Below are 72,089 nucleotides of genomic sequence, written 5' to 3'. Positions count from 1 at the left end.
ATCCTTGGAGGTGATTGGGCTCCCTAGCGAGACCCCATTACGTCAGTATCGACGTAACGTCTCCGTTCCCTCCTTCTGGGAACAGGGGTTACACCAGTAACCTAGACGTTACTTTTGATATCAAACAAAGTCTCACATTTCAAATTTTGTAACTTTTAAGAAATTTAAACAATAAATACCATTTGTGACTCTTTAATGTGTCGTGACAGATCGCTCATCAAGAGGCTCATGAACCGGTCATCTCTGCTTACTAGTTAATTTATATCATCAAATAACCAGGAATGAACCACATTTCAACCACAGAAAGATGTCAGTACACTCATTACACACAAAATGTCGGTTTCAGCGTTACGATTGGTTAGATCACCTGTCAATCAAACCCGGCGAAGGGTCAATTAAAGCAGCTGATCAGAGGAACTAAGAGATCTAGTAGATGTCTGCTGTTTTAAAGGTCTGTGAGGTAAGGTGGTGCCAACCCATTTAAAGATTTGAGAACAAACAACAAAAGCTTCAATTCTCTTCAGAAACGCACTGGTGACCAATGAAGAGAAGATAAAATCAGGGTAAAATGCTCTTGTTTTCACGTCCCTGTCAGCATCAAGCAGCTGCAAACGTGACAACGCTGTCTGACTAACTCCTCTATACAGAGAATTACAATAATCAAGACTTGAAGAAATTGTAATATATAACGAATGTAGCGGTTCGTACAGTTATTAATTAATTTATGGATGAAATATGAATATAATAATTCATAAGGTTATGAATAAATTATGATTCATATATCAACCCAACGGGGAATTAAACATATATTGTGAATCAATTACAACGAATTATAATCAATTACATATATGATTAGTTCTGGTTTAATAATTATCTAGAGAAACTGTTCGTTTGTCCAGCAAACTAAGTCCCTCACAGAATATTATAAACAGAGTTATTTTCTGGCCATGAAAATAACTAAAGCATAAAGCGATCGAAAAACGTTAAAGTGACTTGGTTTTCAGCTGAAAGAACAAACAGAACCATCGAGCGTGAATAACGTTTTAATATATGCAAACTACGAATACAGAGGTTATACATCTAAATATATATACAAGAATACACATATATATACACGAGAATGAAAATGAAGAAAAGACAGGGAAAGAAAGATGATCAAAGAATGGCAAATTACACAGTTAAACCCTTTTGAGAGAGCCAGCACAGAAATCAGTTTAGACAAATTTAAGGTAAATGATAATACTTGCTTATTGGTTCAAGTCCGTGAGTAGCAGTTTCAACGCGCTTGGCTTGGTCCTTTCCGAGAGGGTTTCTCCGGCGGGGTTTTCAAAAGAGGTTTAAACTTAAGTAACTTAACCGAAGAGAGAGAGAGAGAAAGGAAGTGGTCCTCCCGAGCTGCGCGCGTGGTTGGGAAGCGCGGTCACCTGAGGCGTCCGGGGAGACGTGCACGAGACGATCGGGAGGTCACCGGGAGAACCCAGAAAAGGTGTGTGTTGTTGTTTTTATGGAAACCCAAACTAACACACCTCCTGAATTGTAGCGGCCAATAGATGCGCAGCACTATCTGGCGGGCAAAGTTCCTTGGTTTGGTCTCCTAGATGAATTTGCATACTTAGTGGCCATCAGACCGGATTTCGAGATCGAGTGCTTTCTTCACAGTATCATTAAACACATAGAAAAATGCATATGTCAGCCATGTGACCCACCTCAGTAAATAGCTCGAGTCCGGAGCTTTACGGAGAGACCAAACTCGCCAGATTAGAAAGGCATAGACAAGAACTTATGGTTTACAGACAAAATTGTATCGTTAAAATGCACACTAGCACAAATACACTACTTTAAACACTAGGAAACATGCATAGGCCCTAAAATATATGAAATATATATTTCAGCATAGTGGTAGGATACATATACAGTTAAAAATTTATGTTTGTGTGTTTCTGTATGTGTGTCTGTGTGTGTGTTTTTGTGTGAGCCAGTGTGTGTGGGTGCTGGAATGTGGATCTGGCCCATAGTCCACATGAGGGGCCCCTTTGATGTCCTAAGAGCAAGGAAATTGGGCCTGCTGTGTTACCTCGGAGGGCAACAAAGGTGTCAAGTGGGCTCATCTTTAGTAGACTGTTCGGAGCCGATTTAGTGATTAAGAAACAAAGTTCATCAGGTTAAAAGCATTCTGAAAACTCCAAAGTTTATTGTCTCTGAACGGATCCATCCAGACGTTACAAAATAAAGGCATGAATGACTTTCTCAAACTCCTTAAAAGAGAGAAACGTCTTGACTTTATCCAGAAGTCTCCAGTGGAAAAAGCTGGATTTGACAACAGCATTTATTTGCTCATCAGATTTAAAAGCTTTGTCAAATAAAACACTCAGATTCTTCACCACCATTTTATTATACGAGACCAGAGGACCAAGATTAAAATTATTAGTCATTAGTTCAAATATAATAATCTCTTTGTATTGGTTTCGTTGAGTTTAAAAAATGTAAAGACATCCAGCCTTTTATACAAAATATAAAGTGACGTGAAGTGTAGCCAAGTATGGTGGTGTCCTATACTCAGAATTTGTGCTCTGTATTTCACCCATCAGAGTGAACACACACACACATACAGCAGTGAGTAATGAAGAAACACACACACACTGTGAACACACACCTGGAGCAGTGGGCAGCTGTTTTTGGCACCGGGGAGTGATTGGGAGTTCAGTGTCTTGCTCCAAAACACATCAGTTGTGTGTAAGAGAGCGCTGTTCATTCACTCGTCACACACCTATATTCCTGCTGGCACTGAGACTCAAACCTGTGACCTTCAGGTTACAAGACTCTCTAACCATTAGGGGCCAGATTTACTGAACAGGGCTTCTGAAAGGGAAACTCCTACAAATGCATATTCAATAAGCTCAGCTGCAAAGATAACTGTGTCCACACCTTTACAGCGCTAATTTCTCACTGTGTGTCTTTAGTAAATCCTGACAGGAGATTTTAACACCAAAAGAGGGTTTGTGCTGGAGCAAGCTCTTAGTAAATCTGACTACAACTGCCCCTAATATATCATAATGATCAGTCAAATATACTGTGTTTCAGGGTCCAGTGGAGTGAATGAGACTGATGTGTTCATCAGTTCTGCTGAAAATGTCCGTCTGCCCTGTAATAATGCACTTTCTGACTGTAAATCAACACATTGGATCTACTATAACAGATATTCAGAGACAGTTGAACTGATTAAATTAGGGATAAAGGAAAAAAACACAGAGAGACATGAGAGACTAAGTCTGGGGTCTGACTGCTCTCTGAACATCAAGAACGTCACAGAAGATGATTATGGATTTTACAGCTGCAGACAATCTGTGAATGATGAACAACAAACTGATGCAGATGTTTTTCTTCATGTTCTTCATGGTAAGTTTATGATTATGTGATCAATTAAAAAAGGGCAGATTCTCTCTTTAAACTCACATGATGATTGAAGAGTCTGTGATTTGTGTCTTGTGTTCAGTTTTCATCATCATCATCATCATCATCCTCATCCTCACAGACTGAGATCAGTCCAGGTCGCTCTGTGACTCTCTCCTGTCAGTTGTATTCTGGATTCTCCTGTGATGATTGGGTTCGTTCTAAAGGACTTCATCTGTTGTGGGTGAATCAGGCTGGTGTTGATCTGAAGACAGACTCCAGATATCAGATATTATTCTCATCATATTACTGTATCATCACTCTAACTACAACACTCCTGAATGAAGATGACAACAGAGAGTGGAGATGTCAGCTTACTCTCAGAAATCAACTCCAGACCTCAGTCAGATACACTGTCAAGTATTCAGGTGAGAAACAACTATTACTACTGTAAAATATGATGCTAATGTCCTACAGATGAACATCTGAACATTCATCTTCTCAAACTCTGAGAAGAAATCAAGCCAAACTACAGCAGCAGCTCCTACACAAGGTTCATGATCACATGATCACTGTCACACATCATCAGTCTCTCACTTCACTTATATGTGTCATGATGTGTTGAAGTGAACTAACAGACGTGATCCACAGGTCCAGCTGACACAGCATCAGAAACTGAAGTCAGTGTGACTGCTGGATCATTATTCAGAGGTACGACACGTTCATTTCTACTGACAGCTTTACACCATTAAACTATCAGTCAGTCTGTAAATGCTTCATCAATAACTGTTCATAGTTGAATCCCCTTGACTTCAGTCATGTCCAGTTTCTCTTCTTCTTCTTCTTCCACACATGTTTCCTGCAGTGATTGTGATTATTGTTGAGATGGCAGTGTTTGCTGCTCCTACTGTGATTCTTCTTCAGATCATCTGTGCAAGAAGAGCTGGTGAGTTTGAGCTTCACACAATCTGATGATTCACACTCATCTGATCTGGATCAATCATGGTAAAAACACATACGAGAGGTCAGTCCATGCTTTTATTTTGCAGGGAGGAAGGACTCGCAGCACCCAGAGGAAATAGAGATGCCTACAATATTACAATAAAACACTGCTGAGTTTGGAGACCATCTGAAACGAGATTTAAAACAGCAAAAACTCACAGAGGATTGTTCATTGTTTGATTTTCTTCTTCTCAGAAAACAGAGAAAAACTCCCTGAAGAAATAGTGACACCATCAAGTTTAGATTCAAATATCCTTTACAAATAAAAGGCCAGATTTATGTTCATTTATATGGTTTGATGGATATTTTCCTACAGTGTTGAATGTCATTTTCTTGTGCTTCATATATAAACTGCTTTAAATATAATATTAAATACAGTAATGGACAGACTCTTTGTAAAATCCTCTCTCTGTTCTGTGTGATGAAGATGATTTGCTGATTCTCATATCTTATCTTTTCATTCCTGTTTTTAGCATCTTTGTTCATTTTGAATTATTTCTACTAATTTTCTTAATAAACCTCTCTAATTTTTAATATGTCTCCTTTCCTGAGATGTTTGTCACAAATATGGTGATTCATGAGCTTGTAATGTGAGTATGATCAGCAGCAAAGATAAACTAATAGTGAAATGATTCATTCATGTTCATAATAATCCACATAACTTTATTCTGGTTGGTTCAGAAATCCACTTTGATAAACTGATGACTTTAACACACTTGACCTTCTGTCACAGCCGGGTTACAAGAGCACAGTTATTGGATGAGAGAAAGACTGACAGAAACAGAAAATGAGTGTGATCTGTGTCTGCTGGGACTGATCATTCTCTCTTCACTTCTCTCTGTTCTCCGACGACAGTTCTATCTGTCATTTTGTTGTTCAGCGTCTCTTTGTGTTGTGCTGGATCACATGACTCTTTGTGTTGTAAAAGTAGACTTGGCAACCCTCCACTCCAAAACCCCACCCCTTTCATGCACTTCGAAGTGCGCGGCCCCTGAATTGGGACAGTAGGCTTGTTCGAGATGCATCGGCGCTGCGCAGACCGATCGGCGAATGACATCAAAGTACCGCGAGAGCAATTGGAGACCAGACGACTCCTTATGCTTTTGAATCGCTCTCGCGGTACTTTGATGTCATTCGCCAATCGGTCTGCGCAGCGCCGATGCATCTCGAACAAGCCTACAGCTTTAGTTTATGTTGAGTACTCGTTTATCTGAGTGGGATCACCTGTTCTTCCCCTCTTAATGGGAGAAATGAAGGTTTTTAAAGCTTTGAATCAACTGAACCAATTGCTTCACAATTTGATTCATTGTTTGGAAGCATTTGAAACATCACACCCCTGCTGGTCAGAACAGTGTAAAAACAGAAAGTAAGAACAGCATTTGTTGCAGTGTGTTCAGTGGACAGCTCAGCTAAACAAGCCAGTAAGAGAGTGTGTGCTGTAGTTATTTAGCTGTAGAGGTTGTTGAAGATGAGAGTCATTAATGTTTTTGTTTTATGTTTTATATGTGTCATATTGTGAGAAATAACAGTATTGTCTTTCAATAGAGCAGTTTTATATTCTTTTCTCATATATTCTGACTCAAATAATCAGTTTCTAACAGCAAACACTCAGAATAAAGTGAGATGATCTGAATGTCTTGTTGAATGACTGTTGATAGTCTGAGGATCATCAATATTAACAGAGAAACTGCTGAAAACACTCTTTATTTCATGTCAATAGTTCCTGTTTTCACCTCATTTATTATGCTGATGTCTTCAGATCTGCTGTAAATTGACACTTAAAGCTCATTTCATTGCTGTCAACAGACTGAGGGGATTTGATGACTACAAATATCTACATTTATTTCTGTCTTTATGCTGCATCTGTTTTTCTTATTATTTATATTTGGAAGAATTTACATTATTTATATTCTCTTATCAAGACATCAATATAAAACACACTTAGTAACTGATATATTTTTATTTTGGCAGATCAGCTTCTCCTAGTGCAGTTCATCATTTGTGAAGGTCCTCCCACAACACATCATCAGTGAAGCTCCTCCCACATCACTCACATCATCAGTGAAGCTCCTCCCACAGCAGTTCATCAATAAATGCTGGAATATTCCCAGCATCAGAGCATCAGGAAGAGCTGAAATCTGCAAAGACTGAGTTTATTAAAGAGGACAGTGAGAACATGAGTGATCCAGAACCCTGCAGAATGAAACACACTGAAGATACTGAAGAACAAAGAGGTTGGTGTTTATTCTTCATTCATTCATGATGCCGAACAACATTCATGATAGAAAGATTCAAGCACTTCTGCACATTTAAACAGTCAAACTATGAAATGGTACAGAAGTTTCTTGTTTGTGTTCAACAAATGGTCAGTAAAAGGACGTTTGAGAAATTTTTATATTGATTTTCAACATCAAGTCAAGTAAATATTATTTTAACTGATTTATTTTAGATTTATTTTACATTTATTTTATATCTGGTTCAAAATTTTCGACAATGTTACTGTAATTCTAGTCATTATAGTTACTGATGTATTTATCATAAATTATAGAAGTTATTCAGACCTCAACCCTAAGCCGTGTCATGTGCTTGTATAAAAATCATAATAATGAGTAGAGATGCACCGGAACCAAATATAATTGTATATGTTGTATATGTGTTTTTAACACATTTTTTCTGATTTATTTTGCAATTTTTTTCACTTTTGTATAAATTAAATTAGCCTTTTATTATTTTGTCTTGCTTTTCAAAGAAAAAATCAATTGCATAATACATTTTAAAAATATTATTTAACACTGAACATTTTTCAACATCCCAGCAGACATTTTACCAACAAAGCTCAATATAACTGAATCCTCTGGGGTCTGAGGGGGTTTTGGGGCAGATGTTTTGACATGCCCTGATATTTGTGCTTTTATCAGTTTCTTAAAAACATTTTTCTGATTCCATTGTATAAAGCACAATGATAGACATGATAGATGATCGCACCGGCGCCTCCATGTCATGCAGTAAACACGCTCTCCACACAAACACATGGACATGAGCCAGATAACAGCGCACATTGATCGAACCAGACTAACATTAGAGCGAGAGGATTGTAAAGTCACTACTGCTTACATGTTTCAAGTGATAAGCCATATTTGATGTTGATGAATGATAGGCGAATGTTTGAGTTTCCTGATAAGTTTTTTGTGACTAACCGACTAATCAAATCTTGGTCGATCATGCCTCTTCTGGCTCACTAACGGTTAGTCGACTATTAGGGGTCAGTCCTATATGAAACAATACAGTCATTTATCTTTTGTAAGACACTTTTAGTGTCAGAATTACTGTATGTGTCGAGGGCGTGAAGCATCATGAATAATGCTGTGATTCACACCTGAGGAGACAAAGACCCTCCGCTGGGCCTGTCAATGACAAATGTGAAGAACTAGAGAATGAATGTGAGGAGACTTGATGATTTAATGTGTTGTTTGAAGATTATTCACAAAATCAAGTTTACTTTAAAAGAAGTAATCTAACTATACATATACATACATGTGAATATATAGTAAAATTTAATTTATTCATGTGATCGAAGCTGAATTTTCAGCATAATTACTCCAGTCTTCAGAGTCACATGATCCTTCAGAAATAATTCTAATCTAAAAATGTATTTGATGAACAATGTTATTATCTAGCATAATATTAACTTTAAAAAATTTATTTAATTTAATTTACTGAAAAGCTTTTAATTATTAAGGGCCAGTCACACTGGACCTAAAATGATTTGATAAGCAAGATGCTTTATATTGTGTTACATAAAGACAAAGTTACAAATGCTTTCCATTAGAGATAAATGTTGTTCTTTTGAATTTGCTGTTCATCAAAGTGTTAAAAACAACTTGTTTTCAACACTGTTCAAAATTGTTTCTTGAGCAACAAATCATCATTTCCCACTACACAAACACGGGACTTGTGCCTATAATTTTTAAAAAATAATAATTGGAAGATTTACTGAAAATGAAATTAAACATTTATTTATTTTTTCAGAGCTGATGGAAGTGAAGGAGGAGAGTGAAGAACTGAGTGAAGTAGAGGAGAAACATCATGTCAAACCTGGAGAAAAACCCATTACGGTTAAAGCTGGCCATTACGCTTATAACTGTCCGGTAAAAGGGCAAGCCCGGTAGTAAGTATGAGGCTACTATCGGGTGGGATCTCCGCCGAGAAGACCTCATCCACATCTACGTTCCTCCCGGTAAGATTGAGATGGTCCATCAACACGCACGACTGTCAGGCACTTCTGGACTCCGGGGCTGAAGGTAATTTCATGGATAGGACATTTGCACTCAAGCTTCAGATTCCCCTCAAACCACTCACCAACAGGATTGCTGTGCACGCACTCAACGGTCAGAAACTCCCCACCATCTCATTCACCACTGAAGAAATCACCCTCATCACATCAGGCAACCAGAGATCTGAGATCACTTCATTTTTTATTTTTGATTCGCCCGTCACTCCCATCGTCCTTGGTCACCCCTGGTTCACTCAACACAACCCCAAGGTGGACTGGATATAGAATTCCATCGTGGCCTGGAGCGATAAGTGTCATGAGTCTTGTCTTGTGTCTGCATGTCCGTCTGTCTCGGTTTCTGTCTTTCAGGAGGAAACAGTGGATTTATCTAACGTGCTCGCTGAGTACTGCGACCTGAAGGAGGTGTTCAGTAAGTAAAATCAGAATTGATTTTAAAGTACTGTTACTCGTTTATAAATCACTCAATGGCCTAGGACCCCAATACATTGCAGATATGCTCATAGAATATAAACCTAACAGATCACTCAGATCATCAGGATCAACACACTTAAAAATACCAAGGGTTCACTCAAAGCAGGGAGAGTCTGCTTTTAGCTGTTACGCCAGCCGCAGCTGGAACCAGCTTCCAGAACAGATCAGGTGTGCTCCAACAGTAGCCACATTCAAATCAAGACTCAAAACACATCTTTTTATCTATGCATTTGCTGATTGAGCACTGTGCTATGTCCGAACTGTTTGCACTTTATTTTATACGTATTATCTTTTTATTCTTTAAATTCCTTTTCCTGTTTTTATTTCATTTTTAATGTATTTTATATCTTTTATGTATCATCTTGATTCTGACTTTTAATGCATTTTAAATATTGCGGTAAAATTCTCTGTTTTTACTGTTATTTCTATTCCTTATGTTCTATTTTTATTATTATTCTTTATGTAAAGCACTTTGAATTACCATTGTGTATGAAATGTGCTATACAAATAAAATTGCCTTGCCTTGCCTTAAGTCTAGGGCTGCTTCTCTCCTTCCGCATCATCCCTATGACTGTGCCATAGATTTATTGACAGGTAAATCTCCGCCTAAAGGCAAGTTATATTCACTTTCTGTCCCAGAAAGGGAGGCTATGGAGAAATATATTTCTGATTCACTAGCAACGAGGTTCATCCATCCTTTCTCTTCTCTAGTGGGGGCAGGGTTCTTTTTTGTGGGTAAGAAGGATGGATCTCTGCGACCTTGTATTGACTACCGGGGGCTGAACAACATCACGGTAAAGAATACCTATCCTTTGCTGTTGATGTCTTCAGCATTCGAGAGGTTGCAGGGAGCATCTATTTTCACAAAATTGGATTTACGGAATGCTTATCATTTGGTCCGCATTAGGGAGGGGGATGAATGGAAGACCGCCTTTAATACCCCTAGAGGACACTTTGAATATTTGGTTATGCCGTTCGGGCTTTCCAACTCCCCGGCGGTCTTCCAGGCACTCGTCAATGATGTGCTGCGAGATATGGTCGACCAGTTCATATATGTCTACCTGGATGACATATTGATTTTTTTCATCTTCTCTCCAGGAACACGTGCAGCACGTTCGACGAGTGCTTCAGAGGTTGCTAGTGAATGGGCTTTTTGTCAAGGCGGAGAAATGCATTTTTCATGCACAGTCTGTTCCTTTTCTAGGGTACATTGTGTCGACCTAGGGAGTGCGCATGGATCCTGAGAAAGTTAAAGGTCCCGTTTTTCGTGGTTTTTTGAAGCTTTGATTGTGTTTATAGTGTGCAATATAACATGTGTTCATGTTTCGCGTGTAAAAAAACAGTATTTTTCACATAATTTACTTATCTGTATACCGCTGTTTCCACTGTCAAAAAAACGGCCTGATGACTTCCTTGTTCTATGAAGTCCCTCCTTCAGAAATACGTAACGAGTTCTGATTGTGCCAGCGGTTCCTGTGTTGTGATTCGACAGCTCTGAGCGCACCGTGCCCGGAAAGGTCACGCCTCTTACCATAACGTGGAGATGCATGCGCTCAGTGTTATTGTAAACATGTCTTTAATTTTACCCTATCAATTTGAGCCGGAATCAGACCCGGTGATTGGACTGCGGGATGAAAATAACAGCGTTTCGACGACATGGTGACAAACACACTCTACAAACGCAACTCTTGTGTATTCCTGTAGGCGGAGGTTAGTCAAAAAACTGTTTTAGTGACGTCATTAAAGAAGGAAGTAGAGGGATGTAGTCCAAACTGCCCGTTCGATGTAGGCGACTTCTGTTAAATAAAATATCTCGCTTGGCATTGAACTTTGAGCTTTAAAATTGTACAGATTTTATTTATACTCTAAAAACAACATTACACACTAACTAAAGTTTGAAACATGGGATCACGAAGAACGGGACCTTTAAGGCTGTGGTGGTTTGGCCAAGTCCAGATTCTCGTAAGGCCCTACAGAGGTTTCTGGGATTCGCCAATTTTTACCAGCGTTTCATTCGCAATTTCAGCCAACTACCCGCGCCTCTGATCGCCTTGACCTCCCCCAGAACTACGTTCAGGTGGTCAGACACAGCTGAGGCTGTGTTTGCCAAACTGAAGGGTTGCTTTGTTTCAGCCCCCATTTTCATTGCCCCTGATCCATCACGGCAGTTCGTGGTGGAGGTCGATGCATCAGAGGTGGGGGTAGGTGCGGTGTTATCCCAGCGTTCTCCCACAGACGACAAGATGCACCATTGCGCATTTTTTTCACATCGGTTATCCTGCCGAACGTAACTATGACATTGGTAACCGAGAGTTGTTGGCGGTCAAGCTTGCATTGGAAGAAAGCCGTCACTGGTTAGAAGGCTCAGGGGTGCCTTTTACTGTATGGACCGACCACAAGAATTTGGAATATATCAGAACTGCTAAAAGACTGAACTCTAGGCAGGCTCGGTGGGCACTTTTTTTTCGGTCGTTTTGACTTTACTCTCTCGTACCGCCGGGGTTCCAAGAACATCAAACCCGATTCTTTATCGCGCGAACGCCCGTCTACTCCCGAGTGCATTTTACCTGAGACTCTAGTTGTTTCCACACTCACATGGGAGGTCGAATCGAAGGTCAAGACGGCCTTAGAAGGGGTAACACCTCCGCCCGGGTGCCCACCGAACCGATTGTTTGTGCTGGAGGGATTACGGTCCATGGTCACCCAGTGGGGACATTGTTCTAATGTGGCTTGTCATCCAGGAGTTAAACGCACTAAATTTCTAGTCAAGCAACGATTCTGGTGGCCGCTTATGGCTCGTGATGTTCACAGTTTTGTTTTGACTTGCTCAGTTTGTGCCACTGGTAAGACTTCCAATCGACCCCCTGATGGGCTACTCCAACCGCTGCTGGTCCCTTCAAGACCCTGGTCCCATATCTCCCTAGATTTTATCACCGCCCTTCCGCTCTCTCAAGGTTACACGGTAGTTTTGACCGTGGTGGACCGATTCTCGAAGGCGGCTCATTTCATTCCAGTTTTGTAAGTTGCTAGGGGCGACTGTCAGTCTGTCCTCAGGGTTTCATCCCCAGAGCAATGGCCAAACTGAGAGAGCCAACCAAGATTTGGAAAGAACGTTGCGATGTTTGGTCTCTAAGAATCCTTCCTCGTGGAGCCAGCAACTGTCTATGGTGGAGTACGCCCACAATACGTTACCAGTGTCGTCCACGGGCCTATCTCTGTTTGAGTGTAGCGTAGGTTACCAGCCATCCATTTTTCCTAGTCTGGAATCCGAAGTCGCGGTCCCCTCCGCTCACGCCTTCGTCCAGCGGTGTCACGGCACCTGGACTAGAGCCCGAGAGACTCTACTCCAGGTGAGGGAGCGCACCGAGGCCAAGGCTGATCGCCACCGGTCTAAGCCTCCAGTTTACGTCGCTGGTCAAAAAGTGTGTCTTTCTACCAGGAACATTCCTCTCCGCTCCGTTTCCAATAAGCTTGCTCCCAAATTTATTGGTCCGTTTACTGTCACCAAGATCATTAGTCCGGTGGCAGTCCGCCTCAAACTCCCTCCGGCGTACAGGAGGATTCATCCAGTCTTTCATGTGTCCAAAATAAAACCCGTGTTTCATTCTAGTATTAATCCGCCAGCCCCGGTTCCTCCACCGCCACGACTTGTAGATGGGGAACCTATTCGGTCAGTCGTATTCTGGACTCTAGGCGGAGGGGAAGCAGTTTTCAGTACTTGGTGGACTAGGCAGGTTACGGTCCCCAGGAGAGGAGTTGGGTACCTGCCAGAGACATTCTGGATCACTCCCTTATCGATGATTACAATCGACAGGTAAGGGAGTCGGGGAATGCCAGGAGGCGTTCCTAGGAGGAGGGGTACTGTCACGGTTTATGGATGCATTGGTTCCTTCTTGTCTCGTGTCATTGTTGTTGTGTGCGTGGATGTGTGCGTCAGTGGGTGTGTGTGTTTGTAGGCGTGTCCAGGCCACGTGGATCATCAGCGGGTTCAGCTGCCACTCATCACAGCACCAGCTGCAGCTCGTTCACTCACCCTTCATAAGCTCACTCATTTCTCATCTCCTTTGTCAGATCGTTGTTTGGTGTCTCTGTGCTGTGTGTCCCATCCCGTTCCTGTTCGGCGTTCCAGTCTTGTGCTTCCTGTTTCCAGTTCGGTGTCTTCGTGGGGTTCGTTCTATGTCTGGATTCGATCATCTACTTCACCAGCGCACTTCACCACCATCGACGCATCAATTCCCAGCTGACCATCTCAGTCCCTGTATAGATCCAGTATAGAACATTAATGAATCACACGGTTTAAACATTTAAACAAAACATATGTATCATTAAAAAAAAAAAAAAATGGGAGAACAAAATATGTGTAAATGTGTGGTATCAAATGTACAAATATACAAAGTTAAAATGATTACAGTTTTATATATGGACATTTTATTTAACGTTATTTGTAGTTTTACAGACACAAATACAGAAACACAAATGTGGAAATGTCCGACTTCACTTTTCAGACTTTATATATGATAATATATTCTAGATATTATTATTCCAGTTGTTTAGTTTTCAGAATGATTGTTTTCATCATCTTCTTGTGCTCCTGACTCCATTTCTCATCCAGTTTCCTCTTAATGTGTTTCTCTGCTTTATCAACATTATATTTCTCTATCTCAGTCTCTAAGATCTGTGGAAACTGGCAGACTTCTTGTTGCAGAAGAATCAGTTTCTTGGCTCTGTATGAGGGATTGAAGATCTGCTCAATGGTTTTATTTTCTTTCTCTCAGTGATTTTTGTGGGTGAAATGAATCTGCAGTTTTCCATCTGTTCTCAAACACTTCTTTTATTGTGTTTTTTCTCCTCCTCAGTGAACCTACTGTAATCACAATCATAAAAGTGTGCAGTCCTGGAGAAGTGGATGTTGTGTCAGTATTTCAGTTATTATGACCCTCTTTACTGAGTTCAGGTGTGTCGATCACTGACATATATCTGTCGTTCCTTTCATCAGCTCATCCTCATCATCTGGTCAGCAGGATGAAGCTGGAAAACCCAAAGCTGGAGCTGATGTGCTTTAACAAGTTTCTAAAATGAGTTCATATGAGGAATCGGTGTGAAATGACCTGATGAACTCTTGTGACACTGAACAGAGAATGAGACAAATATGAACTGTCAAAGATCATCAGTGAGAGTTTGAGTTCAGATCCTGTCCACACTCAGAACATTTATCTACGTCTCTACTTCAATCGCTTTAGACATTTTGTCCTTATCACAGATCTCTTTCAGTTCATGATAGAGATTAAGCTGTTTAGATTAGTAATAAACTATAATATACATCAGTCATTTTGAGCTTTATCAATGAGGCATATGTTCAGAAATATGTTGTTTTGATCATCTGACAGACACTTGTATGAGGAACTGAATCTCTTCTGGTGTATTTGATGAAGCTCTGATCTTCTGAGGTGTAGATGAGCTCAGATTCACTGATGAATGTCAGAGAAACTCATTTCTGACTGTGATCTGAATCTGAGAGGAGACGCAAGAGTCTCATTTTTCATTTGCTCCATTACATGTATCGATCAAAACTCTTAATAGCGTCATGTTTTGAGTACCTTCTCCATTCATCTGGGATCTTGCTACTTCCCTCAAATGTTTTATTGTAGTGTTTTTCCAGATCTTTCTGAAATCTGCACACAAACCACTTCCAGTAGGGCAGTTCAGAGAGATCAGGAGTGATGCTCCAGTTCGCATAAACTCCTCCTGCTCTTCTGTAGTCTTTATATGGGACTGCATCATCTGAGTCAGTGGGATAAAAGGATCGATCACTTGCTACTTCTGATGTGCAGATGGTTGTTGCTCTGTAAAACTGCCCATTAATTCCCCACACTCTGTGGAAAGCAACACTATGAGCTCCATGATGGTTTTCTATGGTATTGGTGCAGATGGCTTTACAGAACGGACACTGAACCCAACAGCACTGACAGAAGAGATCAATCAGAAGCTCATCTGGTCTGAACTTATAGTCCAGATTTACTGGAAATGTCCTTGTGCTAAATCTACTGCTAATCTCAGACATTATAGCAGGAAGTTCTTTTCTCATCACATCTTCTAGGAGGTTGAAATCATCAACATCATCATGTTTGACTCCTCTGAGGTCTTTTTCAGAGAAGATCAGCTCATCTGAGATCTGCTGTGTGAAACTCTTCAACCACAAACCAGCATCTCCTCTGTTCTCTTGAACATGTTCAGTAGATTCATGTGCTGCTTTCATGATCTTCTGCTGCAGGAGTTCAATGTTCTCCTTCATCTTGGGTAAAACACTGACACTGAACTTATCAGAGATGTACCGCCTGACTTCATCTCTGATGAAACTCTTGAAGTGATCTCTTGGATTATGAATGTAGTCCATGTATTTGTCAAAATCCTCCTCTTCTGCCAGTGTCTTCAGGATGTGTTTCTCCAGATTTGATCTGTTTCCATTCAGTGATTCACAGTTTGATATAATTTCTTCTGCTATATTTCTGGCAGTCTTCTTGTAGACGCTCTGCTCAATGGACTCTTTCAGTTTCTGACAGATGATCTCACCAAAAACAGCAGCTGATGTTGATCCATGACAGTATTTCTGGAAAATACTATAGTAATCTCCCCTTTTCTTCTCTACATATATTACAGGATCATTGTCTTCTCTGAACAGTCTGTGTTGGTCAGTGATCATCTTGTTTGATCTCTCACAGATGGAAAGAACCAGATACATGAAGAATTCATTCTTGAACTCATATTTCACTCGTTCTTCTTCATGTTCTGTTACTCTTGCCTTGATGTAACCTGTGAGTTGATGAAGGCAGCTGATGTTGTAGCCCATCTTTGAAATGTTAAATGACTGAATCATTCTGTCTGTCTGCTGAGCAACATCTGTGACTAATGATCTGATTTGGGCTTCATCCTCTTTACATAGAATATATCCAAACATATAAGCTGATCTGTAGACATTTGTAAAAACTCCAATGGATCTCTTTATCTTCACATAATCTGAATAACTCCTCAAAATGAAAATATCCCTGCTCCCCCTCCATTGATTTACAGAAACACTTCCATAGGCGTCACTGAGGATCTGTCTCACATCTCTCATTACATCAATGTCTCTGATTGCAGGAGTGTCTGTGATGATCTTCTTCACACTCTGTTCCCAGAACAAATCAAACTCTTTCTTCAGTGTTTCTTCATCATTTGTTTTGTCTTTGAGTTTTAAGGCGAGTTCTTTGCTCTTTTCATAGAGAGTGTTTTCATGATTTATTCTCTGAGCATCAATCTTTTTCTTCAGGTCTCGCTGATGAAGAACCTCGTTTAATTTACTCTTTGTTTCTCTCACAATGTTTTCCTGAAGCTCTTTAATTTTGATTTCAAATGATGATTTCCACTGAATCAGAATATATTTATCAATGTCTTTCTCAATGAATTCAGACATTGATTTCTTCACTTCTTCACTTGTCTTATTCAGTTCTCTGTGAATATCAGTTTCCTCAACCTCATGAATCACTTCATTTTCTATTTTGTTGAGTAGTTTGTTCTCAGTTTCCATCATGGCACTGCGAAGACTCCAGGACCACTTGCTGTATTCCCTCTCCAGTTTCCTGTAGGCTGAGACCTTTTGGAGTTGAAACAAATCATTCAGTAAACAAAGACTTTAGAAAGAAGAGATTTCCTTTCTTTTATTAGGTTTGGAGGAAACACAAACACAAAGACTCACCTGTAGTGACGGATCAGTTTTAGAGCAGATCTTCCTCATCATCTTCTCTTTCTCTCGTTCATATTCCTCTCTCCACTCCACTCGTCTTCTCTTCCGTTCTTCTTCATGCTGTTCTTCAAGGAGTTTCAGTGTTTCTTCAGAAGTCTTTTGTTGATCTTCTCTCATGTTTCTTTCTTCTGTCAGTCTCTTCTCTAAATCCTCTAGTTGTTCTCGTCTCTCTCTTTCTATTCTCTCTTTCTCTCTGATTATTCTCTCCATTTCACTCTTCAGTCTCTGAATCTGTTCATCCTCTTCCTTTCTTCTCATCTTGTCCTCTAGTTTCTGTTTCTCACATTCCTCTCGTTCTCTCTTCATGTCCTCACAGATCTTTTCCTCACTCTCTTCTTTTTCTTTTATTTCTCCTTTATATCGCTGTTTGCTCTCATTAAACTCTTCTTCTCTTCTCTTTCTCTCAGTGTCATGATTCTGTCTTTCATTCTCTATTCTGTTCATCAGTATTTCTATTTCAGTGTCATATTTGATCTGAAGATTTTCCTTTTCTTTCTTCAAATTCTCTTTTTCTTGTCTCATTTCCTCTATTTCATGTTTGAATGTCTCTCGTTCTCGTCTCATCTCGTCTCGTATCTCTCTCTGATGTTTCTCTTGATTCTGTCGTTCTTCCTCCATCATCATCTTCATTCTCTCTTTCTCTTCTTCGTGTTTCTTCATCAGTTCTTCTCTTTCTTTGTTCAGTTTCTCCACTTTCTCCATCAGGATCTTCATCTGTTGTTCTCTTTCTCTGACTCTGTCCATCAGGATCTTCATCTGTTGTTCTTGTCTTTCTCTCTCCATCTCTCTGAACATCTTACATGAGTAGAAACTCCCTCCGTTCGCTCTCACCATGTTGTCTATCTTCTCCAGTAGATCAGACACCTGTGTTCGGTCTCCAGTCTGATTATTATTGAACACATGGAATCTGTTTCCACACGCTTCAATCAGGTTTCTGATCACAGATCCAGGTTGTCCCAGATACTGATCAATAGTTTTGTTCTTCAGATCATCTCCTCTGGTGAAGAGCACCATTGTGAACATTAAAGATTTCTCTCCAAACGTCTCTTGGATGATCTTCACTGATGTTGCTTCTTCTTGAGTGAATCGTTGTCCTAAATTGAGCACAATGATGAACACATGTGGTCCAGGCAGGATCATGGAGATGCAGTGTCTGATTTCTCTCTGGATCTCCTCATTACTCAGTTCAGTATCAAACAGTCCTGGAGTGTCGATCACAGTAACGTGTCGGCCGTTGATTTCAGATGATTCTCTCTGACTCTCTTTAGTCACTGACTCATGAGATGTTTCTGCTGTAAACGCGTCTCTTCCTAAGATTGTGTTTCCTGTTGCACTCTTCCCAACTCCAGTTTTTCCCAGCAGAACAATCCTTATTTCATCTGTGTTTTCTCTTGAGCCTAAAAAAAATTAAAAATAAAACAAATCATATTGAAATTTATGAAAACGTAACAACATCAACAGGGGGATCAGGGTAAGATGAGCCCCTTTTCAATTCTGAATTTTTGAAGTTTAGAATTATAAATGTTGCAGATCTGCTGTTTATAGAACTCTATTTTACACTATTTTATAGAACAAATGTATTGTAGAATTTAAGTTTAAAGCTGCGCACACACTTAATGATTGTAAGGCCGATTATGAATGTAAATTGAAACTTATGACTGATTGCGTTCAGTTGCGTTCAGTCAGCGATTACAGTTGGTGTTCAATTTCCGTGTGTAAGTATTTAAATCTGCTTCAGTCGAAGGAAACAATCGCTGTGTATTGAGCACAGTCTTAGAATGTTTTATCTAGTCATTAATTGTGTGCCCGGCTTAAGAGGATTAGTTCAGAATTTAGTTTAAGACCCAAACTGATTTTCTGCTCATTACCTTGTGACAGTAAATGTGTCTGTAGTGAATTAATCTTCTTCTTCATCTCTTCATATTTCATCAGTTTTTCCATCTGTGCCTCCAGAAATGTCTCTGTGGAGTAAAACTCTCCTCTATTTTCTTCCAGCATCTTCTCAATATTCTCCATCAATGTGGACACTTGTGTGTTGGGACCAAAGAAATGATGTCGTCCTCCAAATCTCTCAATGACAGACTGTGTTTCTTCATTGAGTTCTTCTGTCTGATGCTCTGAATTCTGCATTATGAGGATCATCATGTGTTTGTTGATTCTGGAGCTGAAGATCCTCTGGATCTCCTCCATTTCTGCTTTGTCTTCATTATTGAGTGGAGCATCAGGAATAATGAGGAGGAAAACATGAACTCCAGGATGACAGAGAGACACACAGTGAAGAGTCTGACGCATCACTTCCTCCTCTGAGAGACGAGTGTTGAACAGAGCTGGAAGATCCACCAGACTGATCTGATGTCCATGAAGATCCACGTCTGATCTTCTGTCTGTCTGCTGCAGGATCTGCTCTGATATGGAGGATTTTAATGTGTCGTCACTCCCACACACAACCAGATTCAGCTTCACACCCTCTGAAACTGACAGAAGAAGACGAACATTTAAAAACATTTATTAACATCTCATCCTTCTCACACACAACCAGATTCAGCTTCACATCCTCTGAAACTGATAGAAGAAGAATACTTAAAAACTGTTCATTTATCACTAGAAACATCAAATATCATCACACTCACGTCTCTCTGTGTCCTGTTGCTTCATTGTGAAATACTGTGAAGCTTCAGCACAATCCAGGTGTCGTCCATCATTCTTTTTCACAATGTCCTCAAACGTCTGCAGAAGATCATCAGGAGAGCTGCTTCTCTGAAGACTGAAGTGTCTGTTGAAGCTCTTCTGAATGATTTTCTGCAGGATCTCATTGGTTTCAGTGGAGTCTTGTGTGGTGAGCACCATGGTGTGTTGATAAACCCGCTCAGAGAAAGAGTCCAGCACCTTCTCCACACACTGCTGATCTTCTGCTGAACACTGATCATGTTTGAGGAGCAGAACGATCACATGAGGTCCTGGATCAGACAGAGACACACACTCTCTCACTGTCTGTGTGATCTGATGATCTGAGATGTTTGTCTGGAGCAGCTGAGGACTGCTGATGACCATCACGTGTCTGTCCTTCAATCTTCCTCCGACTCTCTCTACAACATCTGGAGGAGCTTCACTGTCAAACGCTGCTCGTCCCAACAGGAAGTTTCCCACTCCACTGTTTTCTGACACACTCTTTCCCAGAAGAACAATCCTCACTGCAAAGAGTCAAATCAGACGTTCAGTGTTCACAATCCTCACATCACACACTAACACATGATGACAAGATCTTGATCTTAATCAAACATCACAGATCTAAATGACCAGAATCCACCAGTAGAAGGCTGAATTTATCACTTGTGTTTTGATAGGGATAAATTACCCATAATTCACACACACTCTTCATCACTTCATGCATTTATGTAGGTAAAGACTTACAGTAAGGAGGTTGTTCTCTGCTCCATCTTCTCCTGTGATGAGGAATGTGAGCAACGATCACTGTATGAAACAAAAGTCTTACATTATATTTGACTCTCATCATAATCAGACGTACCAACAGAAAACATCATCTTTGAACAAATCTCTGAAACAAGTGAAAGTGTGAGATGCTGGAAAATCACTTCAGAGAATAAAATATCTTCATCTGACTTGAGGAAAAGAGAATAATTTAGCAGATTTTCACTGAGTATGCAGTAAAGAAATGAATATCCTCAGATGTTAGCTATATTATCTGCTTATAAATGAAGTTCTTCAAGAGTTTGAATTCTAGTGACAGAATTGAATAAAATGTTCTTGAAGAATCACTTTAAACTCTGATCTGATCTTCACCTCTGGTGTCAGCGGCAGACATGTTCAGATTTTATTCTCTCCTCCGTGTCTTTCTTCAGTCTTCATCTGATCATCTTCTGTGTCTCCTGACGTCTGTCTGATCATCGTACTGTAAGAGATTTAGTGATTTTCAAACATGAACACAGTCTGTGATCATTTGTCCAGACTAATGCTGCCGTCACATGCTCTGAGAAGTATCGTAAATACGAGTTTTCTAGGTAAAAACTGCACATGAATGCCCTCCCATTCCATCATGTTTCTGCTCCAGCATGTAAAGATCATAAACTAAAATCACTTCATATCTGTAAATATTCATGCATCTCGACACTGAACACAGTCTTTCACACACAGATTTGTTTCTCATACGGTTCTGTGTCAAAAATGAAAGAATGAATGAAACGTCCTCCAAAAAATGAAACTCACTGAAGTTCCTGCTGCTCATACAGTTATGAATTACATTCATAATTAAAAGAAACGCATGTTTTAATGTATCTTATTACATATAGAGTATTTATAAGGAAATGTGATACCTGTAGTTTTCATCTGCTTATACGTGTCTTGTTGCCATCATGAGATCAGGAAGAGATCTGAATGTGTGGGTGGAGTCAGTCAGTGATGTTACAAAGTCCTCTTTTTATCTGTCTTCTCTTTCAGGTGCAGGTAAAAGTTCAAGGTACAGTTCCTGTGAGAATGAGGCATAATCTCAATAAAAGACAATGACAACAGGAGATGACCATAAACAACAAAACATATGCAGAATAAAACAGAGAACAGGGGGGTATTGCACAAAAGCAAGATAAGCTGGTATTTTCCAGTTATCCTGGCTGAATTTAGCCCTGACTCAGTTGCATGACGGGAGGCTAAATAAATCTACATTAAGTTACTATGGAGATTTACACTTTGCAGCTAGCCTGCTCCGGAGCAGGCTAACTGTCAGGCTAAGCTGAGCTCCTCTAACACTGACCAATAGGAACGCATATATATATAGGTTTTCCTTTCTTACTGGCTAAATGTTTTGTGCCCAATATTTAATTACATACAAATTAGCCACCTCGTAAAATACGTACAAATTGGTCGAGAGATAGCACTGGACAGGCAAAATGAATTACTCACTCTACACTCCCGTATAACACTACAGCACAATGAGTGTCCAGATTCACAGCCATCATCAGTCTAAACTGGTTCAGAGGTGATCGTTTCTCTGTGTGGTTAAACTGAGTTCACATTCGTCAGAGGTTTCCAAACCCCAGCAGTGAGAGTTTAACACACAAATAACCATTTGACAAGTGATATAATAATGATTCATTACTAAAACATGGAAAATCTTCATTTAAAGCATGGCATAAGGTAGGGTTGGGTGATGAAAAAAAAAAAAACATATCTCTGCATTTTTTGGGCTGAATGGTGATGTGTATAATTTCAATATTTTCTACATTTTTCTATTTGAATAATAAAACATGTTTTTAATTAAAATTATTTCACATCCTGCCCAATATTGTCTAAACCATCTTCAAATTGAAGGCTGTGTAGTCTGTGCTATACATCACATACATAAAAGGGGTTAAATCACATTACATTCTAACATTGTAAAATTACAGTCTAAAAACAATATAATGAAAATAAATAAAAACAAAAGCACAGACTAAGAATTATTAGGCTATTTTGATTACCCTATAACCCTAGTAAAAAAAAAGGAAACTTTATTGTATTTTAAATATATTCCCTTTTTCTATAGTACACTGCAAATATACTAACAAAAAATGTACTATCATTAAATATATAAAAAGTATATTAGTATCATATTTTCACAATGCAACTTTTAACACACTTTAAAATAATTGTACTTTAGTATATTTTCTAAAAAATATATTTTAGAAAAATATACTTGAAGTGTAAGTTCAGTTTATTTTTTAAAAGTGTATTTATTTGCACTTTATAAAAATATATTTGAGGTATATTTTAACAGTGTGCTGAAAATGATCATTGTAACAATGCACTGAAAGTATATTTAAAAAATACATTATTTAATATCCTGAAGTTGTAGCGTATCTAATGTTAAATTTGAGTATATTTTTTAAGTTTATTTCTTCATCCTTGGAATTCATTATTGTGCTATTTATTTCAGTATGACTAATGCATTACAAGCCCATTTAGTATATGCAGTGTAGCCTATGCAATTTCCAAATATGTGTAAATGTTTATTAAGTTTACACTGGCAGAATCATTTTACAATCGTACACACAAATCTATATTAAACAACACACCAGCAGCACAAGTAATGCGAAAAAATATGTCGAGTGGTTAAACTTGTCGGAATTCAAATGTCTCTTCAACTTGGTCTGTGACCAATCAGATTTTGTTGCTCACTGCCTTCAGCCAATCAGAGCTGCTGACGTCACGGTCCTCGTCTGAATCCCCCTCGCTCAGTCACTCAGGTGAAGTATAATGTCGCAATGTATAATTTATTTAATAAAACACTGAAAGCGCAATACATCGCTCAATCTTGGGGATTCTGACCAGTTCAATCAAGTGACATCGCAGACTGACAGATGGCGACGACAACCGGCTAATCTAATGGCCTACGCGATCCTGAAAGAACCGGAGAAAAGTGCTGCTATTGGGAGGTGAGTTGTAACGTTAGTCTACCAGTTAACAAACTTTATTTTATTTTATTTAACAAACGGAGAGCGATATTTCGGCTTGATATCTCCTTTTTGAGTTTTTGTGTGGTGGTTTATGGCACATGTTTGTATGCAGCACCAAAACATTCATATGATTGGTCAAATCGGCCCGTATTCTGTACGATATTAATTCATAAAGTGTTGTATGCTTGACTATGAACCGAAAACAATATTGACATGCCATTCTGATACAGTTCCCTGCTGCTAATCCTCATTTACTGTTCAAACATAGTATTGGTTCAATGTAGGATTTAGATAGACTATTGTAAACGTGAATAAAGAGTTGAACATGCTGTCTTATATCTTTGGTATATTCTGTCAACAGACGCTGTTCTTCACGCCATCAGACACAATGAGAAGCTCATCAGAAAATGGAATATAATGTGTCATTTGTATTTGTGTATAGAGGGTCACCATGGTATATATTTTTTTTCTTTAATGTAAAACATGGTAAGTTTTGCTGAATCTAAGTTTAAATAAAAACTATTGGATTTGTCAATGAAATATGTCTCTTCATTAGTGATGTTGTTATATTTAATTTAATTTAGTGGCCTTGAAAACAAATGCATTCAACTTTGGGAAAATGTGTTAAACTGTATTTAAATAGTAGCACAACTGTATTGTGTGAGATTATGTAATTCAAAGTACAGTAGTCAACATTTGAAGTGGATCAAAAAAAGTTAGGACAACTTTGATTAAAGGTTTTGATCCGCTTCAAATGTTGACTATATTATACAAAGTATAAGTAATAACAAAGTGTATTGTTATTGACTGCAAAGTGTGTAATTTTTAGTATTTGGAATAAGCCAAAGGTACTGAGCATACAGTATATACTATTACCTGTAAAATAATATATTCAGTGTATATTGCTTGTGTTTTCTGAAGACACTTGTAATTATTTTGTAATGTACTTAAATCACAAATAAAGTGTACTTATAACACAAAGTGTACTCATAACAGAAATAAAGTATACTTATAACACAAATAAAAGTATACTTATAACAGAAATAAAGTATACTTATAATACAACGTATATTATAACAAAAAATATACGTTTAACACAAAGTATACTTATAACACAAATTAAGTACACTTTAATATCACTAATCAAGCATGTAATTAGTCCCTACACAGACATATACTTAAAGTGTACTAAGTATACTTGAAGTTGTTCCAATTTAGCACACATAAGTATACTAAATATACTTAAAGTTGTATTTTAATACTACTTAATTTCAACTTAAATATACTTAGTACAAAATTAGTTGTTTCAAAATAGCACACTTTAAATGAACTAATCATTAACACACTTGAAATATACTAATAATTAGTCTTGCTGCAAGTATACTTAGTATACTTTTTTTTCACTAGGGGTGAGGATTGTTCTTCTGGGGAAGAGCGTGTCAGAAAACAGTGGAGTGGGAAACTTCCTGTTGGGACGAGCAGCGTTTGACAGTGAAGCTCCTCCAGATGTTGTAGAGAGAGTCGGAGGAAGATTGAAGGACAGACACGTGATGGTCATCAACAGTCCTCAGCTGCTCCAGACAAACATCTCAGATCATCAGATCACACAGACAGTGCGAGAGTGTGTGTCTCTGTCTGATCCAGGACCTCATGTGATCGTTCTGCTCCTCAAACATGATCAGTGTTCAGCAGAAGATCAGGAGTGTGTGGAGAAGGTGCTGGACTCTTTCTCTGAGAGGGTTTATCAACACACTATGGTGCTCACCACACAAGAGCCCACTGAAACCAATGACATCCTACAGAAGATCATTCAGAAGAGCTTCAACAGACACTTCAGTCTTCAGAGAAGCAGCTCTCCTGATGATCTTCTGCAGACGTTTGAGGACATTGTGCAAATGAATGATGGACGACACCTGGATTGTGCTGAAGAGTCACAGTATTTCACAATGAAGCAACAGGACACAGAGAGACGTGAGTGTGATGATATTTGATGTTTCTAGTGATAAATGAACAGTTTTTAATGTTCTCTTCTTCTATCATTTTCAGAGGGTGTGAAGCTGAATCTGGTTGTGTGTGGGAGTGACGGCACATTAAAATCCTCCATATCAGAGCTGATCCTGCAGCAGACAGACAGAAGATCAGACGTGGATCTTCATGGACGTCAGATCAGTCTGGTGGATCTTCCAGCTCTGTTCAACACTCGTCTCTCAGAGGAGGAAGTGATGCGTCAGACTCTCCGCTGTGTGTCTCTCTGTCATCCTGGAGTTCATGTGTTCCTCCTCATTATTCCTGATGCTCCACTCAATAATGAAGACAAAGCAGAAATGGAGGAGATCCAGAGGATCTTCAGCTCCAGAATCAACAAACACATGATGATCCTCATAATGCAGAATTCAGAGCATCATACAGAAGAACTCAATGAAGAAACACAGTCTGTCATTGAGAGATTTGGAGGACGACATCATTTCTTCGGTCCCAACACACAAGTGTCCACATTGATGGAGAACATTGAGAAGATGCTGAAAGAAAACAGAGGAGAGCTTTACTCCACAGAGACATTTCTGGAGGCGCAGATGGAAAAACTGATGAAATATGAAGAGATGAAGAAGAAAATCAACTCACTAGAGACACATTTACTGTCACAAGGTAATGAACAGAAAATCAGTTTGGGTCTTAAACTTAAATTCTACAATAGATTTATTCTATAATAGTGTTTTATTCATTTGTGTTTTTAAACAGCAGAACTGCAACATTTAAAATTGAAAAGTGGCTCATCTTACCCTGATCCCCCTGTTCATCTTGTCATGTTTTCTTAAATTTCAATATGATTTTCAGATTCAAGAGAAAGCACAGATGATCTGAGGATTGTGCTGCTGGGAAAAACTGGAGTTGGGAAGAGTGCAACAGGAAACACAATCTTAGGAAGAGACGCGTTTAAGGCAGAAACATCTCAAGAGTCAGTAACTAAAGAGAGTCAGAGAGAATCATCTGAAATCAACGGCCGAAACGTTACTGTGATCGACACTCCAGGACTGTTTGATACTGAACTGAGTAATGAGGAGATCCAGAGAGAAATCAGACACTGCATCTCCATGATCCTGCCTGGACCACATGTGTTCATCATTGTGCTCAATTTAGGACAACGATTCACTAAACATGAGGAAACATCAGTGAAGATCATCCAAGAGACGTTTGGAGAGAAATCTTTAATGTTCACCATGGTGCTCTTCACCAGAGGAGATTTCCTGAAGAACAAAACTATTGAACAGTGTTTGGGAAAACCTGGATCTCCTTTGATGAAGCTGATTGAAGCGTGTGGAAACAGATTCCATGTGTTCAATAATAATCAGACTGGAGACCGAACACAGGTGTCTGATCTACTGGAGAAGATAGACAACATGGTGAGAGTGAACGGAGGGAGTTTCTACTCATGTAAGATGTTCAGAGAGATGGAGAGAGAAAGACAAGAACAACAGATGAAGATCCTGATGGACAGAGTCAGTGAAAGAGAAGAACTGATGAAGAAACTAGAAGAAGAGAAAGAGAGAATGAAGAAGATGATGAAGGAAGAACGACAGAATCATGACAAAGAGAGAAAGAGAAGAGAAGAAGAACTCAAAATAGAAATAAGAGAACAAGAGAAACATCAGAGAGAGATACGAGACGAGATGAGACGAGAACGAGAAACATTTAAACATGAAATAGAGGAAATGAGACAAGAAAAAGAGAATTTGAAGAAAGAAAAGGAAAAACTCCAGATCAAATATGACACTGAAACAGACAGACTGATGAACAGAATAGAGAATGAGAGGAAGAAAAGAGAAGAAGAGTTTAATGAGAGAGAAGAACGAATACAAAACACTAATGAAAGAGAAAGAAGATCTTCAGACTAAACATGAAGAAGAAGAAAACAAGATGAAGATCCTGATGGAGAAACTGAACAGAGAAAGAGAAGAACTGATGAAGAAACATAAAGAAGAAGAGAAAGAGAGAATGAAGATGGTGATGGAGGAAGAACGACAGAATCATGACAAAGAGAGAAAGAGAAGAAAAGAGGATGAGAAAAGAAGAGAGAGAGAAAAACAGATTACTGATGAACAGATTCAGAGACTCAGGAGTGAAATTGAGGGAATAATCAGAGAGAAAGCGAGAACAGAAAGAGAGAGACGAGAACAGCTAGAGGATCTTAGAGAAGAGACTGACAGAAGAAAGAAACATGAGAGAAGATCAACAAAAGACTTCTGAAGAAACACTGAAACTCCTTGAAGAACAGCATGAAGAAGAACTGAAGAGAAGACAAGTGGAGTGGAGAGAGAAATATGAACGAGAGAAAGAGGATATGAAGAAGAAGATCTGCTATGAAACTTATCCGTCACTCCTTTTGGGGCTGGTAAATGATTTAACACCATCTTTGTGTGTGTTTATGCAAGCAAACTCACAGCCTATCAGTGAATTTCACCATTCTTAGAAAGAATTGTATGAATTTCGTGATAAAATGGATAGAATTTGAAATTAAATGTTGTTAATACTTAATAGTCTTCAACGCTGTATACTACACATGTATACACATTCTGGAAAAATTTCGGTATGAATACCTGTACCGTTACACATCCAAGGATGTAACTTTGGTTTGAGAAGTTTTTTTTTAGAATTTAATTCAAATGAATCAAAAGCATTTTTTAACTTATACACTTTATACTTTATGTGATTCATATTGATAAATTAAAAAAAAAAAGTTTAAATTTAAGTTTAATATTTATACAAAATGTTTTATTAAGATCTAGTTTTAAATTTCTTAATTATATGTAAGGATTATTCAGTTCAGTTTGATGGAATTGTACTATTAATTGAATGTATGACTAAAAATGCAATTAAGATGAAGTGTATGATAAAATGAAATTAAGATGAATGCACTTAATCAAGGTATCCTCCGTAATCAGGGTATCTCCCGTTCATTCATGTTTTGATTTGATATTGAAATCAGAAAAATGAGAAAACCGCACTTTTTTTCGTTTTTCATTTTTAAAATGAAAACGAAAAAACAAAAAAATGGCTTGATTTTTCTTTTTTCGTTCTGGGGTAGGAAACATATAAGCAGTTTGAATATTCGATCTCTACGTGTGGGTGGGAATGAAACGCCTCTTTCCGCTGATTGGTCAACCAGACGCCAAACCATGTCGTCATCAGTTGTTCATCGGTTCCGCTCAACAGAATAAAAGTCTCTCGCTCTACAGCTGTACGGATTCTTAACGCGTTTATTCTACATTTTATCTCTTTCTCATGAAATATTAATTTACTTTGAAGCTGAACACAATTACCCCATTCTACAACGTTGGCACAATGCCTCAAGAGCTGCTCAAAGCTGCCCAAATCGATTAAAGCATGTAATCATCCATCCTGATTTAAATATTTCCAATAAACGGCAGCGATCAAGCGCCACACACAAAAATGGTCGAGCACCAACAGAAAAACGAGATATTCTCCATTTGTTTTAACCAGGGGCGATTCTAGGGTCAGAGCTTTAGGTGTGCTGAGCACCCAATGAGCCCCACTGCCACCACCCACCCTCTTTTCACGCAAAAAAAAAAAATATGTCTATTGAAAAATAACTTTATCATTTTAACATTGATTCAACTAACTCCAAAATCCAGATTTTTTTTTCTTTTTTTTTAGCCTAGTTATTAATTGAATAACGAGACACAAATTCAATCGTGTTTGGTCCCATTTATTTTTGATCACAGTGCATACACACAAAACTTTTAGTCCAAAAGTGCGCACATTTGGAGAAATGCACGTTTACCATTTCATTAGATAGAATAAACCGGGTTTTAATTACTGAGGTCAGAAAATGTAGTATGCTAGGGGGGTTCGGGGGCATGCTCCCCCGAGAAAATTTAGATTTCCCTGGTGAACATATGTGCATTTTAAGACGTTTTAAGGCCAACAAATTGGATAACAATAGCTTTAAAACCATGTCAACAAATACATGCCTGCACAGTTTTGAGGCAGCTTTAATCGCATGTGTGGTAATTTCATGACTTCACTTACAACAGAACAACGACGGTCATTGCTCGCAGTTTCTTTTGCGCTTTATTTAAGCTATAATAAAGTAATTGCAGCGCGCGCCGGCGCATTTGCGCATGCAATTCTTGAGTGCGCGCCACGAGCACAGTATAACGGCTGATTGGACAGTCATGTTAATTTTTCTGAGTTTTACCGACATAGCCTGACAACATCTCATCTGACTGCAGTTCACTGTTGTTCAACTGAAGCTCCCTCGTCGTCACATGTAGCCTATCTTTTCCGTGCTCGTTTGACTTGCGCCTGGCACTGAGGCGAGGTCGGAACGCGCGTCTGAAAAGTGTCCCGTTTGTTGTGGTTGTAAAGAGACAGTTCTATATAAACGTAGCATTTTACTTGGCGATGTTTTAAAAAAAGATTTATATTTTTGGTATTTTATATGCTCTGTTGGTGGTTTGAGGAGTAGCATCACCCAGGGGGGATATTTTTTTTATACTGACTCCAGTAGGCTACTCACCGATATGGTTTCGGAATCGGAACAACTCTAGGTAAAAGGAAAGAAGTGTGAGACACAGCTTTGGAGCAACTTAGTTGATTCACAACACTACATAACGGTAGTTTTGCTAACTCTGCGTGTGTTTCGTGCTGGATGACGGTCGTGCTGAGCGGTGCAGGTACAGAGGAGGAGTAGAAGAAGAGAAGAGGATGACATCATTTGCTAAGGGGGATGTTTTCATTTTCATCCTTAACACATACATTTTAAACCACAAACTACAGAGTATGTTTTGGACATTATTTAACCTTGTAAAAGACGAACAAATTTTTGAATAACATTTCCTACTCCACGTTTTAGGGGTGCTGAGCTCCTTTTTAGGGGTGCTGAAGCACCCCTAAAAAGGGGCTAGCCTCGCCCATGGTTTTAACCAATGCAAAATTGTGAAATTCAGACACAACATTATTCACAAGTTAATAGTTCATTTAATGCGGGTTTTATGGCGTTATTATAAAGAAAAATGTGGAGAGCGCATTATTTTATCACGAGAGCACATCAAATATGCGAGCAGGAATCTCTTCGCTCACAGGCGGATTCCCTTGCACAAAACTGGACGCGCGCGTTCTCGCTCTCGCTCAGATATCACATCTGCGTGCTCAAACTTTGTCCTTCTGCATGTAGCCGCAAATCTATCTTCTCTCCAGGATTTAATGTTTTTAGAAGCGTAACATTAGTGTGGGCACCCAGAAACATTAATCGGTGCATATGCCAAGTTTGCCAACAAATGTAAATCAATATTTACATAGAGTAATAGTTGTAAATGTATCTGTCTCATGTGTCCCGCAAAATCACATCTACTGTCCTGCAACAGATCAATAGCCAGGTGGTCACCCTAAGTCATGTATTATCATGTTTCAGAGACATGGCTCTCGAAAGTGTGGGGGAAACAACAATTTTACAAAAGAAAACTTGTAAATTGACATTTCTTCGACTTTAATCTGTCCTTTTTAAATTTTGGTTTATAAAGATGCAAAACGTAATAAACAAAAATCTGAAAATAAGTCAATATTTATTTTGTGCACATGAAATTTGTGTATTCGGTTTTAATTTTAATTTTGGTATTCACCATAGCATTTAAAAATACAACAACCGTTCGTTTTTCTTGACGTGGTTAAAAAACAAAAAAGGAATGGACGCAAAAGTACACGGACCTACCCTGGTTTTACCCTGATTGCATGCATACAAATTGTCTGATATTCTGATGAAGAACAAAATTGTAATAAACACTGAAAATCGAATGCACATTTTTGTGTGTGTGACAGTGTTCCGCTTTTCTGCTTGACCTCAATAGGGCCTGGACGCTGCTGATAATGACCCAAGCGTCCCACCGTATGACACGGCGATGATCTATGAATACGAGGGCAACGGCTCGAGCGCAGGCAGCATCAGCTCCCTTGAAACCATGAGCTCAGATGGTGACCAGGACTATGACTACCTCAATGACTGGGGGCCACGCTTTAAAACACTGGCTACCATGTACGACCCACGCTAGATGCCAGACTGATTCTTTTATTCAAGATGTCCAGATACTCTCATACATGCATGTCCCTCAAATCTTCATGCAAACATACATTTCAGATAAAGGATCCACTTTTTACCTCTGAGACTGTTGATCTATATGACCTTATTATTTTTATTGTGATTATTAGACATCATTATTGATGATTACTATTGTTGTGCTATGATATTGTTTACCATTATATAATCAGAGGAGAATAATAAAACGTTTATTTAAGTGTCACTTCACAATACAATAGCAAAATATATAAATATGTATAGTATTTTTATGTTACATACCCATTGTGCGAGCTGTCTCTTTAATTAATACCGCATGGTTTTTATATGTAACTGTCCGGTTGCAGCAGAGATGATGCAGAATCAGACTTCTACAATAGTAATCATCAATAATTTTTTATTTTTTTATTTAATACATTTTTCCTTCTGATTTCATGCAAAATCATTCCCAGGGGGCCATTTTTATGTATGTCACCACGCCAGTACGTCCACTCAATTACTTTTAAGTGGTCTTTGAGCCTGCTTTCTGTGCGGTTCCCCCTAAATCTCCACACTGTTGCCTTGCAAACTCCCCACAATCTCTCAATGTTCTGTGTGTGAGCACCTGTCTGAGAATCAACAAATACCTTCTTATGGTTCACAGTTAGATGGTTATATCCAGCATCTCTGAGACAGTTATAGGCTCTCCACCCATCTGACACAACAGTGCTTCCTTGTCTCACATGCTTCTGGAGAATTGGCATGAGGTGTTGAGCTGAACGCTGATTGACAACTTTCAGAATGGGTCTTCTGAACTCCTCTTTGACCCCAAGCATTCCAAACACCCATGATGCCCTGTTGCTCTGTCTTCCTCGGTTGTACTAAAAATGACAGAATTTAAGAATTTATTGTATCATTCATCTTTACTATTGTAAGACTAATGCTGGACTGTCTGGACCAAGAAAGGTATTTTCTCTACTCGTTGAGAAAACAAAGGAAATTAACATTCAAACTCTCTCTTGCAAAATTAGCATCCCCATTTGAGACGTAATCACACTGAGTCGATCACACCTCAGCAATACCTTAATCTACATCTCCCTTCCTTCACCCCCTCTTCTCTCTACATGCGGAGATGACCTGAAATTCACCCAAAATCTATATGGTTTAGTGTGAACAGTTATCATACAATACTATACATGTTTGGTATCATTTGAAATGTCTCAGTGCGACTGATACAAAGGTCTCATTCCCACAGAAGTAAACCAGAAGGTAATAAAGGTTTAAAGGTTTTAGAGATATTTTGCTCTCTGTAATGGGTGTGTCCACCTTCACAGGGTCTTTCATGCAAATAGCTTTCTGTCCACAAAAGGTGTAAACATAAGAGATGTTGCAGGAGATTCAGGGCTCGATCCTGTGCAGATGAGCCCACATTGGTAAGTGTCCTTCAGACACTCAGCAATGTGCATTTTTCTAATGTCAGGTATTCATCTCTTACTCTGTTTCTGAGCATTTGATGTGTGTATTGATCATCTTTGAGATGATTATGTAATTGGCATGAAACATTTACCTGACTAATAAATTGTTACATTTGACTTTAGTCCGATACTAACCTGAGCGTAGATTTGTGGGATTATGGACTTAACGTAATCTACTAGAGTCAATAATTTCAGAGTAAGTCAGAATAAAGTACAGTTTAGGTGGAGCAGTGGGGCACACCAACTGATATTTTAGAGCTCCGACTGACACATTGGCATTAGTTAAGTATACTTAGTCTGTGTAGGCTAATAATGTTTTTTTTTTTTTTCTTTTAGAGCAACAGAGTGTTGCTAGATCAATCTAAACAGGGTGGGCCTCAACCTCTGGTTATGGTGAGATTATTCTAACTAAGTGTCTGTGGGTAAACCACTGTGTGATTATGTAAAGTTACCACTAGAGGAAGCTAAATTGGTCAGCCTGATTTTATGGTAATGGTCATGTTAAAAGTAATCTTACCTTAATTCGGTGTGTTCAGATCTATGGGGACTAAATAAACGTATTCTAGAATGAGCAAAGTGGGTACGGCCTCTAGAATATTAGTCATTGCCTCTGTCTAATGACCAAGACTGACGAGATTGTGCGTATGAGATCGCATGCCCGGCCGGTGCGAGACTCAAAGCGTTATAGGAATCCGAATGAACGAGTACAATAACAGTAAAGAGTTAAATAGAATAATCAAATGTATAGCTAAATTGTTATACAAATGACCAACAATCAATTGACATTCTAAACCGAATTCGATGTCATAATAAAATGGAGTCAGATAAACGTTTAATTGGAATTAAACTATTTTGCCACACTGAAAAGACTGAATGCGCAAGAAACCTTCCCCGCCCGGTGGTAAGGCAGGCCTTACACTATAAAGTGTGAACAGATGTAACTGAAAATATATTCCCTTTCTTTTGTGGCCAAATTTGCTCTCATCAATAAAAACAATTTCGTGTCTTTTTCCAATTTTCAGGTCACCTCTTCTCTTCATTCTTTTAATTGCAGATTTGCAAACTCCACGCAGATTATAAATAAGTTTAGTCAGTGTAGTAGAGCTTCCAGTGATGCCTTCCTGTAGTATGTCCACTTGCTGTAACCTGAGTCCTTGTGAAAATCTTCAGTTTAAAAGCAAACACATAGGAGACGCAGAAAACAAACAAAAAAAAAAAAAAAAAAAAAAAAAAAAACCCCTTCAGGATCATAACATATCTGTCAGGAAGAGACACAGATTCAATTGTAGGTAACAGAAAAGCTTTAAAGAAAACAAACACAAAAGAGAGTCCAAAACAAGGTCCTAGCGTCGCTTGTGACGCAGCGTGGAAGTCACTCTGCCTAGAGTGCTGTCTGTGACGCAGCGTTGAAATCTGACCCAATCTCCAGGTGAGAGCGTGGAGATTGCAGAGAGGGACTGGAGCGATGCACCCAAGTCTCAACCGACACAAGGATAGTCAGGGCAGGGAGAAGAACAAAAAGGTCTGGCAGAATGAGAAAGAACTGATTAAAACAAAAGGAAAAAAAACAAAAACAAAACAGCACTTGGAGCCTAAAAAACACAACACGACAAGACCAGGCAAACAAGAGTATAAGGTCAAGAGCGAAGCGTTAACTCAAAACATACAACAACGGTCTGACAAAAGACTGGCACAAGAGGATCTTATATATGGGAAAGCTAATGAGGAATAAGTGGCAACAGGTGTGACAGAGAACACAATGAAGATAGGATAACGAGTGGGAGGGGAAAACGCCACACTGACAGCAGAGCACATGGAGAGCTGTCAAAGCAAAACTGATGGGCAAGAAGACAGAGCACGCAGACACAGAGACAAGACAACAAAACTTGGCAAATCAGACCGAAGTCATGACAATATCTTAATACTCAGTTCACTGTCAATGTTATATTATTAACATTGTTAACAAGTACTGTATAAGCTCTGATATTATATGCTTGAATTATATACTACAAAAGATTTTCCTCTTAACACAAATAGTTCTTAAATAACAAATAGTTATTATAACACTATTAAAACAACCCTCATTATTTAACGAAAACACAATAATATATTCTTAACTGTAAATAAAATGCATCCATGTCTGGAGGCTAAGATGAGACTTGGAAAATACTGAGCCACTTCGGATGCTCTTGGTGTATGATTTACTGTGGCATTAATCTCGACACACCCTAGCAGAGGATAAAAGAATTAAAATAAGTATACAAGCTTGACAACACCAAAAATATTTAAAAAATGTAATACTTTCAAAGCAAATGCATAGTTCAAAGACACATGATATTAATAAAAAACACTCCTGTTTTTAAATAATAATTATTTTTATAATTATATAAATATTTTTATATAATTAAAAATATAATTTTTTTTTATAATAGAATTCTAATATTTATTATTTTAAATGTATTAGCAGGAATATTACATGTTTAAAATTTAATTGGGAAAAAATGTTATAATGTATTTTAGATAAAAACAAATCTCAAATGAATTTTTTTTTTTACTTTTATTAATTTCTATGAGACTTGGAAAATATTGAGCCACTTCAAATGCTCTTGCTATATGATATCTGAATAAACATGTCTGAATCTTTGAGTTGTATTATTCTAACATCTGCATGACATCTAATACTGCAACACATTCTAAACATTGAACTAAACAAATAAATTACTACTAGATAAAACAGACATTTCCTTTAAAAATAAATATAATAAATATTATATTACATACATAGTCCACGTTGACATAAATTGAGACAGAGGAGAGGCTCCTACACTGAATATACGGCGTTGTTGTTTATTTTTAAGGCGAGACACCCCAGGTGAATAGGGTAAAAAAATTAACTAATAGATATCACCATACTACCCCAGCTGATTGATTACATTAAAAATTTTTTGTATTACAAGTTTTCTAAAATCTTATGTTTAAATATGCAAATGAGCCGTTATCTAATTAAATATGCATATTTGCATAAATTTCTAGAACAAAAATCTGAATATTGGGTGACTAATTCAAAATTCTTGTTTAATTTTTTGGACTTTAAATTCAAAGCTTTTACAGAGGAAATTTTGGATATCTCTTGTATCACTCCATAAATCAGAAAATACTTCAACAGCCAGAAAAAAAATATTTTCACCATTTTTTTAGGAATAAAATGTTGTATAAAATCAGACCAATATTTCAACAAATCCCTCTGTAAAAACCTTCAGAATATAGATAGGAATAAAACTGTAAAGTTTGGTGTATGTAAGTTCTGCTGAATGGAGATTTCTACTCAAGCAGGAGAAAAAACTTGTTTTGAGAAAACGGCCTTTAAAGATTTATTAATAAATCTATAGACGCAAATGTAAAGTGCTGTAAAATGTACATTAAAAGTATTTTGGATGTTTTCTTTCCACCAGTCTGAAAAAACTTTATAAAAAGCCAAAAAGCAAAATCTCAAAATTGACAGGTTGAAAAAACAGTTTTTTGCCTGTAGTGTCTCCCCTTATAACCAAGTTGTTATATAGTCTACATATCCTTAACTAATAGCTTGCTAGCATTTAAGCTTTGCATATTTTATTTATTTAACATCTAATATCATCTAATTTATTTATTTATTTAGGTGTAAAACATTTAATGGTCCTGGTGTTTTAATAACCAAGTTGTTGTGTATTTGATAACAATATGTAAGCAGGGTGATTAGTACCGTTTAACAGTTTTATACGTGCTACTTTAACTTGCCAACCCTGGCTTAAAATGAGATGAGACAAAAAGCAGGGATGGACTGGGACCAAAAATTGGCCATGGCATTTTGGCCCACACCAGCCCACCACCACATAAGATCGCAAATACCACCAGTCCCTGCGCTCCCCTGCCCTGAATATGTCTACCAACTTCTCTTTAAAACTACTAATGCCATGTAATGTGTAAGCAAGAATCAGTGAGAGTTGAGACATTAAATACTGTACTTCAAAAAAAGTGGTGTTGAATAAATTGTAAACTTACCCAATCAAAAAGGATGCAGATGAACTCCTTGTACATCTTGTCTGTGTGTGCGTGTGACAGAGAGAGAGAGACAGAGAAGGATGGTAAAAGATTGATCAGTGATTGATAAAAGTAGCAGTTTATAAACTGACATGAGAAAGGATTAATCCGATGATCACTGTTTTCCAAGCAAAGTGGTGTTGAATAAATTTTAAACTCAGAAAAGTCAAAAGGAGCCCTGTGAACCCTACTTAGATGAATCCTTAAAACTCAAGACTGTGACAGAGAGAGAAAGTAAATATGATAAATTACTGGTCATAGGATAAGTGTCTTTGGCATTAGATAAACTGCCAACTTACCAAGTAGAAAAGGATGCAGGTGAACTCCTCCTCCAATAAAGAACAAGTGATGGCATCATGTGTGTGAAGGAGAAAGAGAGAGAAAGAAAATACACATGATAAATGATTGATCAAATGATCAATGCTTTCCAAAGTATAGCACTGAATAAACTGTAAGCTTACTTAGTAAAATAATTAGAATACTTACTTAGGACTTATATGCAAGCCCAAGAAGATGATATGCACCTGGCAACATGTTGAACCGCCTGAGTATTTCATAGCAGCACAGTGGGCAATTTTTGCAGGAGGCACAGCATTTATGCACAATGTCAGTCTCCTCTTCCTGTCCTGTTGATACATCCTCCATTGTTCTGATCTTGTACTCATCCAGATGTGATGCTTTGAGCCTGTCCCATTGTCCTGCTAAACTTTTTAGTTCTGAATGTAGATTGTCCACTGTAGCTGTGCTGTCAAATTTGATGAGGCATTTACTTAGGTCTTGAAATGCCTGACTGGGAAGAGAAGAGGCCCTGATCTTCTGAAAGTTCCTGGGGTCCAGCCAGGCCAAATCTGAAAAAAGTACTGTTGGCTTTTCATGCACCTTCTTTTTGATGGCTTCCAGTGCGAACAATACAGCAGTGAAAAGGCCATTCTCTGGCTTTCCAAAATGTCCAAACACTTTTTTGAGTGCCTCATGTTTGGCCCACCATCTTGTCTCACCAATTGGAGAGAGGCTTTTTTCTTGACTTTGCTTCTCCCACAAATTGACCCTCTGGTAAGACTCCCTGATGTCGTTTACACCGTTATGTCGTTTAGAAGATTAAACAGTGTTCCACTTTCAATGACTGCCTGAGTAGTGTTAGCAAGCACAATATTAAGTACATGTGCATAGCACCACACATGCACATGAGTGGGAGACTGGGAGGTCATAAGTGCGGAAAATCCTTTGTATTGGCCCTGCATATTGGACGCCCCATCAGTTGAATTGCCTATACATAGGGCCTTGTCTAAACCTAGGTGCTCCAAGACATCTGAGAGTAGGTTGACAAAGTATTGCCCAGTGGATGCCTGACACCTCACTAAAGCCACAAGCCTCTCATGCACAGTGTCAGTAACATATCTTAAGATCACTGAGCATTGAACCTGAGTAGTTATGTCTTGTGTGGTATCCAGCTGAACAGAGAACATTCCAGCTTTCTGGACATCATTAGCAATGAACTCTTTAATTAGATGCCCAATGGCATCAATTGTAGAATCGATAGTGCTTTTAGAAAGTAGGGTGATTAGTGACCCTCTACCTCTCGTTCCACTTGATTGGTGCAATTTTTTGCTCTTCTCTATACAATTATTGAGATGCTCTTTGAGGCAGATATCATACTTCCCTAACAAAATGATTAATTCCAAGAAGTTACCATGATCTATGGAGTTATCATCCAGTGAATATGCTGCCTCATGTTCCTTGTGCCTGTAGCTCAACCCCCTTTTGCCAAGCACTTTCACAACGTCAACTACATGCTCCAACACCTGCCGTCTCTTTCTCACCTGCTCTCTATGAGCATACATCTGACTTCCAGCTAACATGCTGCTGATGTCTGCTTTGGAGCACCGCAAGAAAAAAGCTTCGGCACACTTTTGATGTGCTACACTTTTTTCATGCTCCTCTGTGCGCTGGTGCATATGTCTCCAAGCTGACATTCCAGTCATAAATATGCTGGTGTCAGTTCTCTTCCCAAAAGCCATACACACATAACAAAACAATGCGTGATGTCTCTCAGAATATGTGAGCCACTTCCTACTGGTTCCGTATTTACACGTGAATACCTTCTGCACTACAGGGTTTTTGGAAATCTGTTGGGTCAATTGAAAAACATGCCGCCGATCTAGGCCTACCACTTTTAGCACGTCAGCCCACCGGGAAAGTGCCCGGAATGCTAGATGGCCAGTCCGCCCGTGACACAGCCTACATTTTAAAACTTTTATTTGAATATGGCAACATGATACCTCATTCTACAATATTTCTATAAATAAATCGCTGAACATCAGATGAGTAATACTGTGTATGCAGTTAAGTGCAGTGAGGAATGCAAGGATCTGTCCATAGGGGAAACAAAACAGCCACTTTATGGACACATGGATCAGCACAGACGAGCTCTTCAGGGCAGGACTCAGCAGTTTACATCACTTACACCAAAAGAAACACAGCTTTCACATCCATGAGGTGAGGATTCTGGACAGAGAAAACTAAGGAGATACATGTGCCATTCATGTGAGGGTGGAGCGTCCCTTATTGAATAGAGGAGGGGTTTGAGACATCATGTGACTCACGTATATAATGCTGTCACGGCGCTGTGTGGACGGGTCAGTGTGCTCCACCGCGGGAGGAGAAGAGGCTCTACCATGAGCAGAGGAACACCATCTACTATGTGGTTAACCTAAGTCATGTGACTTCTATTTGTGTGCTGGTCATGTGACTGTAGCAGGTCCTTCACTTCCTGTGTTTTTACAACTGAGGATAGTGTTTGGATGAACACATCGTTATGTAGTCCAGTGACTTTTAATAAAGAGTTTGTTTGAGCACTAATAATTGAATGATTTTATTTTTATAATTTAACTGCATGCAGGAAATTTAAAAATAAAGAAATGAAACTAACCGTAAATGTTCTCGTGTGCAAAAGTACATCCTTATAGACTGAGTTCAGATCAGATGTGTGTTGAGCCAGTGTGGTTTACAATATGAACTTTATCACTCTGAAGAACAAGCTTCACAAGCGCTGTCCTGTCAAAGCCTGATCTCTCTCATGTTAGTGGTTATGGTTATGGTTATGGTTATAGTTATGGTTATGGTTATGGTTATAGTTATAGTTATGGTTATGGTTATGGTTATAGTTATGGTTATGGTTATAGTTATGGTTATGGTTATGGTTATAGTTATGGTTATGGTTATAGTTATGGTTATGGTTATAGTTATGGTTATAGTTATGGTTATGGTTATAGTTATAGTTATGGTTATAGTTATGGTTATGGTTATGGTTATAGTTATGGTTATGGTTATGGTTATGGTTATAGTTATGGTTATGGTTATAGTTATGGTTATTGTTATGGTTATGGTTATGGTTATAGTTATAGTTATGGTTATGGTTATGGTTATAGTTATGGTTATGGTTATAGTTATGGTTATGGTTATGGTTATAGTTATGGTTATGGTTATAGTTATGGTTATGGTTATAGTTATGGTTATAGTTATGGTTATGGTTATAGTTATAGTTATGGTTATAGTTATGGTTATGGTTATGGTTATAGTTATGGTTATGGTTATGGTTATGGTTATAGTTATGGTTATGGTTATAGTTATGGTTATTGTTATGGTTATGGTTATGGTTATAGTTATGGTTATAGTTATGGTTATGGTTATGGTTATAGTTATGGTTATGGTTATGGTTATAGTTATGTTTATGGTTATGGTTATGGTTATAGTTATGGTTATGGTTATAGTTATAGTTATGGTTATGGTTATGGTTATAGTTATAGTTATAGTTATAGTTATGGTTATGGTTATGGTTATAGTTATGGTTATGGTTATGGTTATAGTTATGGTTATGGTTATGGTTATAGTTATAGTTATGGTTATGGTTATGGTTATAGTTATGGTTATAGTTATGGTTATGGTTATAGTTATGGTTACGGTTATGGTTATGGTTATAGTTATGGTTATGGTTATGGTTATAGTTATGGTTATGGTTATAGTTATGGTTATGGTTAGGGCACATCACCATCAGATTCTCTTGAGAGACAGTTCCTATTACAGTTTAAATGTGCTGTAAATTACATTTGAGCATTAATGAAAAAGACAAGCAACACTTCTCCATCATGCACTGGTACAGTGTCACTATATATACATATTCATATATCAACTCAAGCAGGATTTCACACTTTAGTCGGTCAGACTAGAGGAAGTTCTCAACCACAGGAGGAGCTGACAGTGTTTAGAGGAAGAACTGTAACTATATAATGAAGAGAAAGACTGACAGAAACAGAAAATGGCTGATCAGTGTGATCTGTGTCTGCTGGGACTGATCATTCTCTCTTCACTTCTCACAGGTAAAGAAATCTGGATTTTCTCTAAAGACATTTAGTGGAATTAGTCTGGAAAGAGTTGATTTGAACATGCTCAGTTTATTCTTGCACACATTCACGTTGTGATCTCAGAGTTGTGTATTGATACATACAGATCATACTGTATTATTCCTGATACTGGACATAGAGTCACTCAAACATCTGATGATCTACAATTATCTTCATATTCAGAGATTTCAAGAAAAACACTTTATTCTGGAGAGTCTGATGATTGTGTTCATGAGGAAAAATACTGGATTTGAATCATCTGCTTTTTATGCTGTTATGGTTTACAGTTTCATTTATTCATATTTTTTCTTTCTTTTATTTATAAAGCATAATATTTAAACCAAATGCTGTACAAAGGTAAAAAATTAATACAATTAAAACATGAAAATACAGATTCAAATACAAATTCAAAGTAAGCACAGATGTCTGCTGTTTTAAAGGTCTGTGAGGTAAGGTGGTGCCAACCCATTTAAAGATTAGAAAACAAACAACAAAAGCTTCAGTTCTCTTCAGAAACGCACTGGTGACCAATGAAGAGAAGATAAAATCGGGGTAAAATGCTCTTGTTTTCACGTCCCTGTCAGCATCAAGCAGCTGCAAACGTGACAACGCTGTCTGACTAACTCCTCTATACAGAGAATTACAATCATCAAGACTTGAAGAAATAAAGGCATGAATGACTTTCTCAAGCTCCTTAAAAGAGAGAAACGTCTTGACTTTATCCAGAAGTCTCCAGTGGAAAAAGCTGGATTTGACAACAGCATTTATTTGCCATTAAAGGGGTAGTTCACCCAAAAATGAAAATGTGATGTTTATCTGCTTACCCCCTGCGCATCCAAGATGTAGGTGACTTTGTTTCTTCAGTAGATGAATAGACGAAGTTCCCAATGACATGCGTTATACGACTGACAGACCACAACGGTTGGAGTTAAAAATCATCATTTGTGTTCTACTGAAGAAACAAAGTCACCTACATCTTGGATGCGCAGGGGGTAAGCAGATAAACATCACATTTTCATTTTTGGGTGAACTATCCCTTTAAAAGCTTTGTCAAATAAAACACACAGATTCTTCACCACTGTTTTATTATACAAGACCAGAGGACCAAGATTAACAGTACCAGCCAGTCCAAATGTAATAATCTCTGTTTTGTTTTTGTTGAGTTTTTAAAAGATAAAGACATCCAGCATTTTATACCATACATAAAGTGATGTAAAGCCAAGTATGGTGGTGTCCCATACTCAGAATTTATGCTCTGCATTTCACCCATCCAAGTGCAAACACTCAGTAGTGAGTAATGAAGAAACACACACACACACACACACCTGGAGCAGTGGCATCTGGGGAGTGATTGGGGGTTAATTGTCTTCCTCAAGTTCCTCAGTTGTGTGTAATGAGAGAGCTGAAGAGAGCGCTGTTCATTCACTCCCCACACCTACATTTCCTACCAGTACTGAGACTTGAACCTGCAAACTTCAGGTTACAAGTACAACTCTGTAACCATTAGGCCATTACTGCCCCTAATATAACATAATGCTCTCTAAAATATACTGTGTTTCAGGTACGATTGGAGCAGAAGTGACTAGTGTGTTTATCAGTTCTGGTGAAAATGTCCGTCTTCCCTGTAATAATGCTCTTTCTGACTGCAAATCAACTACATGGAGCTATAACAGATTCAGACATTCAGCAGTTGAACTGATTAATGGAGGGATAAAGAATAAAGACACAGAGAGACACGAGAGACTGAGTCTGGGGTCTGACTGCTCTCTGAACATCAAGAACGTCACAGAAGAAGATTATGGATTATACACCTGCCAACAATGGACAGGTTTGGAAGGAAAACAAAAACAAGGAACTGATGCAGATGTTTTTCTGCATGTTCTTCATGGTAAATGTACAATTATGTGGTCAATTTAAAAAGGACAGATTCTCCATTTAAACTCAGCTGATTATTGTGTCTTGTGTCTTAGTTTCAGTCTCTCCATCATCATCATCATCATCTTCATCATCATCATCATCATCATCCTCACAGACTGAGATCAGTCCAGGTCGCTCTGTGACTCTCTCCTGTCAGCTGTATTCATATACTGGATCCCCCTGTGATGATTTGGTTCGTTCTGAGGGTCTTCAGATGTTGTGGGTGAATCAGGCTGGTGTTGATCTGAAGACAGACTCCAGATATCAGATATTATTCTCATCATATCTCTGTATCATCACTCTGACTACAACACTCCTGAATGAAGATGACAACAGAGAGTGGAGATGTCAGCTTACTCTCAGAAATCAACTCCAGACCTCAGTCAGATACACTGTCAAGTATTCAGGTGAGAAACAACTATTACTACTGTAAAATATGATGTTAATGTCCTACAATGTCAATGTTAATGCTCAAACTCTGAGAAGAAATGAAGCCAAACTTTAATTAATCCATCCTTTCATTTGTACAGAGAATCAGAAGATCCCAACCTCTCTAGGTGTGTATGAAGATCATCCTCATTTCTAGTTTTTCTAGAATCAGGATCTAAATGAACTCATTGTAGTGAAAATGAGCTCAGTGGACATCAGTATTAATATGACTGTAATATCGTCTCTCTCTCAGTGATTGTGATTGTTGTCGCTTCATTCGCTGTTCTCCTTCCTGCTCTTATTCTCTGGATGATTCGCAGAAAAAGAGACGGTGAGTTTTTACAGTTTCTCATATTTATAACAGACAAAAAGTCCAAATCATCTGATGAAATAAACGTGTAATTCAGACAGAATTCCTCTCAGACAGAGTTTAATGTTTCTATTCTACAGCACTAGAATTCTTCTGAAATCAGTTTAATTGGAGACTGTATTGTGTGTTTGATCATCAATATTCTCTTGACGTTATGTTTCAGATAACAGAAGAGGAACTGATGACTCTGAGGTGAGTATTGTAGGTCGATCCATGAGTTATTAGTGTTTATAAGCTCTGATCCTGAAATATGACACTCGTATTAGTCAGATTATATAATGACAGGTTAGTGTATTTGAACTGTTTCTGCTCTAAAACTCACAGATCAGAATAAATATGATGAACCAACGACACAATCAACATTTACATTCATCTACTGCCAGTGAACAATATGATTCATCTTCAATAATCTGTGTATATTTGTGTATATTTGACACTGTGGTGATTTTCCTGTAACATCATTCATGTCACAAGGATCTGTCATCATAACGTCATTGTGAAACTTGGCATCAATAAACCACACAAGAGAGGAGAATGCAGGAGGAGGATTTTACTAATAACTGCTCTTTTTACAGGATCATCAAACACGACCTGTCTATCCAACAGGACAGAACACTCTTCCTCAACAGGTAAATTCACTCTCAACATAAGCACACACACCCCCTAGAGGACACAACTGGAACTGCCAGAATTGAACTCAGTCTACTACAGTCATGTCTGAATAATAGATTTAATCTAAACTTGTAGATGAAGTTGTCACATGACGCTCGTTTTACACATATTTTACCTGAAACATTTGCAGCACCTGTGTAAAGTGATGGAACGGCCTTTAATATCTTGGTTTGTCATATTTCCATTGGTGTTTAGGAGCAGACAGATGATCATGTGACTTATTCTGAGGTCACTGCGTACAGTAAAAACCAAGACCAAAAGAAGAAGGTGAGAAACACTTCCTTGATGTTGTCCAGCTTCTCTCAACATGATAGTTTGTGTTTTCTTCTGAATTTGTGTCATGAATTGAGCTCAAACATCATGCTGTAATAATTGTGTGTTGAAACAATAACTGTGATGTTCATTCAGGTTCGCTGTGATGATAAAGTGACTTATGCTTCCATCAGAGGAGCAAAAGCTGGATCTCAGGAAAACTGCAGTGAACTTTATGCCTCTGTGAACAAGAACCATCACAAATCAGTCAAATAATGACACAAAAACCACATGAGCAGAAGAAGATGAATCTAATAGAACTGAGTCCTAATGGTGTCATTCAGTGCCATTATAAATACTTTCAATGTCTTTTACATGTTCACAAACAAACCCAAGTCATGCTCTGATTTATGTGTAGTTATTGCTTATTTTTCTCAGTTCAGCATGTTTTTTGTATAGTTTCTGTCTGCTTGTTGATCAGTTAATGCTAGTGTCTTTATTATTCATTCAGAGCTGCAGGTTTGGACTAGAAAATGACGACACTTTTACTCTCTTACATCATTCTCATTAAATGACAAATAAATGGTGAAATTATAACAGCATTAGCATTTTTTTAAAGCTGCAACAGCATTTTTTTAAAATTGTGAATTAAAATGAGCTCTTTCAAATAAATATTCTTCTTTTTAACTTGTTGTTGTTTTGTTTTTCTTGAATTATTACAATATCTGACACTTCAATATGAATACAAATCTAAAAATGCTCAAAATTAAAAGAAAAAATGCTACAATTTTACCAAAAAATGATTTTATAATGTATAAATATAAACCGAAGAAGAAGAAAAAACCTGAAGAAAATCTGACTTTAGGACCCAGAGGAACAGTTCGTCCATATAGAGCTAAAGGCCAATTAGTGGCAAAAGTCATATATTTTTTTCCACAAGAGGTCAGCAGAGACACCCAGTGTGAGACATTTGAGTTATTTTAACAAATTTTCTTAAGGAGTTATTTTGTATTTACATGAAACAATGTGCTGAAATTATATTATTAAATTACATTATTAATAAATGTAGTAGTTTAGAGGTAAATAACATTTTAAAAATATCTAAAAAAAAAAAAAAAAAAAAAAAAAGCATTAAAGATAGAAAACAATTGATGAAAACAATTGTAAACAAATAATGAAAATAATTAATGAAAACAATTGAAACCAAATAGAAAACAATGATATAAGCTTTCTGATATAACCTTACATTACCCTGTAATGTGTTCGTTTAAAAAGTTACTTAATGAAACTGTCCGGATAACTTTGAAAATTAGGTTTTGCTCTGGATAGAGAGAATAAATGTTGAAATTAGGTGTTATTTTACGTATATTTTAGTAAAGGGATGCACCTGATAGTGTTTAATGTCATTGTGTTTCACATTTAAGAGTTTCTGTTATTTTGAAGTTTTTGTTGTTTAATAGTGGTGCAGGAATGACTTATTTTTGTCGGCAAACCTGGAAGTAACAGTACCATCACCGTGGTTACCTCGAAAACATCCGGATAGGATTTTTCCAATAGGCTTTTCAGAAAATAAGGTCTTTGATTCTAACACATTTTGGTTAGGTAATCTTCACAAATTAACACAACTTTTATGAATTTTGAAGCGTAAATACAATCGGCAGAAGTCAAAAGCTAAATGTAGGAAATTAACAAATGCATAATCTGTCTCTATCTATCTATCTATATATATATATATATATATATATATATATATATATATATGTTATTATGTAGTAATTTTGCTAATTGGTGTCGCATTTTACTGTGACACTGCAGTTCTGTTCTTTATGTTCTTTCTGCTTCCTTGTTGTTTTTGTTTTGACATAATAAAACCCACGTGAAATTCTAACAGGTTATGGGCCCAGAGATTCGCTAAAAAAAAGGGGTGCTTCTACACAGGATTTTATTTGTGTGGCAAACAGTGTTGCAGGACTCAATGGAGGATAGACTGTTTATTGAGAAGCTGAGTGGACCAGAGAACTGGGCAATGTGGAAATTTCAAAAGGAACATTTGATGAAAACCAAAGGACTATGAAGCATGATTAAGCAGACTGACAACATAGCAGAGGGAGCAAATGCACAGGCAAGAACTGAACTCAAAAAAAGGAAAGAAAAGGCGTTTTATCCCAGCAAGCAATAACCGTCATTTCACCGTCTCGGTTAACTATAGACCTGATATAGTTTGGCTATGAGTAACCCACTTTTACCCAAAATAATCTTTAATTTGGTCATTGCAAGATGTATGATATTGCATCATGTAAGTGAAGTCAACAGTAATTACAAGGTGTTTGGTTTCATATATTTTACATGTTATATTGCGAAGGCTGTGCGTAACCATGATTTAGCTCGTAGTCAGACCGGCTATTTGTAGCCCACCTATAGTCAATCCTGATTTATTGTAGTTTTTGGACAGGAAGTGCATGAGATGGTTGATATCCAATCATGTTTGTAATGTCAATGATTTCTACAAGATGTAAGTGGCATTTTATGACATGGTCTATCTGTATCTGTGGATAGGCTATGTGTAGTATATAGTCTAATTTTTACGGTTTGGCTAAAGCCCTGATTCAGACCAGCAATGAGTGTAACCTAAATAGTGTTAAGTAATTTTCGACCACAAAGCTTGTGGGATTCATGATATACCATGTATACATTTGAAGCAGCATATTTTTGCTGTCACACAATCCTACACATTCTACGATGTTATTATATATATATGCATATACCACACACATATATGACTGTCTTTAATTTTAACGTTAACAAACACATTTCTGCCATTTTACAACTGTTGGAGAGCAAGCAACAGCAAATGTTAAAGCAAATTCTCTCCTGCTTTTGGTCTTGTAAGTATCGGTGTTTTTCATTTTGACACGAGTTCATTATTTATGTACATCATGTGTTATCATGTGTACATAACCGTGATGTTTTAGCAGGAGATAGCAGCAGGATGCACTATGGGACGAAGGCAGGCCGGTTGAGGGAGTGTGATGCTCAGGGCAAGGTTCTGCTGTCAAACTTTGGGTCCTGGCATTCATGTGGATGTTACTTTGAAACATGTTCAATTGTTCAGGAATGGTTTGAGGAACATGACAAAGAGGCGTTGCCTCGGCCTCAGAAATTCCCCATATCTCAATTGCATTGAGCATCACATGTGATGTGCTTGATGAAAAAATCTGATCCATGGAGGCCCTGATACCACACATTCAGAAATCTTGAGGAGTCCTTGCCTTGACCTATCAGAGAGGTTTTGGCTCAGTGGAGGATAAACAAAAGAAACCAGAGGACAAAAAATTCAACCTCAAATTAGTTTGTTGTTATAAAAATAAAAGTTCTTAAAATATTGTAATACCTCTTTGACAAAATCCCTTCTGTTTTTGTCTGTTACTGTTTTTTTCTGTTGTTAAAGAATTAGTTCTTTTTTTTTTTTTTTTTTCAAATACAATTTTGATGATAATTTGCTCACCCCCATGTCATCCAGGATGTTCATGTCTTTCTTTCTTCATTCAAAAAGACCTTCCAAGTGGTTCCACCAAAGCACTTTCGTATTCTTCAAAAAGTTTACGCTGTATGTCCTACGTCTTCCCTATTCTCCTTATGGAAAAAATGGAACTGGCACTGTGTTCATTCTGTAAGGAGAATAGGGAAGGCGTAGGACATACAGCGTAAACTTTTTGAAGAATACGAAAGAGCGGTTTTGGTGGAAGCACTTGGAAGGTGATCATTTGTTTATATAAAGCATATATATTTAAAATTGTTTTTCATTTCTCTAGATAAGATCCTTATTCCTCGTCTGGGATTGTTTAATGGTGAATCCCCTTCATGAGCTCATAATGTGAGGATGTTAAACTGTGAAGCAAAGCTGCAAAGATAAACTAATAATGAAATGATTCATTCATGTTCATAATGAATTCACATTATTCGATAAACTAATGACTTTAACACACTTCATCTGGGTTACAAGAGTAAAGTTATTGGTTTAGGCTTGTAAGTGCAATTATTTTTAAAATACTTATAGATATTGACTTAAAATAATTTCACCAACTTAGTTTGTTTGAGTATAAAGATACAGAGATAGTGTAGATAAACTGTGTGTTAATACAATACAACACTACAGTAAACTCTATACAGGCAAAGTCTGATGCTCATCTAATTTTATCCAAGCCCCGCCCATTCAGACACAAAGGACCAATGGAAGCTGCATATGCTGAGCAGCCAATCAGATTGAGTTGATGTCAGATCCAGCCACTATATTTATTATCTGACAGAGTTGGTGTACATGCTGTCTGAAGGTCAGAATATAGTAAAACTTTAACTGTAACACTGACACTCAAACAGACTCTTGAAAATATACTTCCAGAAGTTTGTTTTTGTTGATGCATTTCTAAACCAGGTTAAAATTCAGTTTATTAAACAGGCTGAACTAATGCTATTGATAACTGAACAGATAGAGTTGAATGTAGTGCGGCACTACAGAGGAAGTGCTTAAACTAACTCATACTCTACATTAACATGTTTCCAAACCTCAACAGTGAGATCACAGCTCTGAAAACAACACAACTGCTATAATTAATTCACTATTTTAGTTACGGAAGTGTAGGACGGCTATCAGCCATCTTAATATTGTGAGAAAGTCTTGACTCTGGAATAGATGAAAATGTCACTGTAAAACTTCATACAGACTCAGAGTTTGACTTAATGATTATTGAATAATCTGTATGATGATGATTCCCATAATCACCATTATCATAATTGCAGAGATACAACAAACAAATGACCTTTATATGGACACTCATTATTTTATGTTTAGGCAATGATTCACTTTCCTTTAGTGTGTTTGCTTGCTGTATAGTTTTTTGTGTTAATGCACCTTTGAAAATAGCAATCATAAGTCCAATGTGTGTCAAATTGTCATTCAAAAACCTCATGCAAAGTTGTTTTTCTTTTATTTTTTAAAAATAAGCAATTTCAATCTGGTAGAATATATTACAGCTTAACTCAAGATTTTATTAATTCCCGTGACTTTTCCAGCTCTAGAAATCACACTTTTAAAATTCCATCATTTCACAAGTTCCTACATACATGAAATCAGAAATAGTGTTTATTTGGTGTGCTGTCTGAAGGAGGGCTCCGATCTTGGAATTTGGCTTGAACCCAGAGTAATCCTCAGGTGGAGCATGCAATCGCGGTCCATTTATGTCCGTAAGGCCTGTATGTTCTCGGCCACCAAAGCTTATAGTGCCTCCGGACAGGCTGCCTCCGCCTTGCATGCTATGGTCCTCCTGCAAGTACACAGTCTGAAGCACCAAACGAGCTGCATGAAGGTAGTTCTGAACTCTGGTTGATGCAGGAACTGCGTACAGCGATGGACTTTACCCTCAGGGCAATGAAAGTCACCGTGTGGGTCAGACGAGGCCCACCTTAGTGGTCCAGGAACAGCAGAACCTGACTGAGATAAAGGAGGATAACAAAGTTTGCTTTGCCAGTCTCTTCAGCGACACTGTTGAGGAGTTTGCCCAGCATTTCTCTGCAGTGCAGAAGCAGATGGAAGTGATCAAACACATGCAGGACGCTATGCCTCCCGGGTTGGGCCCCAGTGCTCCACCTTGCTGCCCCTCTGCAGGTGCGTCTGGAGTTCAGCTGGTGCCGCTTGCACAGTGTCTCAAGGCCTATCTAGCACTTCCCAGCCTGTTTCATTGCCTTACTCTGGCAATGGACGCAATAGGGCCACTCTAGGGTCACTCAAACATCTGATGATCAACAATTATCTTCATATTCAAATTCGCATTTTATTGATGCAAAAATGAGTGGGCTGTGTGTATTTTGTACAACATTTACAACTGCTGTTTATCACTTAAAGAAGCACCACAATTTTAATATTGTGTCTTCTGTTAGTTACATAGTGACTGAACAGACATTTAGAAGTGTATTTTAAAATGCAGAGTATTGAAAATAATGTTTTACGAGACTTTAAAGTGTGTCCCATCGGGTAATCAAACATTCTACACAAACTTGTGGTCTTCACGCCCACTTGAGCCAAATACAGGAAATGACAGGAAATACGTCATGTAAGTAGAGAAGTGGTCAAAGTGCAAAGACTGCAAGTGTGGGTATTTGGACAGGACAAAAGAAAGAACCGTTATAGTCTCTGTCATTACAGTTTTCTGCACTTCTGCAGTCTTTCAGATCTCTCTGTGTTGGTGTTTAGCGGGTGTTTAGTCACCCTCATCGCTGTCTGTCGGGAGAGTGTGGTTCAGAAAAAAACATCGAAATCAGATTTTACTCTAATCTTCGACAGCATGAAGAACAATTTCAAATAGTTTCAGATTGTTTCTACTAACTGTGCGGTAAGTTCATGATTTCTGTTTATTTTTCACATTGGGTTTCACTCTGACACTGGAAACAGTGTGATCAGTATTTCTGACACTGGAAACAGTACGATCAGTATTTCTGAACACTGGAAACAGTATGAAGAATGCTTTCAAATTGTTTCAGTTTTTTCTATTAATGTGCGGTAAGTTCATGATTTCTGTTTATTTTTCACATTGGGTTTCACTCTGACACTGGAAACAGTGTGATCAGTATTTCTGACACTGGAAACAGTACGATCAGTATTTCTGACACTGGAAACAGTATGAAGAATGCTTTCAAATTGTTTCAGTTTTTTCTATTAATGTGCGGTAAGTTCATGATTTCTGTTTATTTTTCACATTCGGTTTTACTCTGACACTGGAAACATCGATCAGTATTTCTGACACTGGAAACAGTACGATCAGTATTTCTAACACTGGAAACAGTATGATCAGTATTTCTGACACTGGAAACAGTACGATCAGTATTTCTGACACTGGAAACAGTATGATCAGTATGATGGCCAACATGGTCCTGGAAACCCAGAGTCATGCTGAGTTTTGCTTCAAATGAAACGCATCTAAACAGGCTAATCTAGGTTTCACGAGTTACTAGGGAGCTACGGGCAGGGGAGTTTTTATTTATTTATTTAATTATTTTTTACCATGGTTGAAGATAAGTCTGCAAATTACTCTCACTGTGCAAAACGAAGTCCAATAATTAATTCAAATGAATGTTTCTAGGGCTATAGTAAATGCCTAGTGGGTAAACTGACTGATTATATGTTGCCAGTATGTCACTTTAGACCAGGGATGGACAAACTCACTGTCCTGCAGAGTTCAGCTCCAGCCCTGATCAAACACACCTGAAGCTAATCAATTCCTTCAGGATTACTAGATTCATCAGGGTTGGAAGTAAACTATGCAGGGCAGTGGCTCTCTAGCCCGTCCCTGCTTTAAACAGCACCTCCCCTGATGTACGTACACAAATATGTTCAGAAAAAAATACAACAATTTACCAAAATTGTTTTGTTTTCATGTTCCAAAGGTTGTGATACATTCCCGAAAAATGTATTTGAAGTGTGACTTGATTGTCCCATTGGTTTACATGGAGATGGTGGGCTTTATGACAGGGCAGCCATCCAGGGGGCGATTGAAACGATTTGGCTTCACTTGTTTTCAGGACATGTGTGCCACACCCGGTGCTGACCCACAGCATTTAATATTTGTTCATATTATTCAGTGCACTTCAGACCTGTGGATATTCAGAGCGATATGTTGGTTCTTATTGGTGCAAGTTATTTTTGACAGAGACCAGTTCTGTAATTTTATCACCTGAGGGATTACCGTTTTGGTGTTATGTTGTGTAACTTTGAGAGTGTGATCATGTATTACCTCCCAATCTTAACATTTGTTGGGGAATTACACAGTTTTACATTCTGTATTGTTTCTGATGGTTCTTCTAAAAAATAATTAAATAGAAGCGTTCAGACAGAGGGTGAAAACTGGTGCTGCAACAGTGTAAATTATAATAAAAATTTAACTTTAAATTATGTAAACCCAATTTTGCAGACCCCATAATCAAAATTATGAACCCATAAATGAGCATCATAGGTGGCCTTGTAATAAGTCAAATATTGTTTCTAAGTCAAGACTGATTTCTGTTGAACTCTGTTCAGTAACATGAGCAGCAGTGTTATATGAGTTTAATCTCTGAGAAACTGTTTGTGTTTGTTCTGCAGGAGTGTTTGGTGCTGAAACAGATGAAGAGAAGACCGTGATGGAGGGAGATTCAGTCACTCTAAACCCTGATCTTACTCAAATACAGGGAATTATTCAGATGATGTGGAGGTTTAGAGATTCACGTTCAGTCATTGCTCTAATCGAAATAAATGACATTTCATATCCCTCTGTCCCTGAGATGTTCAGAGACAGACTGAAGCTGGATCAGACTGGATCTCTGACAATCACAAACATGAGAACTAAACACTCTGGACTTTATAAACTAGAGATCAACCACAACACTGGGACCTTAAATTTGATTTTCAGCGTTACTGTCTATGGTGAGGACACTTTTATTTATGAATAATTAGATGTTTTGAAGTTTATTGTAGTTTTGTTAATTTAAATGAATTAAGTAAACTAATTGACTGTTAAAGTTAATATTCTAGCACCAGTAACTGTGTTTAATGTTTAATATCTGTGAATCTGTCTCATGCAGAGTCTCCAGCTGTTATTGATGCTTTTAAAGGTGAAACGAAGAGTGTATCAGAGACGGAGGGAGAATCTGTCACTCTTCAGACTGATACTGAAACACACGGAGATGAGCTGATAGTGTGGAGGTTTGGAGATGAAGGAAAACTCATAGCTAAACATGATCTAGAGGCCAAGAGTCCACCATTATATGATCCTGATGAGAGATTCAGAGACAGACTGAAGCTGGATCATCAGACCGGATCTCTGACCATCACAAACATCCAGATTATCAGACTCTGGAGTTTATAAAGTGAAGATCAGCAGCAGCAAACAGACTTTATACAAGAGATTCACTGTTACTGTCAGCGGTGAGTAACTATATATATAATTGTTTTGTGTGTTTGTTTTCACAAACTCAACAATATTCATATTTTTATGTTCCTCATTTCTTTTCTCAGAAGGCTGTTGTGGCTTTACTGAAGCTGTGATCCGATTGGCTCTCTCTGCTCTGGTGGGCGTGGCTACTGTGGCTGTTCTGGTTTATGACATCAGATCCTGCAGTCTTCAGCAGAAGAAGAGCGTGCCAGAAATAACCATCAAAGTTAAGTTTGTTGATATCAAGACTAGGATCAGGCTGTGATCACATAAAATAATGTGTTGTTTCTATGTTCAGTCACTAGTAGGCGCTACAGCAGGATCTGTAGGAGAGACTCACTGAGAGAGTCATGTTGATCCATCAGAATTCAGTCGTCTCATTTATGGCAAAACAACACAAGTACAGATGATGTTTAGAGTGGTTCTCAACCTGCGCCCGTCACAAATGATCTGCTGACAATGATATGCTGACCACACTTAAAAATTACAGTTTCACTATTTTTATTTAAATTAAAATGGATTAAATGAATGTAAGTTCGAACTATAATGTGTTTTTTTGCCATATAAAATCATTTTGGTGATCATATATTATTTTCAGACATGGTTTAAATAAGCATGATGAATCTTTGTGTATTTACTAGTTATCATATCGACAATATATAGAAAGAAAAAAATGTGCAAAAATTCAGAAACATTTGGGAGATATTGCTGACCATTTATTTAACAATAGCAAAAGTACATTTCTCACGATCATTTTTCATCTGTATTTTTTGTGTTTATTTAAAATTAGACAAAACCTGTTATTTATCAGTTTTATTTAATGTTGGTCTAGAGTGTCGTAGAGAGATTGATTGTGAGGGATTATTTGGAGATTGTGATTTTGGACATTTGATAATTCCTGATTTCTTGACCCTCGCCTGTTTGATGATTCTGGATTCTGATCTTGCTTTGTTTGCTACAGACTTCTACATTATCACCTGTAAATATTCTGGTATATACAGTATATTTTTGACAAATTAAGGGATGTATGGGGTTTGATGGCATTTTATTTTGCATATCTATCTTTTCACATTGTTTTTGGTTGGTTGGTAAGTTTAAACTGTATTTTGTTTTCTTTATTTTTGTGTTAGGAAGTGTAGAGGTTAAACAAAGAGATTGTGCTGTTTGTTATTTTGGCCTTGTCTGCCCCTGACAACAAACCCTTAATATGAAATAAAACTTATTTTTTTCAGCATGTCTCTGGTAGTGAGACTCTTTCTTCATTTTCCTGCTTCAGCTGACCCCATACGGTCATGACAGGCCTGTAACACGCCGTCATTGTTTGGTGACTGTTATGATGCTGTTGAACAGAATTTACAGTGTGACAGAAATAAAACACTGTGTGTGCCGTCAGAAAACACTGTCTCTTCTGTGATATAATAATAATAATATTATCTGTTAATATCATAACATTAAATCTGATTGGTTTTCATTTGTGACATCATATGTAAATGTGGCCCGTGAGAGTTGCTCTTGGACCACAGTGCGGCACACTGGGAAAAGATTGAGAACCCTGTATCACTCATATTTCAAAATTTCCAAAGCACTGGTCAGTTTCTGCTCTGGGTTTCACACTTCATCTCTCACACACATTCACATGCATAAAAGCAGAAGTAACTGCAGCTTTAGACACTTTTAGCTCCTGAGAGCTTCAGTGTCATGAAAGGATGCTTATCAGCATTTATTTTATCAGAAGAGCATTAATCCATAGCGTGTAAATCACTAAACACAAACTTGTTGCTGGAGGGCCACTGCTCAAATGCAGTTCAAATTAAAACAGTGAATTATAGCAAAAATAAAACAAAGACTAATCAAAATTTCTCTGAAGCTACTGACACTGAGACACTGTTTAAAGAATTTATTAATTCAGGTTTTACTTAATCTAGACAAGACTGTATTTCACTAGTTTCTGTATTTCATGGAAACACAATGTAGCTGAAATAATAAAAAGAAGTCCAAAAGAGTTTAAATCAGAGACGTAGAGAAATGTTCAGAGTGTCCGACAGGATCTGAACTCAAACTCTCACTGATGATCTTTGTCAGTTCATATTTGTCTCATTCTCTGTTCAGAGTCACAAGAGTTCATCAGGATCATTTCACACTCATTCTTCATATCAACTTGTTCTTGTTAAAGCACATCAGCTCCAGCTTTGGGTTTTCCAGCTTCATCCTGCTGACCAGATGATGAGGATGAGCTGATCCTGATGGAGCTGGAAGACGGAGGATTTTAATGATCTCTTAAAGTGGATATGAAGCAGTCGGTCAAGTTCCCATTATTGAGTAACTGGATTTCCACGGACACATCTGCTCCTCCTTCAGCGTCTCATCATAACCTCTTCCAGCGCTGGTTTTCAGCAGGCGTTTCGTTCCTCCTGCTGCTGTTACTGTGTCTCCACACATGAGAACAAATATAATCAAGGTCAGGACATTCATTTATTGAATGTCTTGCTGCTCCTCCGACTGTTAAATTGTTGACTGTGGTGACGGGACAGTCTTCCTGAAAACTTCAGACTCGGACTGCAGAGGAGCCTCTCTTCTGGTGATTGATTTTGGGATTTGCAGAGATATCCTCAAGTTTCTCAGTCCTGGTGTGTGTTGATGTTGTTTTCTGAGTGTCCAGCAGGAGGTGCCAGATATCATTATTGAGATTATCAGTGTCAGTGATTCGATCACGTGGAACCGAAAGTGAAAGTACATCTGAACAGCATACAAAAGCAGTCATTTTAACAGCACAGTGTCGACTGATTTCTGTATTAGAAAGTAACAAAATTATCTTACTTTATATTTTGTTTCGGGTTTTCCTTTTTTATTTTTCTAACAAATGCCGCCGTCACCTTTCCTCACAGGTCCTGCTCCACAAAAGATCTGCAAACATACAGACATCAAGAATCAGAAAAGTGCTGTAATAACTCTGTTTATATTACAATAATTAAAATAAACTACAACTTAAGATTTAAATAGACTTTGTATTCATTTCTGTAGTATCTTCACTCAAAGCCTTTGATGGCATCATTCCTTCATCACCGGATAAACACACGTGATCATCTGTCCCTGTAACATCAGACAAGATTCAAGTTTCCTCTGAGATTTATGTGCTCAAATCTACATTCACATGTTGGTGATGTGTTACTCACTTCTTATCCAACACAAATGTTCCTTATTTTATTAACAGTACTAATGGACAAATAAAACAGATTAAGTTATGTCTAGTTAAGTGTACATTTATTTATTTACATTATTTTCATTCATGTAATTTAAGCAGTGTTGACAACAGTGAATAACAGCACAAACACATCACTCATATATCATCCATCACTCATAAGTCATAATACTTAAAGATGTTCCTGTCAGATGTTAAATAAACATTTAGTAATCATCTTTAACATGTATATGGTTTAGAATATATAAATCCACTTCGGAGAATTAAGTTATGTGTGTTTAATAGAGATCCCCTGTTATCTATACATAATAAATCGTGTTTTTACAGTAAAATCACAACTATCTAGCATCTTTACACATTCAGCGGTTTACTCTACAGTAGTTCAACAAATGTGACTTTAACCCAAGGAACCGTGCTTGAAATGAGGCTGTCACGTGACCTGTGGAAATTAAGCTTAGTTGCCTCACTCACACGTCACGTCGGGGTCAAACGAACAAATATTTTCTAAAGCTGGTGATGTGATATAGTAATAAAGTAGCCACCTAAGCTCCAGCACAGTGAACCAAATAATGTTCTTGAATAAAAATATGAAACTGCATTTGTATTTTTGTGTTTTTTTAATTGTGCATATTGTTTTGTAAGTTACACACACAAAAAATGGTGTAATGAAAAAAATCACAGACCTAATTTATTGGTAAAAATGAAGAACAGAAAGGCTTTATTGTCGTTGTATTATGCAAAATGCAATGAAATTTTGCTGCACACACACACACACACACACACACACGCCATCTTTCTAATATGGTTATTAAATATACAAATAAACCTTAAAATGACATCCCAACGAAGTGACACAGGTGGGGTAGTAATTTTTATTGACCACCAGATGGCGAAGTAGAGCACTGTTTCAAAAGCTTCGAAGCACTGATGCAGTTTGTTGTAAAGCTCACTGCTTCAAAATCCTCATTCGGCACATTTTTAATACTCACATTTGACAGCATCCGCGGCGCTTTTCTCCTCCGTGTTCGATTATGACGTATCCTCTCCCGTGGCCTCCTGGGATAGAAAAGTATCCAGCGAGGAACACTTCAGAATCTGGGCGGAAGCAGTAGGCCATCCGGGAACTTCTCAACTACTCATTTATGATTACTGAGGTTTCTGACATACTTATTCTCTCTCCTACTGCTTTTCCCCTGTTATATAGTAGGTAAGTAGGTGGTTTCGGACGCACTTTAAGTAGACGCATGTCCGAATCTCGTGAGAATTAGTGTCACCCAGGTAATTTTTGCCTACTCTTTTTTTGACTGACATACTTATTCGCTCGCTTACTGCTTTTCCCCTACTAAATAGTAGAGAAGTAGGTGGTTTCGGACACAACCAATGACACTGATTTGGACAAAGGTCACTTCTGTAGTGAAGTATTAAGCTGCATGTCATTTGGAGAGTGACCACTAGAGGGCAACACAGAGCTTTCCTCTCAGAGTTAGCAGTGTTGTTGTCTTGTGTTCCTTGATTAGCATCTGTCAAATAAAGACACATAAATTACATTTTTCTGACTCTGTATTCTGCTGCCTTACAGTATATTGCACTTCAAGTATGTTTTTATATTTTTTACATAATATTTTTTTCTGATATTTTTCTGACATTTAACATATCTCGGTAAATGTAATCCCACCAGTTATCAATATACTTAAAGTGTAATCAATCTTACAGCTACCATCTCAAATCTTCCACAGTGATGAACAGACAGATATAGACAGTCTAGTTAAAACACAACACCAGTGTTTGCTGAAATCCATCTGCCAGTAGTAACATTGTGTGTTTGATATATTTCCAGTAGCTTAAGTTATCAAAGACTGTTTGTCACTTTGTAGGACTGTACAGGAGGAGAGGATGAGTGTTAAACCTGAGTTCTGTTGAAAATAATGTTGATCATATCATCAACTTAATACTGTGTGTAATTTAAACTGAAACGTGTTCGTTTAAAAAGTTACGTAATGAAACTGTCTTGATAACTTTGAAAATTAGGCAGTACATTTCTGGGTTTTGCACTGGATAGAGAGAATAACTGTTGAAATTGGGTGTGATTTGTGTTCAGTTTCAGTGTCTTCATCATCATCATCATCCTCACAGACTGAGATCAGTCCAGGTCGCTCTGTGACTCTCTCCTGTCAGTTGTATTCTGGATTCTTCTGTGATTATTGGGTTCGTTCTGGGGGACTTCATCTGTCGTGGGTGAATCAGGCTGGTGTTGATCTGAAGACAGACTCCAGATATCAGATATTATTCTCATCAGATCACTGTATCATCACTCTGACTACAACACTCCTGAATGAAGATGACAACAGAGAGTGGAGATGTCAGCTTGCTCACGGAAATCAACTCCAGACCTCAGTCAGATACACTTTAAAGTAAAAAAAAGGTGGGGAAACAATCACTTTTAATTCAACTCTTTGTAGCTGCAATACGACAATCGCATAACATATATGAAATCCAATCAAAATATCACCATCATAATATAAGTTTATATGTGGACAACATTCTTTTATATATCACAAACCCATCTTCATCACTTCTGTCAGTTCATAATTTGTTAAGCATTTTGGTAAAGGATCAGGATATTCAATTAACTGCTCAAAATATGAGATTCTGCCCATTACTGAATTGAACAGGAATGCTGAGCTAGAGAAAGGGCAATAGTAAGAAATCAATAGTAAGTTTGTTGTTTTGGCTAGTCCGTCTCCTGAAGTTTGTTTGCTTCCATTTCCCTTTCAAGGGAACTTCAGCTGCGTCAAACGCTTTGGGAACGCCTCTGCGTGATTGCGTCATGAAGCACGTATGAAATCAGTCCAATAGGGTGACAGAACATCATAGGCGGGTGACGTCACTGACCAGGAACTATAAAGCCTACCCGAAAACACACTCATTCAGCTTCTGTGTCTTCAGCAAGCACTACATGTGAAATCATTTGGTCCATTTATTGTCGTCTGTCTACCAACTATTTATTATGGTGAGCGAACAGCATTTCAGAAATTGTGTTCATCCCTGCCCTTGTTTCATTTCAGGCAGAGATACACACCAGATGTGTGTTGTTTGTTTGAGAGTGCAGCATGCCCAGGCAGTTCTTGAGGGAGCTTGTGAGCATTGTGATCTTCTTCATGAGGCTGTGCTTCTTCTTGAGGCTGCACTTTCTCTTTGAGGAGGGCAGCTCGGCTCGGGTCCCGCTTCTGCCAAGGCAGACCGGTGCCTGATGTCGTGGGGTTCGCAGATGGATCTAACAGAGGGTTTAGAGATGGGTGCTGCCCTATCTCAGCCTCCACCTGTTGGATCTAATGTCTCTATTTGGAGAATAGAGAAGCACGAGATGTGGCTGTTATAGCAGCAAGGGGTGGGCCAACTCCATATTAAACCCTTTGGATTAAGAATGGGATGTCAGTAAAGTACATGTGCACGTAAAGGCAGGTGTCCCAAAACGTTTGGCAATCTAGTGTATTTCTATATTATAAAAAAAGAATCCCATTATCAAGAGTAACATTATGAGAAAGTATCTCATTATTACAGGAAAGATTTACGAGAAAGTATTTAATCTCAAAATTATGAAAAAAGTATCTCATTATAATGAGAAAGTATCTCATTACCACTACAAAGTATCATTATGAGAAAGCATCTCATCTCATTATTATGAAAATATCATTATTACAATACTCAATATTACAAAATCTGTCATTATGAAAAGAAAGTATCTTGTTATCTGCTATGCAGATGATACCCAGATTTACATTAGCACTCAACCTGATGTTACATCAGCACTTTCAATTTTAACTGATTGCCTACTGGAAATACAGGTCTGGATGAAACAGAACTTCCTACAGTTAAACTGCGCAAAAACTGAAGTTCTTTTGGTTGGCACTCCAACTGCTCTAAATAGATGCAATAATCTTAAACTTACAGTACATGATTGCCAGATTCTCCCTTCTGTACAGGTGCGGAACTTAGGTGTGAGTTTTGATGCGCAGCTGACCTTTAACACCCATTTTAAGAATGTTACTAAAGTAGCTTTTTATCATCTTCGGAATATTGCACGTATAAGACCTTTTCTTTCTATGTCTGATGCAGAAAGGCTTATTCACGCCTTTATAACTTCCAGGCTTGATTACTGCAGTTCTCTTTTTGCAGGGTTACCTGCAAGTACTATTAAGAGACTGCAATATGTGCAAAATTCAGCTGCTCGTGTTTTAACTCACACATCATCCCGCAGTCATATTACTCCTGTGCTTTCTAAATTACACTGGTTACCAGTTGAGTCACGTATTGATTTTAAAGTTCTTATCTTAACTTATAAAGCAGTCCATGGAATGGCCCCCGATTACATTTGCAATCTGGTGACAGTGCCCACGCCATCTCGGTCTCTCCGCTCCGCTGGTTCTCTTACTCTGTACCAGCCTCGTTGTAAACTCAAAACTATGGGTGGGAGGTCTTTCTCTTGTATTGCTCCCAGGTTGTGGAATTCTCTGCCTTTTCCTATTAGGAATGCTCCGTCTTTTGATTGTTTTAAGAATTTACTTAAAACATATCTTTTTACTGAAGCTTTTAAGTAATAATTTTACAGTATTTGTCGTCGTTTTTTTTTTTTTTTTTTTTTTGTGTTATGATTGTGTTTGTTATTGTTTCTTATTGTAGCGCCTTGAGTGTAAGAAAGGCGCAATACAAATAAAATGTATTATTATTATTATTATTATTGTTATGAGATATATTTTCTGAATATTATGACTATTATGATAAATTCTCATTAAGTGAAAATAAGTCATAATTATGAGAATGCTTCTTATTACTATGACTTATTATATATTTTGTACTCAACTGTGAAAAACTGACAGAATTTCTTTGCCAAACATGTATGTGTGAAAATGTGCTGTTGCTCGTGGCTTGTTAGGAAACTAACTCAGTACATACAGATGAACTTCTTACTGTGATTTCAGACTGTGGTGATGTAGTTTCTCCACTGCATGGATCTTCATGTGTATCTTAAGGTGACTTTTAAAACTGAAACTTTTTCCACACTGATCACACGTGTGCGGCTCCTTCGTATGAACTCTCCCCTCGTCCATCTGGATGCCGTGTTCACTGATGTTATACCCGAGGAATTGGATGGAGGACTGATGAAAGGAGCACTTCTTGCTTTAAGATAGAGCTGTTGGCGATGTTCGGTCCATGCTCTGGGAGTAGATAAGGATGTTGTTGATGTAGTCAATCACACTGTGATGAAGGAACTCCCGGAGCACCTGGTGCATGAAATCCTGGAATACGGAGGGGGCGTTGACCAATCCATACGGCATGACCAAGTACTCGTAGTGGCCAGTAGGGGTCACAAAGGCAGTCTTCCACTCGTCCCCCTCACGTATCCGGATGATGTTGTATGTGCTGCAGAGGTCCAACTTAGTGACCTGTATACCTAAACATCTTAAAACACTATTTATTTCAATTACACCTTTGTTCAGTCGTATTTATTTGTTGCGATTGCTCATTTTTTTATTTGTCCTTTTTTAATTAATGAGTGTTCTTTAATAATGATTGAAATGTACATTAGTTAGTTGTTTTTACTATAATATTTTTAAACCATAGGGATAAGTTCCTTGTATAAGTGTGTTCTTTAGCCTGTTGATTTTTGTTCATGATATTCAGCTACAATTAAATGTTTTGCAATAAGACGTAAAATAAACATGAAAGATATCTAAGGTTTTTTTCTTTTACCTTATTGGAATTGAAATTAGGAATTGATAAGCAGAATCGAAATCCTTAAATTCTGGTGGTTGGATAAGAAAGACAAAAAGACTTTAAAAAAGACATACATTTCTCTCACAGCTTTATTTAAAAAAAAATGTGCTTTCTTATGTGCCTTTTTCTGTTTGCTTAGAGACATTTGTAAACTACAGTACAGTTCAGTAGTAATAAAATAACTTGTACTTTTCACATCATGTCAGCATCAAAGTAGTATCGATAACAGTATCGTTAAATACCGGTATCGTTATTGGTATTGGTAATGGTATCAGTATCAATAAAATTCAAACGATACCCATCAACTACATGATCGCTCTCTTAACTCTCGCAATCACTCTCTCATTTAGACCCCTGTTCTCGCAATATCACTAGACTACAGAGAGTTCAGGGTATATGTGATGCTAAGTTAACCTTGCTTTCTGGAATATACCCCAATGCGCGCGTATGTGTGTGCGTGCATGCCTTCATGTTTTAGAGGAGGCGTGGCTTTAGGCATGCGACTGTATCAAATGTTCATGTTGCATAATTGCTGAAGCTTTTATCATGGTATAATACTGATATTGAAATAAGTTGCAAAAAACAGTGTTTTCATAGTATAACAGGTTTAAGAACTATTTTTCTTATACCAAAAAGAACTCTGAATGTTTAAAAAACAATAATGCAATACAACAAACATACAAAGTAAAATGTTTCAAACAGATTAAAGTGCAAAATAATTATAAAGAACAACATGTAACACTTTACAACAAAGTCTCACTAGTTAATGTTAACTTAATGCATTAAGACGAAAATTGAGCAATAGTTACATTTGTTACAGAAAGTATTATTTTTTGTTAATGTTAGTTAAAACCACAACTGATCATTGTTAGTTTTATCTCAGGTCCATTGTAGCAAATTAGCTCAAAATAAATATAATTAATCATAACTAGTGTTTACTTAATTATAAATGTTTGGATCAGTTAATTAAATTAATGTAATAAAATTAATATTACAGTCAGTTAACCTATTTGGCCAATGAACACTCAGTGTTAATTGTGTATTAATTCTAAGAAATTTCAGGTTCATTTCCAGGTTATGGGAAATAACCTTGACTGGTCGATCTTTATCACTTTCCCAGTAGCTCGCGAAAATAACAGAAATATAAGTACAAAAATACATTTCTCCAGTCATTGTTCTGTATTTTTCAAATTTATTTTATGTTATTTTCGGGCGCTACTGGGACAGTGATAAAGGTAAATAGCTACATCATGTCTGAGTGGCCGTTAACAAGAGGCCAGAGTCACTGAAGACGGACGCAAAAGGGGAGAAAAGTCTGTGCAGACAGAGCAGCTCACTGCTCTCGATGCTCGAAATATAGTCGGAAATATAAATATGGAATTAGGGGAGAAGGGTTATGAATGCATCTCTGAAAGGAATTGTCTTAAGAAAAATTTTGATGGCAATGTCATTTTATTTTTCTCTTACCTCCGAATAGAGGTTATGCATCGACGTCACTTTCCCGCTTGAACGCGGTCCCTCCGCTGGACTGAGTGGCAAAAGAACCTGCTGCATGACTGGATTGAATAGAGGAAACTGCGAAAACGCGAGTAAAACTAACGAATTACACTAAAGGTTGGAATTGAATGTGTTCCTTACAACTTGTCAAATAAACCTAATCCATGGATATTGACATGCAGCCAGGAATCGTGTTTCCTGACATTTATATGTGCCCGATTTCGACGGCGGGGAGACACATAAAGCAAATCTGCCTGTTAATATTTTATATAGGCTAACTACAATATAGTTAGGTTTAAATCCGCGTAATCACTTATCAATATTATATCGTCATATTGTCCAGCCCTAAAACATATAGGCCTATAGTTTTATAGTAGCCTATAGTTTTTGTCAGTGTTGTTTATTGAAAAACACCCAATTGCAGAATATAAGATGGAAAATATTTAATTGATGAATTGTCAACATAATATATAATAATACAATACGGTATGATTTTACCTCAAAATTCAACAATTTGACACAAAATGATAACTGCAAATCCATGTTTCTCTGCCTGGAGTCCAGCTGTTTCTGTGAATTGCAGTGATCCATTTGCTTTTTTCCCTGTTGCTTTCTGCAGTTTTTAAATATATACCTCAGGTTGTGTGTCAAAGCTATTTGTACAGTCAATTAGCGCTTTCCCGTTTTGGATGTGTTGTGTGTGTTTTTCGCGACATTCACGCTGAAAACCAATGCTGCCGCTCTTAAAGGGCTCGCACACCGGACGCGAAGCTCAGCGCCACGCCATGTGTTTAAAATTAGAACGCATTGTTTTCTATGAGTGTAGCACACCGGCAGCGACATTCGGCAACTGTCCGCTGCGCCCAGTTACGACTCAAAAAACAATAGAAAACAATGCGTTCGAATTTGAAAGACGTGTCGCGGCGCTGAGCTTCACGTCCGGTGTGCGAGCCCCTTCAGTCTTTTGCCACTCAGTGGACGTGACCGCAGTCGTAACGGTCGACGGTGACGTCACGTGCATACCCTCTATAAAGTAGCTAAGTATAGACCTTATTTTCCAGAGAAACATGCGCGCCGCCATCTTTAGAATATTGTCTTTGAACTTCCGTTTTTTGCTGTAGCCCTATATATTTCTATGGCATCTCTGTTGAAGAATAATTAGCTGGTGAAGTGGATTTACGTGTTGTAGAGTTAATGAAAGTTATCATGAGCATTGTTATGTTTAAAGCAGATGTCTTAACAAATGTCAGTAGACCGGGAAGATTTTAAAACGAGCAGTTCATTCATAAATGTAAGATCGCTGTGGAAATACAAACCGGAAGTCAAAAGACAACGAGCGTAACGCTGAAAAGGGGCGGGGCTACATAAGGTCTATAGAGTACCCCAGGGATGACGTGTTTTTGTAGGCCAACCCGGAAGTTAGCGCCGCACGGGTTCCCTCGACTGAAAGCCTATTCATTTTTCCCATAGACTTTTGGAAAATCGCAGAAAATAAGCTCTGTGTTTAACAAAGGATTATGACACTTACACGTTTTGTCTGTCAAGATAATCTTTACAAGTTAACACAACATTTATACATTTTGAAGCCTAAGTAAAGTCGTCAGATATAAAAGGCTAACAGTAGGCTATAAACGGACTACAGCACACCATGGTCGCGGATCAACGTCGTCACCACCAAGCGTCCTCAAACTTCATTTAGAAAACAACTTTATTTAAAAAACATGCTTGCTGATTATGATCTGCGCTGTGTATTGTGGCAGGTGACAGTGAGGGATAGTGATGTGTCGTTCTTGAACGATTCGTTCATTTTGAACGAATCTTTAATGTGACTCGGGAAGAACGAGTCGTCTCGGGGGGTGATTCGTTCAGTCGCGCATGTGCAATATTCTACAGGTTCTGTACTGCTAGAAGTAGTTCACCTGATGATTCAATTGATTAGTTCATTTCATGAGTCTTTCGGGTTTTGAGTCGTTCCTTAATCACGTGACAGACCCATACACTATGCTGTGTGACCCAAGCACATTATATTTATTAGTAAATAACGTTAACTCTCCAGTTTTGTTTGAGTTTGTGTTACAACTGTTAAAGCTGAAGTTATCATAACCTTGATGTTTTAAACTAACATTAATAATTCAAATTCAAAATGTTATTTGTTTTTAATTTATGTCATTATGTCCTTTTTGAGCAATCTTCTTATACATATATTAGACCAATATGTCAAGTCTGCCTAGGAAAAGCAATTATTATAACAGCAAACTCAAAATTGGAGTAAAAATGAACAAACTAGGCTATAAATACTTTGTATTGTAGGCTTGGATTATTATATTATTATATAGCCTAGTGTTTATTTACAGATAGACAGTCAAAAAGATAAATTAATCAATATTTTATTTATAACAGGGCTTTATTTATTTATAATAACACACCACAGATCCTCAAGAAACAGTAACAAAAACAGTGACAGAAATGTCAGAAATAGCGTATGGGTCTGTCACGTGTTTAAGGAACGACTCAAAAACCCGAAAGACTCTTGAAGAGAACTAATCAATTCTCTTTCCGGCTCAGAATGCATTGGTAGTATATGGGTCTGTCACGTGTTTAAGGAACGACTCAAAAACCCGAAAGACTCATGAAATGAACTAATCAATTCTCTTACCGGCTCAGACTGCATTGGTTTAGCATGGGACTGCCTGTCACGTCATTAAGGAATGACTTAAACCCGAAGACTTGTCAGACAAGAGGTGAGGTGAGCTTAATCAGCTTGTCATAAACTGAAGACCCAGGTAATGAATTAATCATTTCTGAATCTTATAGCATTGTAGTTTTGTATTGTTTGTAGTGGGATCAACGTTTGCATAAGTAGTAGATGTGTTGGGGAAGTAACACGTAACATTTTAATTACATTTTGCTAAAATGAACGAAATGAACGAAATGACTCGAAAAAAGATTCGTTCATTTTGTTGAACGAGACTCAAAAGTCCGAGTCAGTAAAATGATCCGAACTTCCCATCACTAGTGAGGGAGTAAAGTTACGAATTGAGGGGTGTGGCTAGCTATGTATAAAGATTGGTGGTAGGAACGAGAACGGTAGGTGCGTTTGTTTCCAGCCGGCGGGAATAGATCGACACTCTTACTGTTTGTTTGCGAGAGGTTCGCGTGTGGATTTTCTTGGATCTCGGAGATGGGTAGGAGTCTATTGAATTCATTAAAGTGTTTTAATATGTGGTGTTTGTTTTTTAGGAAATATAATAAAGGTGTTTTAATGCATGTATTTCAGCTCTATGGAGCCCATTGGTTCATATGCAAGAGGTTTGCATGTGCTGTCTTTTGGATCTTTGACATAGGTATGAGATTGTTTGAAGCACTAAAACATTTTAATAATTTGTGTTTGTTTTGATATAAATAATAAAGGTATTTTTATGTGTGTGTTTCAGCTCTATGGAGCTCAGTTGTTGCTCTTGTTGTATTTGAGTTTATTTATTTTTTTGGTTTGAATGTGTTGGTTTGGATATATTGTCTAGTCCGCCCAGGTATTTAGATCGGTAATTGGGCTGGAAGATGTGGTTATGGCCCTTTGGGCGGACTAGTTTAATTTGTTTCTTTTTTGTAATTTGTTTGTTTCCCCCATTGTTTGTATACTTTACAAGGACACTAGTCGAGTGTTGGAGCAGAGTTGAGCTATTTTTGCATGTAATTCACTTTGATGAATTGTGTGAATCACAAGGTTTCTTTTTATGAATTTATGTACAGTGTTTTTTTTTTTTTTTTTTTTTTTTTTTTTTTTTGGTGTGGGTTGATACTCAACTCTTGCTTGGTTACCTCCATATATAGGGTGTCCTGCATAATAACTTTGTAAAGCCATCAATAAATCTTGGATTTATTTAAACGAACCTGAGTTGTGTTTATGTAAAGGTGACCCTTGTTACAGTATGAATACTTATCCACTTTTTCATGAGAAATGCTGTCCAAATGTCCTGTTTGTCATGATGACGTCTAAAGTCCCCGCCAAAGGAAGTAGTCCCTTTTAGCAATTTGTTAGCAACCGCCAATTTTAAGACACAGTAAAAGTTTAAAAAAATCACAAGCGGGTTATAACTGGTGTGTTTTATGTCATAGATCAAAACGTGAAAATATTTAGAGGCTTTGTTAACCACAGACCTTATTTCAGGTGATTTAGCAAAAACCCATTCAAAAAACCCATAGACTTTACGGCGTTGGAAACGGAAGACCTAAAATGCTAACTCGCTTCCAGATTTTGCCTACAAAAACATGTCATCCCTGGGGTACTCTATTAGCGCAGCTCAGCTTTGTTTACAGCGGTAACCAAGGAAACGCTGTATCACCGCTGTTCCATAAGCGCCACCTGCTGTCAGAGAGTGAATTTGTGTCTCATTCAGCCTGTCTGTCTTTTTTTTTTTTTTTTTTTTTTTTTTCGTGTGTGTGTGTGTGTGTGTGTGTGTGTGTGTGTGTGTGTGTGATTGCTCTCTAATGTTCAAATTGTGACTGAAGTGACTATCACTTTTAACCAGTTAGTTGATGTGTGTTGTGTCAGTCAGTCAGAGAACCAGACAAATAGACTTCCCTTCCTTCACCGCCTCTTCCTCCATCTCTTCTCTCTACATGCAGAGATGACCTGAAATTCACCCAAAATCTATATGGTTTAATGTGAACGGTTATCATACAACATTATACATGTTTGGTATCATTTGAAATGTCTCAGTGGTATAAAGGTCTCATTCCCATAGAAGTAAACCAGAAGATAATAAAGGTTTTAAGATTTTAGAGATATTTTGCTCTCTGTAATGGGTGTGTCCACCTTCCCCGGGTCTTTCATGCAAATGGTTTTCTGTCTCCAAAAGGTGTAAACTACTCAGTCTAGGTAGTTTGACCCTTAACCCTGATTAATGCAAATTCTAATTGTGAATTCATGTTTCCATTTGAAAGAAGTTTCTGTCTTGGTCTGGGTATTTAAAGAGGTGTTGCAGGACGCTCAGGGCTCAATCCTGTAATCAGATCACCCCTCATTGCTGGGTGTCCTTCAGTGCTTTTTTTCTAAATGTCAGGTATGCATCTTTTACTCTATTTCTGAGCATCTGATGTTTTGTATTGATCATCTTTGAATTGATTATGTAATTGGCATGATACATTTACCTGACTAATAAATTGTTACATTTGGCTTTATTCTGATTTAGTCTGAAATTATTGACTCTAGTAGATTACGTTAAGTAATCTAGGTGTAGTGCTATTTCATGTATTTTTGACTTATTTACACTGTTAAAGAGTTAGATTCTCATGCTAAAAACATGGACAAAGTTTCAAAACACGAGTTGGACGTACTGTATGATGGAGTATTTCTGTGCCAAATACACTTCCGGTTATGGACATGTTTCACCAAAATTTTTTTAGAGTATGGTCTTTATCACGTAATAAAGGGTGGAGTTCCTTGTATAGGCACTTCTCCCTGGTAAGCGTGCACAAACACATCACCCAGAGCCAGAGTAAGAGCACGCCCATCAACGCGTTTCGTTCTGGATACGGAAGCCGAGAGATTTTTCAACAATAGCTGCATGTGTCCCAATTCAGGGGCTGCACCCTTTGAAGGCTGCATGAGCCATTCCACCGAATGGGTGCCATTTCGGTCCCCAGGTCATTTTATGTATAAATATAAATGATAATTAACTCTAAAATACATTTTATTATTAAGCAAAGTCTCCTGAACATTAATCTAACTGCAAATTTAAAATATATAATTTAAAACATTAAAAACGGCTGAGAATACTAAAAAATAGCATTTGTTACATGTTCCTGCTATCTAATGCTTAACTTTATCATTAAATATAATCATTAAAATCTTTCAGAAATCTTATTATTTTTGCATTGTGTTACTCCATATACCATCTATGCTAAACAAAAATAAATTTCTAGAGAAATCCATAATATGTTATATAAAATACACATTTTAGTCTTGTCTCCAGGTTTTCACTCAGTCCTGTTACCCTCACACATTTCCCCATCTAAAAAACTCGAAACATGCCACAAGACATTTAAGAAATATACAGAATTTCTGTATATATGTTGCAATATTACCTATGACTGAGAAGTACAATCTCAATGTACTATTCTGTTATCTAAATTATTTCTTAGATGTTATTTGTATATTTAAAAAAAATATTAACTTTAGGTAAGACACTAGTATTTGCTCAGTGTCCTCATGCTATTAGCATGTACTTCATGTGGCTATATGTCATTTGATAATTTTTCGCAATATAAACTACATAGAACTTAAGTGCACACATAAAGCTTGCCATAAAGCTTTCCTGTAGCTCAGCATGGCACTAGTAAAAAAGGTCATGGGTTCGATCTCAGGGATACTCAGATATAACTGTATAGTATAATGCAATGTAAGTCGCTTGCTTTGGATAAAAATGTAAAAAAAGATCCGGCAAAAGTAATGATTATGAATGTGACAAAAAACAGCAAGGAGACATTTTAATTGTTTATTAATAAATTAATGTTTTCTGAATCAGTGCCGGCTGCAAAGATTGACATTGCTGACTCTCATCATCTCCGCAGAGATGCACGTTTCATTCGGATTAGGCCTACATAATCAGTAGCCTGCTGATTATGTAGCCGGCACCTCATGATTATATTGTCTGCTATATTTGCTTCTTATTTATTAAATCCAGGCAATTGGTTGATGAAACATTGATTAAATTCAAGATACAATTTTTACAAAACGAAGTTCACTTTAAAGAAAGGCTTTCTAAAATAAAACTTAATGAAGTGTTCAACTTCACCCACTCCATGTCTCTCGATAGGACTATTGTGCCTATTGTGATGTTTTGATCTTAGTCATGCAGTTCACTTTTCATAATCAAATATTAAAAAAATAACATTATAATAGGCCTATTTATATAATAACTTAAAATACTCCGTACAGATAAGAGTAATACATCATAAAACCGTATAAAAACCTGTAAATATCTACTATTTGTGTGGGCCTTTACTCACAATAACAACAAAATGTCGTGCTTTTGTAAAATAAAACAATCAGGATTCACTTTCTGACGTCTGTCTCCATGTGAACTTGAATGCGCCTAAATGAACTGAAACTGAGCGTATATTTGACCCACAAACTTAAGAAATATAGCCTATCTATTGAAAGCTCAAAATTTCTAATCTTAAAGAACCAGTTCAAAACGAAAACAGATACTCCCTGATTATGTAGTTCTTATGAAAGTTGCATTTCTCTCGAAAGGCGTGTCCTGCGGCCTTTATCAACTCAAAATTATGCAGAAAATGAGGGTATGGATGTGCATGAATTAATAACGATCTATTTGCTTAAAATGTGACTTTCATAGAGCAGTATCACAACCTTATGTACACTTTTAAGCATCCTCTGAGACGACATGAATGGCTGTGTGCATTGCCCTTTTTGCCAAGTTAAAAAAAAGGCTGATACAGTAAAAAGTGTTCAAAATGTGGCTTTCGTTAAGGGCAATGCGTCATATTTATGGACTTATGTCCATTTGAAAGAATTTAACTCTGTGGCGGCCAAGAAATTGCGCTGTAAAATATAGGCCTACAAAACGCCTGTATATTTTTATTTTTGTTC

At 37.7% G+C, this 72,089-nt stretch overlaps 2 protein-coding genes, 1 long non-coding RNA gene and 1 pseudogene across 3 annotated transcripts; all 4 read left to right on the top strand.

Moving 5' to 3' along the window:
• Positions 1-4,799, top strand: part of LOC125249298 — a 12,965-nt pseudogene extending 8,166 nt beyond the window's left edge.
• Positions 4,800-15,059: 10,260 nt separating this feature from the next.
• Positions 15,060-27,276, top strand: LOC125248243 (GTPase IMAP family member 8-like). The gene is made up of 5 exons (XM_048159971.1): positions 15,060-15,151; positions 15,255-15,296; positions 24,798-25,354; positions 25,430-26,029; positions 26,219-27,276. Exons 1-5 carry the CDS (start codon positions 15,060-15,062, stop codon positions 27,274-27,276), a joined length of 2,349 nt encoding a protein of 782 aa, XP_048015928.1.
• Positions 27,277-41,318: 14,042 nt separating this feature from the next.
• On the top strand, positions 41,319-45,669 carry LOC125248242. The gene is made up of 9 exons (XM_048159970.1): positions 41,319-41,379; positions 42,965-43,291; positions 43,374-43,727; positions 43,851-43,877; positions 44,003-44,080; positions 44,283-44,311; positions 44,695-44,748; positions 44,987-45,058; positions 45,200-45,669. The coding sequence occupies exons 1-9, from the start codon at positions 41,319-41,321 to the stop codon at positions 45,317-45,319; spliced, it is 1,122 nt and encodes a 373-aa protein (XP_048015927.1). The 3' UTR covers positions 45,320-45,669.
• Positions 45,670-67,486: 21,817 nt separating this feature from the next.
• Positions 67,487-68,471, top strand: LOC125249299. Its single transcript, XR_007180530.1, has 3 exons — positions 67,487-67,659; positions 67,752-67,818; positions 67,909-68,471. It is a non-coding gene; the product is annotated as an uncharacterized LOC125249299 (long non-coding RNA).
• Positions 68,472-72,089: the final 3,618 nt, after the last annotated feature.

The sequence above is a fragment of the Megalobrama amblycephala genome, linkage group LG16, assembly GCF_018812025.1.
Source record: "Megalobrama amblycephala isolate DHTTF-2021 linkage group LG16, ASM1881202v1, whole genome shotgun sequence".
NCBI lineage: Eukaryota > Metazoa > Chordata > Actinopteri > Cypriniformes > Xenocyprididae > Megalobrama > Megalobrama amblycephala.
This window is presented reverse-complemented; position numbering and strand designations above follow the sequence as displayed.

Bases quoted from the DNA above. Each gene is read 5' to 3' on its own strand.
- LOC125248242 (XM_048159970.1), top strand. From the start codon at position 41,319: ATGGCTGATCAGTGTGATCTGTGTCTGCTGGGACTGATCATTCTCTCT. The intron at 41,380-42,964 runs GTAAAGAAATCT...ACTGTGTTTCAG, and splicing joins TCTCTCTTCACTTCTCACAG to GTACGATTGGAGCAGAAGTG. The intron at 44,081-44,282 runs GTGAGTTTTTAC...GTTATGTTTCAG, and splicing joins GATTCGCAGAAAAAGAGACG to ATAACAGAAGAGGAACTGAT.
- LOC125248243 (XM_048159971.1), top strand. From the start codon at position 15,060: ATGGTTTTCTATGGTATTGGTGCAGATGGCTTTACAGAACGGACACTG. The intron at 15,152-15,254 runs GTCTGAACTTAT...CACATCTTCTAG, and splicing joins ATCAATCAGAAGCTCATCTG to GAGGTTGAAATCATCAACAT. The intron at 26,030-26,218 runs GTAATGAACAGA...TATGATTTTCAG, and splicing joins GACACATTTACTGTCACAAG to ATTCAAGAGAAAGCACAGAT.